General features: G+C 33.3%; 5 protein-coding genes and 1 non-coding gene across 6 annotated transcripts in view; 3 read left to right on the forward strand and 3 right to left on the reverse strand.

Annotated features, from left to right (window-relative positions):
* Nucleotides 1–2,086: 2,086 nt before the first annotated feature.
* On the forward strand, nt 2,087–9,313 carry LOC132060504 (receptor-like cytosolic serine/threonine-protein kinase RBK1). The gene is made up of 7 exons (XM_059453525.1): nt 2,087–2,621; nt 5,889–6,146; nt 7,009–7,163; nt 7,254–7,333; nt 7,551–7,686; nt 7,821–7,970; nt 8,890–9,313. Exons 1-7 carry the CDS (start codon nt 2,087–2,089, stop codon nt 9,046–9,048), a joined length of 1,473 nt encoding a protein of 490 aa, XP_059309508.1. The 3' UTR covers nt 9,049–9,313.
* A 1,297-nt stretch (nt 9,314–10,610) lies between these two features.
* Nucleotides 10,611–12,610, forward strand: LOC132060560 (uncharacterized). Its single transcript, XM_059453566.1, has 2 exons — nt 10,611–11,086; nt 12,140–12,610. Exons 1-2 carry the CDS (start codon nt 10,761–10,763, stop codon nt 12,447–12,449), a joined length of 636 nt encoding a protein of 211 aa, XP_059309549.1. The 5' UTR covers nt 10,611–10,760; the 3' UTR covers nt 12,450–12,610.
* A 9,758-nt stretch (nt 12,611–22,368) lies between these two features.
* Nucleotides 22,369–28,336, reverse strand: LOC132058973 (AP2-like ethylene-responsive transcription factor AIL6). Its single transcript, XM_059451412.1, has 9 exons — nt 27,752–28,336; nt 26,456–27,005; nt 26,275–26,357; nt 24,214–24,222; nt 24,015–24,103; nt 23,808–23,881; nt 23,669–23,719; nt 23,303–23,379; nt 22,369–23,211 (listed from the first exon to the last, which is right to left on the reverse strand). Exons 1-9 carry the CDS (start codon nt 27,948–27,950, stop codon nt 22,751–22,753), a joined length of 1,593 nt encoding a protein of 530 aa, XP_059307395.1. The 5' UTR covers nt 27,951–28,336; the 3' UTR covers nt 22,369–22,750.
* A 22,436-nt stretch (nt 28,337–50,772) lies between these two features.
* On the reverse strand, nt 50,773–50,845 carry TRNAA-CGC (transfer RNA alanine (anticodon CGC)). The gene has a single exon. It is a non-coding gene; the product is annotated as a tRNA-Ala (tRNA).
* Nucleotides 50,846–58,401: 7,556 nt separating this feature from the next.
* LOC132058974 (putative U-box domain-containing protein 50) lies at nt 58,402–63,452 on the forward strand. The gene is made up of 8 exons (XM_059451413.1): nt 58,402–58,785; nt 58,883–58,995; nt 59,081–59,208; nt 59,315–59,729; nt 60,771–60,911; nt 61,013–61,552; nt 62,044–62,751; nt 63,054–63,452. Exons 1-8 carry the CDS (start codon nt 58,614–58,616, stop codon nt 63,249–63,251), a joined length of 2,415 nt encoding a protein of 804 aa, XP_059307396.1. The 5' UTR covers nt 58,402–58,613; the 3' UTR covers nt 63,252–63,452.
* A 654-nt stretch (nt 63,453–64,106) lies between these two features.
* The window catches only part of LOC132058975 (nucleobase-ascorbate transporter 11), a 9,565-nt gene continuing 1,582 nt past the window's right edge, over nt 64,107–72,089 (reverse strand). The window contains exons 2-10 of the mRNA XM_059451414.1: nt 69,330–69,427; nt 69,035–69,205; nt 68,601–68,701; nt 68,034–68,169; nt 67,741–67,791; nt 67,262–67,549; nt 66,534–66,768; nt 65,390–65,670; nt 64,107–64,637 (exon numbers count right to left, since the gene is read on the reverse strand). Coding sequence (XP_059307397.1) covers nt 64,416–64,637; nt 65,390–65,670; nt 66,534–66,768; nt 67,262–67,549; nt 67,741–67,791; nt 68,034–68,169; nt 68,601–68,701; nt 69,035–69,205; nt 69,330–69,427 — 1,583 coding nt within the window. The 3' untranslated portion in view covers nt 64,107–64,415. The remainder of the gene's footprint in view (nt 64,638–65,389; nt 65,671–66,533; nt 66,769–67,261; nt 67,550–67,740; nt 67,792–68,033; nt 68,170–68,600; nt 68,702–69,034; nt 69,206–69,329; nt 69,428–72,089) is intronic.

Genomic DNA, 72,089 nt, shown 5'->3' on the forward strand with positions numbered 1-72,089 from the left:
ATCAAGATACTATTTCTTTTAATCTGAATTAATCCCATTCATGAACCAATAATTTGTTCAATTTTACAAGAAAATTAGCATTCCAATACTGCATAAGTTCACAAAAGAGACAAGATCTCTTTGATATCCCATGATGTTGTCCAAACATACCTATGAAGATCCAAAAGTAAGATTACTCTACTACCGAAGATGTTGACTTATTTTGACGTGTCTCGAGATTTGTTTTCAAACTTCTGAGAGATTGAATATAAAATTAATTATTGATCCGTCTCATGGCATAATAATAGTTGGAAATCCTTTAATAATTTTGATTCTTAATCCATAGATGCATGACATGAAACACACGAATGATCACATAACCATGGTTATAATATATCTTTTAACTTTGTTAACCCACTTAATCATTATAAATTGAACTGTTTTGATGTAAACACCCAATTTACATAAATATTTATCCTTTTAAGGTAGTAAAATAAGTTATAGTAATAGATTACTTAATCTATTTCTCAGGTTATTAGATCTCATTTATTATCAGGGTCGATGTACAATATAATTTGGAGAATCAGGTCACTTCAGGCTTTCAGCCGAATTCAATAGTTGTCGCTCACATTGTATATATGTGTTAAAAAATCTATCAAAACATGTACAAACATTAAATTTCGAACCAACTAAATCAAATAGTCAATGGGTTCCGTGACATCTCGAGCCCATAAAGTTCAAATTCTGGATCATTTATATTTATTAGCATAAACAGCTAGTATCTATTACTTAACTTGACTGACAAATGTTGTGGTGGACTGATATTTATATACTCCTTCATCGTTAACTAAAAGTTTGGGTTCGAGCTTTGAATATGAAATCGTTATTGTTAGAGAGCGCCTTACCTCTTGAAGCAGACTTTTTGTGCGAATTCAATTTTAGTCAAGTCCCGATCTAAATACCGAATATCGTGTTAAGAAATTGTGAACTTAAAAACTTTTAAATTTTTTACAGAGAATAACATAGTACTACTCCACCATCCAAAAATATTCTACCTAAAATACCCTTAAAACACTCTAAATTTACATCAAAGTTAGTTGGGTTCGTTATTTGATCTTTTCCCCGACAATACACAGCGTTAGTTGCGCCAAAAATCAAGAATGTCCAACTCCAACGGTTGAGATCTCACCAACAAAAAAACAAATCATGAATGCCTAAACCTAACGGCTAGGATTCATCAGCCCAAAAAAATAAATTATAATTATACATTAGATTATACAGTAATATTTTGCATTCGATTAGCGTATAAATGTAAGCACCACACATAATAATATTCCAAGTACCACACAGCCGGTTTTCTCTCTATTGCCTCTACTTCAACCTCTCTTTTAATTTCTTCAAAGAAAAAGAATAACAACTTCTTTAAGATATACCATTTTCTCTTCTTCTTCTTGTTGGGGGAGAAGAATTAATTATGATTGAACCTCAAATGTAAACCTTCATAGAATATATTCTAATTCTTCTAAATTCCTTTTCAATTTGCTTCATAGCAAATTCTTTTGAAATTTTAGAAGAAGCTTCTTGATTCATTCATTCATTCTCATTTGTGTTTCACACAACAAACATCTCCAAATATACCATGGAAGGTTCTTTCCTTTCCCCTTTTTTCTTCTTTTTATGTGTATCTATAATAAACCCTTTTTCAAATCTTAGAACATTTTTCGCCATAAACAGAAACAGAGGTGGAGTCAGAATTTTTAACATGATAGAATTTACGAGATGTTTTTCGTGCTTTCTGCATCAGTTCTAGCTATTTCTGTACCTTCTCATCGACCTAAATAGCATATAGAGATTGCCCTCACTCCTTTTTTTCATTACTAAAAATAGAACGAAATGATCTTGTTTTCTTGAGCAATCAAAGCACTCTGATAAACAAATTTGATCTTGACATATGTTTACGTCACTGAACTCACTCATTGTTACAATTAAGGGTTCATAACTTAATATCTATTGACATTTTAGTGATTTTCACGTATATAAATGTAGTAAACATCTATGCTCTGTAACTAAACGGAAGAAAAATTTGATTTTTTTTTTTTTTTCTAATATGAATTTTGTTGTAGGTGAAAATGTTGTACAAGTTGCAAAAAATGTAGAAAAAGAAGAAATGAAGAGCCAAGAAGTAATAGAAAAGGAACAAGAAGAAGAAGAAAAAGAAAATGGAAATAATAAAAAACAAAAAGATAACAACGATCAGTTATCACCAAGGGCAGTATTGGAAATTCACATATCAGGTGCCACGTCAGATTCCGATAACAGTAGCACCAGCTCCGGCGAACGGACCCGAAGTTTCGGGTCATCTCCGGCCGGCGGTAACGGCAGCTCCGGTGAAGGGTTGAGTTTTAAGAGTTTGTTTGATAATATGAAGAGAAAATCGATTAAAAGATTATCTACAATACCATTACTTAGTGGATATGAGATGTTGTTACCGAAGAAGAATAATATTAAGAGGAAATTATTGGCAAGGATTAGGAGTGCTGAAGAAGATACAATTGATTGTCATGATTTTGTTGTTCCTAAACCTTCTTGGAGGAATTTTAGCCTTGATGAACTTGCTCTAGCTACTGATAATTTTGCTCCAGGTAAATTTCTTATTATTTCAATTTTTTTTGTTTATAATTTCAATCCAAGTTAGTACTATATTGATGTTCAATTTCGCATACTTTGAGGTATATTTGAATTTTTTTTGCGTATGAATCAGCTAATTAGATTAATTAGGGATTTTTAGTTGAATTAAGGATATATTTGAACCCACTATTGAATGATAAAGCGTATATGTGAGGCTATATTATTAACGCATGACGAATTTGCTTAAATTTGAGTTAGGGCATATTTGAACCTTTTTCATTTTTAAATTTTCCATACGGTGTTAAGTATAAATAAAATCCACTAATAACTCTATGCTTTAGCTTTTGTAATTAAAAAATAATTGTTATTATGGAGTTTGGAATTTCATAAGTGAAACCCCTATATATTTACCATGGAATTTGAGTGTCAAGTCTATGACAGTGATTTATTTTTTAATTAGAATTTTGGAAAGTGACCATCCTGTGTTATTACTACGTTCACCTGCTTTGGGATTTAATTTATTTGAATTTACATCGCCGGGTCTATTATAATTTACCTGCTTTGGAATTTGCATGTACTTCAGTATTCTAGAGAGTCACATAAGCACAAGTAGGAATTAAATATTTTATAATTTAGATATATAAAAAAAGTTAAGTCTGTGTTGAAATTTTGAATCACGATTTTTCATATGTTTTCCATATTTTATTACTATCGTTAGACCACAGCTTCTAAATATATTTTTAAGAGAAATACTTTTTTTTCTGGTTATTTTCAAGATCATTTATGCTCAGTCAGAGGTATTGGTACCTTTCTTTGAAAATTTGCTCTGTTTCCATTTGTTCTTGGGATAATAAAACCATATGGCATATGGGAGTAACATACTCCTATATGGACCTTTTTTCAACTTTTGATGAAAAAGAAAGAAACTTTTTTACCGAGACATTTTTGAGTTATTGAAATTAGAAATTCTCCCCTCTATCTTATTTTATTACATTTTTTCAGATACTCTTGTTGACGAAACATAGATTAATGTCTAAATGAATTAGTAATATTTTATTTGAAATTTGAACGAGAATCAAGTCTATTTTGACAAGGAATGTAGTACTGTTGAAGTGCTGTACTTGTACGGTAGCAAATGCTAATTGAGTCAAAGGAAATTAAATTGCCAAAAAAAAAGTTCTCGTGGGTTTACTCGAAAACCCAAAAAGTTCATTGCTTTTTATAACATGGGACAGTTGGATTAGGGGCATGACCATTTATTTGACAAAGACAATACTTTATTACTACTCCACCCAAATTTTGAACTCATTAAAATCCTTATCCTTCTTATTAACCATACAACTCCCAATTATAAGATTCAAATACATTAGAAAGAATTTTATAGTACCTCCTCATTTTAAGAAATTGGTTCCAAGATTCAAACCTTGTTTTATTTGTCATATATCATAATACGTATTGATCCTATAGATTTCTTAAGCAAAAAAAGAAGTCCTGTAGATTTCACAGATATATCATATGTTCCTCAGATTACGTTACATCGAGTTTAAAATTTCTGTAGGCGTGTCTCCGTTATTACAATTTCTGCCTTTTTTGAGAAAGAAAACTTTAAAATACTGATTTATGCAAAAAAGACAAAATTTGCACTATTTTTTTAATATGAATTTAGAAGCAGGAGCCTAGACAAGAATGGGACAATGCAGAGTGCTTTTTGTGCATTTTAAGGCCGCATGCTAATAATAAGTTTTCACATTTATTTAAGTTTTAGTTTTTAAATGTTGGGTTCTTGGAAAATTCAACTACCCCACTTAGTAGTCAAAGCAGCCCTGTACTTGATCTTCAACTTTTCTTTGGCCATGGCAGAAAAGTAAACATGGTCTGCTCAAAGATTTTATTACAAAATTGAAAGTGATAGTGACTTGTGGGAACCACCACCAAATGTCCGTTGGATGATAAATATTCCGTCATTTTTAACAAATAAAAAAAATTCTTGTTTGAACTCTAAAAATATACTCCCTCTATTCCAATTTATGTGATAATTTTTTTTAATTTATCTAAAAAAAATGATATATTTTTATATTTAAAAATAATTTAATTTAAAACTTTTATTTTATCCTTAATAAAATAATTTATAACCGTACAAATATTTATGATTTATTTTAGATTACAAGTTTTAAAAAAATTCTTTTCTTTCTTAAACTCTGTATCTAACTAAATTATACTCACATAAATTTTATTGAGACGGAGAGAGTAATTGCTTTAGGTAAGACACATTTTATTATTAAAATAAACTTTCTAGATTAGAATCTAAATTAATCATATGCCAAGGCGGTTATGAGAGATAAAGGTGGGAAGCCCAAAAAAGGGCTGGTGAGACCTGCTTATTTACACCATCTGATTACTATCTTCACTTACCAACGAAAAAAAAATGCTTAAAAGTCGTCTTCATGTTGAAACACCCCTTGTTATAATTTTAAACAAACTGTTTAAAAACTTTAAAATGTAATATTGGTAGCAAATTGGTAATCTGTGTGAGAAATTTTGGATATGAATCCCTGAGACCATGCCTAGGAGAGAGTGACAACTAACCATGAACCCGATTAATTTTCCTACTATTGTCAATGGGCCTTGATGTTTCAATTTGTCCCAACAAATTTGAAATTTCTGCTTCAAGTAAGGCCTAGTTGATGCAGCTGGAGCAGCTGCAGGTGTACTCATCTGCACATGCCAGCAAGATTCTTGCCTTTCTTTGCTTTGTCAATGTCAATAAAGGTCGTATCCGAGATGGCTTACGTGTAGAATTACTATTTCATCGAGTTACCCATTATTCCTCACCACATACAAATATCGAGTAACACTATCCATCGAAGCTTAAATCAGAAGAAAAAATTTACTTGGTATTTCTTAGTGCAAGAAAGGTGGGCCAATTATCTATTAAGTTTCGAGCCGTGCACCACTATCCTAGCATTTTTTGTGTCCATAGGAATTTGATTCTGATCTCTCGTGATTTTCACCTACTTCATTGACCGTCAGTCTTGGTGCACCTGCAGGGCCGTTATTATTGGCTCGAGAAGAAAAGAGCAAAGAACCAACTGTCCAAAGAATCCTACAATTCTACATAAAACATGTTGCTTTCAAGCAAATTTACTACTCCTTATTAAATATAATAACTAGGTTGCATAATCTGCACGATTACTTCAAAATAAAAAAGTGCCAACATCAACTACCTTTGTACATAATTTATGCTAATACTATACTAATTTTATGTCTTGAAATGTGACTAGATAACTTAATTGGCAAAGGAGGACATGCAGAAGTGTACAAAGGACATTTGCAAGATGGCCAAGTTGTTGCAGTAAAGAAAATAACCAAGAAAGAAAAGAATGATGAGGACAGAGTTGGAGACTTCTTGTCTGAGCTAGGAATCATTGCTCACATCAACAACACAAATGCTGCTAAGTTAATTGGTTTCAGTGTTGATGGTGGTTTGCATCTTGTTCTCCAATACTTGCACCATGGCAGCCTCGCTTCTGTTCTACACGGTGCTGTATTTCTCTCTCAACTTGTTTAACCTTGATTCCCTAGTGTAATGCTTTATTACTTGGACATGTATCATTTTAATGAATAGTTTAACACTGATAGTATAAAAAAAATTACACTATAAGATCGCCTAAGAGATAACCACAATTAATTTTGTTATAATAAGTGGGATTAGTAGCCTGAAAATATGGCAGATACAACAGAGATAAAAACTTTGTGCAGTGGCAAAATTGGTGCAAAAATTGCTTGAGATCATAAGTTCAAATCCATTCCCTTTGTTAAAATTCAAGTCTCCGCCACTGACTACAGTAGGTTTAAATAAAATGAAAATGTTAAGAATTTTACTCTATCGACGTATATAAACTAAAACTGGGTTTAAATACAATGCTAATGTTAAGAATTTTACTCTATCGGCATATATAAAATAAATCTTATAGTAAAATATTAGATAACATGCTACAAGTAAGGGCGGGGCTAGTTGGAGACTAGGGAGTTCAATTTAATCCCCTTTGTCAGAAAATTATACTATAGAAATAGGGCAAAATCGTTTTTTTTTTTTTCGTATATATAAATTGTTGAATCCCCTTAAAATAAGATAAGACTTTTGTGTTGTGACAAAAGTTGTTGAGAAATTGATTTAGGTCATAGGTTCAGATACAATATGTCACATTTTCTTGAATTATTTTATTAGAATTCATGTCTCCGCCACTGACAACAACATGTTTCAATACAATGATAATGTAAAAGGATTTTACTATGTCAGCATATATAAATTAAATCCTTTAGTAAAATATTAAAATGTAATGAGGTGGATTGGGATTTTGATGTTGTTTTGACTGATAAAAGGAGAACTCAGCATTTCAGGTAGAGAAGAATGCCTTGAATGGAAAATAAGATATAAAGTGGCAGTTGGTGTAGCTGATGGACTGCGTTATCTTCATTGTGATTGCCAAAGGCGCATAATCCATAGAGATATTACAGCCTCGAACATTCTACTTACTGAAGATTATGAACCTCAGGTTTCAATCTAATCTTGTTTTGCTTTAGAAACTTCACTTGTAATGAATTAATTTTGTCAGTTTGCTTGAAGCTTCTTTATGTTGCTGCAGATATCTGATTTTGGACTTGCAAAATGGCTGCCTGAAAAATGGGTACATCATATTGTTTCCCCCATTGAAGGAACTTTCGGGTATGTAAACTTCGGGTATGTTGCTCGGACACTTCAAAAATATTGCTAGTGTGTCCGTTCATCCCAAAGCTATGCAAGTTTGGAGGATCCGACACGGGTGTGGCAACATTTTTGGAAGGCCCGAGCAACAAAGAAGTTCAGTGCAATTGCATTTTAGATGCATTCATTCATTATAATTGTTGCTTTGATGAAAGTATGACAAAAATTGGTCTCTCAGATATATGGCACCCGAGTACTTTATGCACGGGATTGTTCATGAGAAGACCGATGTTTTTGCCTTTGGGGTTCTGCTATTGGAGCTTATTACTGGTCGCCGTGCTGTTGATTCATCTAGACAGAGTCTTGTGATGTGGGTATGTTCTTGTTAAAAGTGAAACTTTCTTTACACATTTCAGACCTTCGTTAAGTAGAAACAAACGGAACTATGGTATAGTTTTGTTCTGCAGCTCTGGAAGAAAATTTTATATCTGCTACCATTTTTGTACAGGCAAAACCAATGCTGGAACAGAACAATGTCAAGGAATTAGCGGACCCTCGTCTAGGAGATGCCTATGATGTTGTTGAGATGAAACGAGCTATGTTTACAGCTTCCACATGCATTCACCACTTGCCAAACATGCGCCCTAACATGATACGGGTATGTCTTTATCGTTGCACAGTATTTCTATACTGAGAAAACCTCTAGGCAAGAGCATTTCTATTTTCGAAATTTTGACTTTTTAACCATAACCACGTTAATCAAAGGGTTGTTTATGTAGGGATCTAGTAGCTCAGTTGGTTGGCTACCTGAACTCGTACCTTGTTGGTGAGGGTTTAAATCCCCACATTGTAATCCCTTATCCCATTTCCCCTTTCCCTACCCCTATGTAATTAAAAACAATTTAAATAAAAATAAAAATAAAAAAAGGGTTGTTTACACAAAGGAAGTTCCTGTCCACCCCCCCGACAATGTGGTCAACTTAGAGGGTACTCGCCTTTTCAAATGTGTCCTCGACAATGTGGCGATTCTTTGGGCAGGAATGCTTGGTCGCTGGGGTTTCTGTTTTCTTCAACTAATTCAGTTGTGTTAGCCCTCAGGTCTAACATTTTGGTATAAGCTAGTTGGACAAAGATGGATAACGACACCTTGAAACTTAAACGGGGCAAGGCTTAGCAGCGTAGGCAAGGCAGGTCTAAAATAGAGAAAAAAAATGATAAACAGGGCAGGATTGGGAGGGCTGGAAAAAGGGGGGGGGGGGGGTTTCAATTTGGTTGGTTAAGATTGCACTGCCCTACCCCACCCATTTACATCCCTCGTGTTAAAGAGTACAAAGGAATTCAAATGAAACCTAACTGATCGATTACATGAAGATTTGAACACCTTGAAATTCTTGGTCATAGAGCTTTGAGCTGATAACTTATCCTTTTTGTGCAAACTTGAAATGTCAACTGAAATGATAACAAGGATTTCAAACAAAACCTAACTTGAACTTGATTTAGGTTTTGGTACACAAAGTTATTGAATAGTACCAAACGAGCGTTTTGCCAGAGTGCTAGTAATTTCTTGGACTATGCAGGCTGTTCAGCTGTTGAAAGGCGAGAACGTACCAATAGACATGAAGCAGAAATCGACAGGAGGAAGAGCATTGATGCTGGATGCTTGTGATTTAGAAGATTACAGTAGCACAACTTATCTAAAAGATCTCAATCGTCATATGCAGCTCGTTATGGAGTAAATTTTGATCTTGATATCATCGAGTCTCATTGATCGTTGTTCTGCATCTGCTGCTGTTTAATTATTCGCACTTGGTCTCTGTTTGTACATATATCTTGTAAAATCAAGGGTTCAATCCAGTCATATTCCACTAGCTGTTTTTCGGGTTGAAAGTTTTCGAGATGCTGTACATCTTAACACTGAGAAGCAAGCATCGGAAACATCTGAGTTTGTCTTCCGCTTTCTCTAAATATTTGGATGAAAGAAGATGCCATTAGCAGCACAAAGTTGATGTAGTAAAAGCAAGTGATTGTACTGCATTGAATCATTTATCAACATATGAAAAAGGATTAAAAGAGCTCATTTCATTCATGTTTCTTCAATGTAAATTGGATTTGGCTGAAGTAATCCACTCTCACGTATATATTATGCAGTTGATCTTTGAAAATTCATCACAGCAAATATTTAAGGTGGTGCTAAAGATGTTTCCCAAAGATATACACACTTCTAAAGGGAAAAAAACACAAGATACAAAGAGGGAAGGGAAGAAATTAACTCTTTTACCAGCTAGGGGTTGTGGTAGGATGGATAGGCTCCCTCGGGTTTGAGTCTTGGGAATGAAAAAAATTCTGGTAGGGGGCGTTTTTCCTTTTAATGTGCTTTACTCTGCACGAATCCGGATAAAACGGGGACTTTGGTGAGAAATTAAAAAAAAAGCACGAAGAACAAACTAACTTATTTATTTTACTTTACTATTTCTCTTCCCCTCCCAGAATTTTCTTTTCTGGGTAGGAATGGTAAAAATTTAGTGCCACTAGTACTTATGTTAAAGAAAGGAGTGTCTAATTTTCTATTGTTCTGAAAAAATAAAGGTAGAAAGTGTTAGAGAATACACTGATTATTCCTCTTTGTGACTTCCAAAGTAGTTTGTAATAGTCCTAACTCTTGAGTCACTTGTTAAAGTTTTGGATTGGCAAAAAAATTTATCATTTTGAAAATGAAGATATCTACTGTAAGATTTAAGAGAAGTATACAAGATGCATTAGTTTTACAACCACTTAGCTATGTCGTGGAATAGTTGGAATATTTTTCGCCCTTAACCAAAGGTCTTGAATTCGAGTACAGTTTCTTGATAGAGATCGCTCTACTCTCTTAGAGGGCCTACCTAAAAAAGGATGCAACAGTATGGTATTGGGTTCATCTGAATCGTACTTTCAATGCAAAACATGAATTTATATATAAACCATTAAAATTGTAACAACTAACAAGTGCATAATAGGTTTTAACTCATAATTTTAAAAATACAATTGGTTCAATGCTAATAATTTTAAAGGTTTAACTCAAAGAGCTTAAATTTTGAATCGGACTCTGAACCTACCCAATGTAAATCATCCGACTTCCGAATCAAAACGGAATATCTCCTCTTATCAAACAAATTAGTTTTACATTTCCCTTTACTCATGAGATACTAAAAAGATGCATTGTTCATAATGCAAAATAACATTTGGTACAAAACAAAAGGGTTCATTATAGGACTTTTGCCTCTCTAAAATTAAGCATTAAACTGCTATTTTCTGGAGCTCCAGAAATGGGCCTTCATTTAACCATGGGCCTCCAGTATAATCCAGACGACCCGAAACTTAAAAAAGAAAAAAGAGAACATGTACCATTACCATATACCAGTGGATTCAGTCTCGAAGAGCTTAGTCACTGTTTGGCTGACACTCCAAAAAAATGGAAACAGACATCGTAATTCAGCTAGCTATCCTTCTATTCACACTGGGAATATTCTACGCTATGTACAATTTCCCCAAACAAGCTTTAACCCGACTCCGAACAAAAAACCGATCAACTAACCAAGCCCATTTTCACTTCATAAAAGGAGCCCAATTCCTTTCTCGAGCAAGATCTAATCGGAGCAAAACAACTTCATTCAACCTCGCTAAATTCGCCGCCGGTGAAGCTGATAAGGCCTTAGCCATCGAGCCCAAAGATCCAGCGGCCCATATTCTTAAAGCCCTATCGCTTGATTTAATGGGCCATAAAGTCGTTGCTTTAAGGTAATTCACACTTATGTCCCTATTTTGTGTTGCTCTTTAATTTTTGTCCCTCTGTAACTAATACGGACGAACACTATTCAATTTATGTAGCACTATTTGACTATGCATGAAGTTTAAGGAAGAAAGGAAATACTTTTGAAATTTGTGATCTAAATCAAGTCTAAATAAATGTTTGGTTATAAATGTCTCATAAAATTAAATTATTTCTTAGAAATGTCAAGACGGGGGAGTGCTCCCTCAGTCTAACAATGGTTGTTTCAATTGTTTGTCGTTTTAAAAATGTAAGGCATAATTAATTAGTTTTTCCTTGTTTTATCCTTAGAAGAATTTTCTTATTAACGAAAGATGACACGTAAATAGATTAAATATTTAATAGAGAGATATTATAATTTAGATAAAAATATGATTAAAATTAGTCAAATACTCCTCCTAATTAATATTTTTAAGGGGTTTGTAAAAATAAAAAAGCGATAAATAATTTGAAAGGGAGGGAGTATTAATTAGGAGGGTATTTGACTAACTTTACCTAATTATGTCTAAGTTATAATAACTCCTCACTAAATATTAACTCTAATTATGTTTCATCTTCATTAATTACACAATTCAACTAAAGATAAAATGAAGAAAAAAATTAATTATGCCTTGCATTTTTAAAACGACAAATAATTTGAAACAATTATTATTAGTAACCATGACAGATAATTGAGAAAGAGGGAGTACTCGCTTGTCCCAATTTACTTTTCCTTTTTAGTCTATTAAAAAAAAATGTCACCTTTCTATTATTAAAAGTAACTTAATCTTAAAATGTCTTTTTAACCGAACTAATTGACAGCCACGAGTCTAAGCTTATTTTAGACTACAACTTTTAAAAAGTTTTTCATTTTTTTTAAATTTTGTACCAAGACAAATGTGTCATATAAATTGAGACGGAGGGAGTAACTTTTTCACATGCATAAGTTTATATTTTTGCATCAATGCCCTATATGGCTTTTGTGTTATCCCCACTAGACATAAATTCGATTGCTAAAAAAAAAAAAAAAATGCTGCTTTAAGGTGGTTGGATTCCGCCCTATCTCCGCCAGCGGTGAAGGCCTTGTCCGGCGGAGAGAGAGCCGATGCATTGCTTAAACGGGCCGAGTTACAGGTGGCGCTGAACCGGAAAAGACGAGTTGACTCGGCTATAATGGACCTTTTAGAGGCAGTGAAATTGAGTTGTTCTGATCAAGCTAAGGCCTTTTGTTTGTTGGGTCAGTGTTATGAGATTAAGGGCTTGAAAGTTGAGGCCCATAATGCTTTTGAAGAAGCTTTAAGGATTGAGCCTGATTTGATTGCGGCCCGTGAAGGTTTGGGCCGGTTAAGATAGTTAGCCCAGTTTACTCGTCGCGTATCGATGAGAGGCTCAATATTGTATATTTTTGGTTTCAGATGATGTATTTTTCACAAGTTGTCATTATTCAAGATACTAGCTTTTTAGTGCAAGATTGGATAATTTGTACAGATCAGAGGCTCAATATTGGAGATTGGCAAAGCTCAACTCCATTCCTGAATATGCTTTGGCCTATAATCTACTGCATTAGTTTGTTTAGTTTCTGCTTTAGTTTTGAGTTGTTCTCTTTGTAAACTCTCTGTGAAGAGCTTGGCTGTTTAGTTTGAGAAATGCCTACTAGGATTCGTAACTCTCACTTTTGGTATCGATAAAATGTTTATTTACCCAAAAAAAAAAAAAAAAAAAAAAAAAAGAGGAATAGTAGTTTTTTAGTGAATAATCCTCTTTTTATTTCTCTTGTAATTTTTGAACTTTTTAGGTCACGGTTTAAAGATTTCTCTTGAACAAATTTTATATCAGAGTTTAAGATTTTGTAAATTATTGTAAATGTTCGACGACAATCTAACCTTATAAACATAAGGTTGATAAGTATGTGAGTAAATATTAGACCTAAACATTATCTGTAAGAGTTATTTTTCATAGGGGATATTTACATATTTTTTTAAAATAAAAATAAAATCTAAAAGACGGCCTAAAAGGGGGTGTTGGGTCAGTGTTATTAGGGCAATTCTTCTTTTGGGGTGGTCTTTAAGTTTTACCCGTCGGCTAAAACCTATGGATTCCGGATTGAATCCTCATTCAATCAAAAATTTAAAAAGAATTCGCAAGACAGAGTTTGAATTTCGCTCTGCCCCCTCCGGCAGACTTTGCCTTGAGGTTTTTTTTTTTTTTTTTTCACTTTTACTGACAAACTTTTAGTTATGTCTTAAGAAAAGTCTTTTAGTTATCTTTAACTAAAAGTATCTTGTCATGGCAAACTTTTCCTTAAGGTATAACTAAAAGTTTATATAAATAAAGTCATCTTTAAGGAAAAGTTCTGCCATATGGGCATACTTTTGGTTATGCCTTAACTAAAAGTCTGCCTCATAAGGCATAACTAAACTATGCGTTAAGGAAAAGTTTTGCCTTATGGGGCAGACTTTTAGTTATGCGAGATCTGGCATAACTTTAGTTTTTCCTTAAAGAGTGTATCTTGGGATCCGGCATACACGCCCCCCAACATTGCCTTGCGAATATTTTTTTTATGCTTGACGCGGGAGGGTTCGAACCCAGAACCTCAGGTATTCATCCACTTTTTCAAGCGAAGGGAAAAACTTAAACACCACAATATGGGAGACAAAATTTAAAGACCACAAATATGAGGGACAAAATAAAGACCATCCCAAAAGAAGGCCAATCCGCGCAAAAAAATGGTGTTATAAGATGAAGCAGGAAATGATATGTGGTGACCCCGAATATGTCCATTTTTTTTTGTGCGGATTTTTTTTTCCCTCAAATTTGAAATCTTTAGGTTTTGTCGTTTGCCTAAAAAACCCATGGGTTCCGGGTTCGAACTTCCGCTCAGACAAAATTAAAAAGAAAAATTGCAAGGCAGAGTTTTAGATTCGCTAGGTAGAGTTTGCTTGCAAACTCTGCCCCCATCGGGCATAGTTTGTCTTATGCCTAAAGGCAAAGGCAAAGTTTGCAGGCAAACTATGCCTGATGGCTTGCAAAACTATGCCCGAGGCTTAACTTTGGCATGCAAAACTATGTCTGATGCCTAACTTTGGCTTGCAAAACTCTGTCTGCAGGTAAAGCTTTGCATTCAAAATTCTGCCTGAGGCCTGACATTACCACAAAACTCTACCTTGTGATTCTTTTTATTTATTTATTAACTAAGCCGGATTTCGAACCCCAAATCTCATGGTATTAGGCGTAGGGCAAAAATTAAAGGCCACCAATTTGCTGGACAAAAATTAAAGACCACCCCAAAATAAGGGCATTCCTGCAAATTACCCAAAATGTCCGGTCTTGAATCATTGTTCCCGATAAAATTTTCAAAAAATGACCTTAACTTGAAAAAATTTGCTAGGAAGAACTTTTGCTGCCCATAAGGCATAAGTTCTAACTTTTTTCTATAGGGGAAAAGTACTTGTAGTTAATTGAGCAAGTTCACTATTTTAAAATAGGGAAAAGGGTCAAATATACCCCCTCTACTTTAGTTTAATACTTAAATATACCCTCTGTTAGTTAAAGTAGATAAATATACCCCTTTCGTTAGTCAAAGTAGATAAATATACCGCTTCCGTTAAGAAAGTACACAAATATACCCCTCAGTCGACATATAATTCCACCATTAATTACCCGATTTAACTTAAAAAACCTCATGCTCGACCCGCAAATTAAATTCTTTCCACCCAAATATACTCACCACCACTACAACCGACCCAACACAACCACCACCACCACTTCCACCACTATAACCAGTAAATTCTTCATAATCATCCTTAACCACAACCCTGTTGTTTTATGCCTAAAATTTCAATAGATTGTTGATTTTTAGTTTTTAATTTTAGATTGGAGGACCGTTGTTTAGAGAGGAGACTTGTGGCAAGGATTTTCTAGCCTTTTTGAGCCTCAAGCTTTCATTTTTATTGATTTTAATGTTGCTAGCTACCTGGATATGTGATACAATGATACTTGAAGAAATTTATCTCAGTTTGCTTCAAGCCAAAGCTCTCTGTTGGATACCTAAGTATTTTATAAAGTGTGAAATATTATAATAATCATGTTTGACTGATGACAATCATGCTTTTCTGGTATTTTGCATATGATATTCAATACTGTATTAGGGATTTAATGTATTTACTGAGATCGAATGATCTTTTTTGTTTTGTTCAATGATGTCTGAGGACATGGTTAAGCATGGTTATGAAGAATTTACTGGTTGTGGTGGTGGTGGTTGTGTTGGGTCGGTTGTAGTGGTGGTGGGTATATTTGGGTGGAAAGAATTTAATTTGCTAGTCGGGGCGGGTCGGGCATGATTTTTTTTAAGTTAAATCTGATAATTAATGGTGGAATTGGGGATTCTGTCAACTGAAGGGTATATTTGTGTAATTTCTTAACGGACGGGGTATATTTATCTACTTTGAGTAACAGACGGTATATTTAACTATTAAACTAAAGTAGAGGGTATATTTGACCCTTATCCCTTTAAAGTATCATGAACTTCTACCTTATAGACAAAATTAATTTATGTCCAAAACTTTTGCCCGATTAGCAACAAAAGCTTTGCCTAACTAATTTTCTGAAGCGGAAGTTATTTTTAAAAAATTTATTAAGTGGGGCAAGAAAATCAAGACCACCCTGTTAGAGGCCGTGCGTCCACCAAATAGTATATAAGGGACCTGATTGTATACCAGTTCCCTTATGCAGTGCATTACGAGACTCAGCATGGGATTTTTACGTGAAAAACTCCTTGCTCAAGGGATTAAAAATCACGACCTATCTAGTAGGATTTGAACCCCACTACACGAATAACTTCAGGTTATAACTCTATCGTAAGCTAGGAACTAACTTCCATAATCCATCACTCTTACAAGAACGCTTATGTAACCTAGGAACTAACTCCTATAGTCCCTCAACCCTTGCAATACTCTGATTGCAAGCAACTCTATTTAGCTAACTCTAGCCTAGTATACCATTCAAAAGCTTGCGGAAACACACTTCAAGCAAGTACAATTTGAAACTTTTAAATACCTATAACCAGCTTCTAAACAAGAAGAATAGGTTTTCAGTTTAAGTACAAATAAACAAAGATTTACAACAACCTAAAGAACATAGATTAAACACATATCAGGATCTGATTTTTCAACTTGAAAGTAACTTTGTTCTTGAAAGATCTTAAAAACTTATGTCGGCAGCTTTGCACAATTTAGATTAGGTTTTCAAGTCTACTCAATATGTTGTCATCATGTTGTATATATAGTAGGAGCATGTGGGGTGAAAAGAGACCACTCTTCAATTTTGACCTAAAGCATGGGCCAACTCACAGTTGTACTTGTGTATAACAAGTGGCTCGGCTTTATAGCTGTCTCTGTCGACAATGCAAGGTGCATAGAGAGCAGATTACAAACCATGTCTCTATCTGGTTCTGAAACTGTTTGACAATCATCAAAACACGAATGCATTTGCGATTATCACACCCCATATGGAAGCGATTTGTGAACTTAACCTGAGATGAAGGGCTTGAAAGTCAAGGCCTATCATGCTTTTGAAAAAGAAGCCTTGAGGATTGAGTCTGATTTGATTCATTTTATTACGCGGATTGCCCTTCTTTTGGGGTGGTCTTTAAATTTTGCCCCACAAATTGGTGGTCTTTAAGTTTTGCGCTTCGCTTGAAAAGGTGACCGAAAATACTGAGGTTCTGGGTTCGAATCCTCGCTCAGGCATAAGATAAAAATAATTTCGCAAGGCAAGACTTTGAGAAAAGTTTGTCTTATGCGGCATAAGTTGCCTTGAGGCATAACGATCCGTCATATGTTGCCTTAAGGCGTAACTAAAAGTTTGCCTTATAAGGCAACCTATGTTGGATCTGGCATAAATTTAATTATGCCTTAAGACAACTTATGATGTCCCCGGCAGAGGTTGCCTTACCCTCTGTTCGGATGGTTGTTTCTTGTGGTTCATTAATGTACAGTATGGTATGGTACAGTATGGTGTTGTATTGTAATTCTTTCGTATTAATGAACACAATGTTTGAATAATCGTATCGTTTGTTGTGGTTTAATAACATTTGTATTGTTTGGTTTGACTGTATGGTACTGTATAATAACTTGTAAGTTTACTAAAATATCCTTAACTCTTAATTAGAAATTAATTTATATATATTAATAAAACTCAGGTAAAGAATAAAATAGAAACTTTAAAAAATAAGTAAGTAGGGGGTGGGGGTAGTGTGAGGTGGATGGTTGTGGGATGAGAGTAGGGGTAGTGGGTGGTAGGGTGGGGGTGAGTGGTTGTGAGGTTGGGGTTGGGTGGTGGTGAGGGGTAGAGTCCGGAACCAAAATGCCCCAAAAAAAAACAGTTTCGACCAAAATACCCCAACAAAAAAAAATGTTACGAAAACACCTTTAGAGCAAAATATCGCGCTAAAGAGTTAACGGAAACGGCTTCGTTAATCGCTATAGTTCAAGAATTTCTTGCTATAGTGCTCGTTGTTTTTTTTTTTTTTCTCCCCGCTCTTTTGGTTAACCCTTCTTTCGTTACACTTTTTAACGTACTTTGACCATAGATTAATCATGCTTCGGGACCCCGAAACTTCAATATTTTATATAGAACCCTACTTATTTTTGTGCGATTAATTAGGTAGGATCAACACATCAAGGATACACAAAAGTTCGGATGACCGTTTTAGAGGTTGAAAAGTGCTCGAACGCCATTTTCGTTCAAGGCTCGGTGACATTAGCTTGAAGTTCTTTACGAATACTTAAACTTGTTCATTAATAATTAATCAAAAGTTAGTCAAAATGGCAGCGTTCATAAAAAAAAAAAAAAAAAACTTAATTAAATTGCATCATTCATAACCTTGAGTAGATGAAAATACTTAACACACTAATTCATTAATAAGAAACTCATGATATATTAAAAATACAATCATCAAAGTAAGAAAAAAACTTAAAAACATTCATCAATTAATGCCCTTGAGTTGATCTTCCGCCACCACCGCTAGATGTGCCACCACCACTAGAGGTACTTCCACCACTAAAGTTTCCTCCACCCCGAGAGGTACTTCCCATGATATATTAAACTTAAAAATACAATCACAACATTCTTGAGTAGATGAAAATACTTAACATTCTAATTAATACCTAAGAGCATAACGATATATTAAACTTAAAACTAAAATCACAACATTCTTAATCATCATCAGAGTACAAGTCCTCAATATCGTCCTCCGAAAAATATTGGCGGTTTCTTAAGACACATCTTTTTTCGGTAGCGGGAAGTTAGTTCTCTCTGGTTGATGATGCTTGTTCTTCGACCAACTTTAGTATGTAAAATCTACATCGTCTTGCCAAGATTCCGTTGTTTTCTTTTCTAATCCTTTGCACGGCAAGCTCGCAAGTTTCTCGCACCTACTTGAGGCATGGTTAAGGAGTACCTCGTTGGTATTGGAGCGTTGAGATTTTTCAAGTCACGAACAAGACGTTACGATTCGGCAAGCCGATGTGACCAAAAAGAGCGATGCGTTAAAAAGTGTAACGAAGAAGGGTTACAAAAAGAGCGAGGAAAAAAAAAAACAAGCACTATAAGCGCGGTAAATTCTTGCGCTATATTTATAGCGCTAATCAATCTCCGTTAACTCTTTAGCGCGATAATTTCTTTTGCGCTAAAGGTGTTTTCGTAACATTTTTTTTTGTTGGGGTATTTTGGTCGAAAGCCCCGTTTTTTTTGGGCATTTTGTTCCGGACTCGAGGGGTAGTGGGTGGAGGTGGTGGAGGGGTGGGTGGTGTGAGGTGGGTGGTGTGGGATGAGGGTGGGGGATGAGTTGTTGTGGGGTGGGGTTGGGCAGTGGTGAGGGATAGTGGGTGGTGGTTGGGGTGGTGGGTGTGATTGGCGGAGGAGTGGGGTAGTTAGGGGTGGGGGTGAGGGTGGGTGGTAGGGCGGGGGTGGGATGGGGGTGAGTGGCGGGGCTTAGGTGGGGGTGAGTAGTATGGTGGGGTGGGGGTGAGTAGTATGGTGGGGGTGGGGTGGATGGTGGAGGGTGGGCTATAATGGAGAAATGAAATACGTAACTACGGAAAAATGACCAAATCCGTCGTTTCAAAAATTGGGACTTTTCATGGTTATATAACCATGGAATGAACCACGGGTTTGCAACACTATACTACATAATTTTCAAAACAATGGAAACAAACATAGTTTCATAAAAAATCATACATTAATGAACCACAGGAAACCGCCATCCAAACAAGGGGTTAAGGTATAACTATGTCTTAAGGCATAAAAGTCTGCCTCATAAATTGCCTTAAGGCATAAAATTTATACCGGATCCGGCATAACTTTAATTATGCCTAAAGGCGCTTATGCCGGATCCGGCATAACTTTCTCCAAGCCTTGCCTTGCCAAATTATTTTTTATTTTTATGCCGGAGATGGAATTTGAACTCAGAACCTCAGGATTTCTACGCGAAAGATAAAAATTAAAGACCACCCCGATTGAGGGACATTCCTGCGAATTGCCCGATTGGATTGTGGTCTGTGAGGACTTGGGCCGGTTAAGATAGTTAGCCCAGTCCCTCGTCTTGTATTGATGAGAGACACAATATTGTTTATTTGTTGTTTTGAATTCTTCTTTTTTAACCTTCCACACTTGCGTATAATTTTTTATACAGTAAAGTGTAGTTAGATTATTTAAAACTAAATATAAATAACTGGTTAATATCACAGCTGATTGGTAATAGAGAGGGTATATTATTTGTCATTACTAGAATAACTATACTGGTAAAGCTCCTGCTACTACAACTACACCTTAATTAAATAGGCGTTAGGATATAAAAAGATGTTATTTGGAAAACAACAATTTCTAATCCTTACCAATCATATCGTTCCATTTATGCTCGTTTCAAAAATGTTATACAAAATAAAGATAAAAGTACTCGGAAGTTTTTACATATGCTAGTAGCAGATAAATTCTAATAAGACTAGAAGACTCCTAGAAAACATAAATGTGTTAATATATCTAAAGCACATAATTATTAACCCATTGGTTTCTCCTGTCTAAAGCCGCTACCCTCTTTGGTGCGCACAGAATAAACTTAGGGGTCGTTTGGTAGATAGTCGAAATTATCCTGGGATTATAATCCCGGGACTAATTTATCCCATCTATTGGGATTATTTTATACCATCTGTATAAGTGGGATAAGAAGGTATAAGCTGGGATATCCCAGCACTAATTTTTGTACCATGTTTGGTACAAGGTATAAATTTATCCCAGGATAAATTTATACTTTCTACCAAACATGGTATAAAAATTAGTGCTGGGATATCCCAGCTTATACCTTCTACCAAACGACCCCTTATAGAAAAAAATTCATCTTGTGTTAGGGCTATTACACAGAAGCGGAGTTTACGTGCACACCCAAGAAGATGGCGGCTGCAGTTCCCTTATCTTAAAAAGCATTCACTTCAAGAAAAGAAAAAAAAAAGTTACATTTTGAAAACTTGGGCAAAACTGTCTTGACCAGTGGGTAACAAATTCTGTCTTTATGTCATTTTTCAATATTATATTGTGTTAGTTTTCATTATTTGTAAAACCACTAGGAGAAATGGGGCAAGGTATGGTTCCTAACTGACAAAACATCAAAACCTTATGATGCAACTAGTATATATTCTAGAAGGCCATCAACTTTTCCCAGTTTGGTGCTACGTATATGACGTTTTAGCCTGATGGGGTTGATAATATCCATCATTTCCATGCTGAAAATTTCAAAATGCAATCTCAACAAGATGTCAACTTGCTATATCTTTTCTTGACTATATGCCATTTCATTTCAATCTTTGGTTAGGGTAAGGTACTGCTTGTTCTGAGAGGACATTCTATAAAATAATAATATCAATGAGAAGACCTTTTTAACCCGTCTTATCTAGCAACTCAAAAACGTTATATTGGAAACAGTCAAAAAAATTATATAAAACTAAAAATACTTAAGAAAGAAGCTATTTCAATAAATTTATGAACGTTACTTTCAATTACATGATTGTATTCCAGGCCGATCACAAACATTCTTAGCATCTACTTCTCATGTTAGGCATAACTGGTTGATTTGGCAGCTCTCTCTCAATGCTATTAATGGTTCTTTGGTTACCTTTAGTTTGATTATGGAAATCAAGAAAAAGAATCTACTAATAAAGATTACAAATTCGCTCAAGAGGAAAAACTTATACTATCGTTGCCACTCTGTGTTACTTTGGCAGACTGATCTCAGTATCAACGACTCTCTTCGTTGCACTTCTTCCTAGCTGCCTGGCATTCAGCAGATATCTCGTTTACCTATTTTTTGACCAAAAGGGCAAAATATTGTCTTCACTACATAGGCACTAGAACAACACTCAGTTGAATTAATTATTTCACAAAAAGCATATCTTCATAGAAGTGCAAGAAGCGTTTTTGAATCCTTCTCAGTAGAAGTCAAGGATTTGTGACCGAAAATTGTGCTTTTACTCCGTGTTTTTAATATTTCATAGGTATTTTAGATACGGAAAAGGGCCAAAATTACCCCTGAACTTTGGGAAATAGTTCATCCATACTTCTTTCAGATTATACGTAGGGTCAATTATACCTTATGTCTAACATTTGCCACGTGGCATCATCAACCTTCAAAATTATTTTTTCCTCAAATAATTTTTTTACCCACTAAAATAATCCAACCCGAATTTTTTTTTCTTCCAAATTGATACGGACCCAACCCATTACCCTTGGCCGGAGAAAAATCGGGTCGGGTTATTTATTTTAGTGAATAAAAAATTATTTGAGGAAAATAATTTTGAAGGGCTGGGATGATGCCACGGCGTTGCTAGCATAGTTAGCATAGAAAGGACCGATAAGACTCCATGGTATAAGCAAGATAATTAATTCTAAAGATAACGAAATATTTGAATAAACTATTTCCCAAAGTTCAGGGGTAATTTTGACCCTTTTCCGTTTTAGATATTAAGATTCAAAAAGAACAGTGGAACAATAGAGGCTACTCCTATTATAGTGAAATTGCAGTCATTTGGCCAAACATCATTTACAAAGACCAGATTTTTTATCCTTTTTATTTTTGGAGTTATCATTCTTTTGCCATTCCAGCTGCATTTTACACAGCTAGCCTACACGAAGTCACAATCCATAGTCCACTTATAGTCATCATACATTAATAGTTCCAATATTATTGAAGGAAAAAGAAATGACAGTATCAAAAAAGAGACTAACTGCAAAATGTAAAGAGCTTTATATCATTTTCTTTTTTTCTATGTCAATTCAACCACCAGAAAGTTCACCAAGTTCATATGGTCCTAGGGAGCAACTCAAAAAAGATGAGGAAACTAGAAAAAAGAAAAGCAAAATTTTTCCACAATGAGTGCTCCCTAAATACCCTGTCAACATTGCATCTACTACTTATAAGTCTCTGAATTAAAGGTACTTTACAACATTTGAACCTGACAAGAACCGGTTAAACGCTACGCTAAACTTCTTTCGCGGGTCAGAAAACAAAGGGTCAGCATGAAATAATAGACGATTAACATATTAGCAGAGTCGAATTTTCGCTAATTAGTCGAACTATAGCTAGCTAGCAATCCTTTTTAGGTTGGTCAATAGGATTGGTTAGGCCAGATGAAGAGCTCAGCGGCCGAGGGCAGTAACGGCATTGTACCTGCCATTGAAGTCACATTACCGGAAGCATCAGGCCCACCTGCATTGCCAGACTGGAGGTACTGGAAGAAGTTGTGGTGATAGAAAGCCGGGGTGGTTGTATCGAATGGGACCCCACACGGGATTGCAGAGACAGGTGGCATTGCCCCGAAATTGATGTTATTGCTACTGCTATTGTTGCTGCTGCTGCTGTTGCATTGAGTCAACTGATTGTTCGACGATGACTTCTGCTCAGACTCGAGGGAGAGTTTCAGACGCTTTGCGGTCCCACCAACGGGGAGGGCGCTTTTCATGATGGCTTCGACATCGTATCGATTCATCTCGAAATTGGTCACTGCATTCATTCCCCTGAACTTTATTGCTGCTATGTCGTATGCTTCTGCTGCTTCCTCTTCAGTCGCTGTTGAAAATTTAATACGGATTTCGATTAATATTAAGGCATGGTTAATTCATTTCGACTAATACAGTTTGAATTAAGAACACGAATATACCAAATGTTCCTAGGTAAAGATCCTTGTTTCCAGCAACTCGGCCGATTCTTGCTTGCCAACGGCCTTGTTGATGATGCCTGTAATGTTCATTAAAATTGTTAGTCATCACAACTAATGAATCACGATATTAAAGAGTCACCCATCGCACAGATAGAGAGAATTTTAACCTTGACGGGTACAAACTTTTAGGTTCTTATCGAATTCATTCCGCTTTTGATATTATAGGCTCAAAATTGAATATTTGTTTTGACATTTTAGTAACTTTTGTTACATGTATTGTGTCGAAAATCATGGTTCAACGAACCCGTCAAATGTGATATGACACTAATAATTTAGGAAAATAATTGCTGGCAACAAATTTGGTACCTTGTCACCCCGCGGTATATCGAAGCTCCTCGGGAGAACCCGCTACTTTTCCTGATATTTACGAGAGAATATCGATGAGAATAATTGATAGAAACAGGAAAAGTCATTATCATATGAAAAAACTATAGCGTACACCAACCTTCTTAGAGAGGCAATGAATTCTTGCTTAGTCATGTGTTTCATTTCCTCCAGTTCTTTACAATAATTGGAAACCTGAAAATAAATTTTTAACCAAGTTTAGACTCAAGCTGTATTCATGGTTACGTCCCTTTCCATGCAATAATTGAAATGCCCATAACAACAACAGGGAAAAATTAATAAAAGGTGTATATATATAGTATATTACAGGGCAGTTGGTGGTAGCTGTGGGACCCCAATACTTCAGAGCAGCCAAGTCATATGCCCTTGCTGCTTTTTCTTCTTTGTCATATCCACCTATACATTTCACAAATTTCCAAATATAAAAATCTCAACTTTATGCCCAACTTTGAAAAATATGTATCTATAGGGAATTATGGGAATTGAAAAGAATTGAATAAACTTACCCAAGTACACTGCAGACCGATCGGATAAGCAAGAAAGCAATACCGCCATTTCATGAAGAAAAATGAGTAAAACATTAGATTATGAGCCTAACAATATTAGTCAAGATTCTAGCATAAAAGTGTTTAAAGGGAAAAGGAAAAAGATATAAACAAAACAGAAAAGCCAATAGCATGCTTAAGCTTTTACACATTTGTACATCCTTTTTGTAGGTTGGCAAGATATTGTAGGTTGGCAAGATAGTGACATATAGTTAACTAAAAGAAAAAGAAAAAGAAAAAAAAAAAGATGGTGACTTGTGTCTTGCCCAAACCAGGAAAAAGTTGAACATGTTTTTGTTCATAGTATATTTGTTAGCAGAGGCAAAACTAAAATTGAATTTTTGAGTTCTAAATTCTAAACAGCTTATTGGGTTATAGATAAATTATTTATATATATAAAATGGAATTTTAAACACAAATACAAGACTTTGACCAAAGTTAATGGATCCTCATTGAACCCGTAACTTCCTCCAGCTCCTGCTTATTAGGATCATGGACTTGTGAATTGAAGCTTCCAAGATTTCATTAAAAATAATTTGAAGTTATCAAGATTTCATTACAACAAGAATTACTAACTAAGCACTTGGATTCTCACTAATTCTAGGAAGTGAAAGTGCAAAAAAGACAAATTGACATTGAAGTTCTATCTAGATAAACAATTCTTTGATCTGTCAAATCTATCATTCCCTTGGTTCGAAAGCTGGCTAATGCATGTACGACATTAAAGAACTGTACAAAGAATTTGGTGGGGAGTTCATTTAAATTTTCATGTGGGGAATGAGACTGGACACCCTTTTGGTCAAACTAAATGAGAGGCACTGGCCCATGAAATGAAAGAGGAAAAAAAGCAAAAGTTAAAAGCAATCTGATAAATTTTCAGAGTACCAGAAGCTAGCTATTGTCTATACTACACTAGCTGATGTATGTGTACTCTCAGGGTGGAAAGGTAAAAGAGAAGAAGGTGTAGTCATTTTAGATGCTGCATAACAGGAAAAAAAATCTATGGATAAAGAAGTAGAATAACTTCTGGACAAAATCTTGAAGACTCTGGATTTTTCAGATGAATTTAATTTATTTCAGATACATACATGACAATAAATTTTATTACATTATTAGTGTATTTTAACATGTTAAGTATTTTCTCTTCTTGGACAGAAATTTCTAATAACCTCGGTAAATAATGAGTCTACCCTCTACCGTTCTACACTTGAAACGTGTCTGCAATGTCTAAACCACATGTCACGCGTACTCTCATGTCATTTTATTCTACTAAACAAGAAATCCCGAAAGTCAATGGTATACGGCCCGAATCACGGTGAATAACGGAGTCGCTCTTCCACCCTTCTCTCGATATTTTTGTCTGTAGCCCTAACACAAACTCATCACGCGCTATACTCTCACCGCTATACGCGCTATATTTATGACTCATTTTTCAGTTACTCAATATTTAGGTGATCTAATAATGCAAAAATTCTTTTAACACTACAAAACTTTTTTCAACTTTCTCCAGATAAAGAATGTACCTTTAAGCTATGGTGGTGCACAATGAACATACAAAGCATGAACTATCAATAACATTTTTGCAGAACACAACAAAGACCATACACCAAAAACATGAACAAAAATGACGGCCTATCTGATCAAAATCACTTGAAAGAATAATAGGAAACAAAGATAAAATAATTACCAAAAGTACAAATAGTATATAGAGTAGGGAGCAGCAGCACAGAGAAATTTGTTGCAGTGAAGACACAATATCACAAACACCAAAAAGTACACAAAACTGCAAACATTTGTATTCAAATCATTCAATCAATCATCCTAAAAGCTTATTGATTTGAAAGAAAGAAAAATACCCCCTCCGATGAAAAATCTGAACCCCTTTAATTTTTCAGTATTTATGCTTTCAATTGCATGCAACTTTCTTTTCACACTCCACATTGTAAAAAAAATAAAAACATTGAATAAAAAAAGCAATTTAAAAAAAAAAAAAAAAAAAAAAGTTGGTTATTTTTGTACTACCTTGACGCCCTTTTCTTGCTTGGCCTTCTCTTCTACAGCTGTTATCCCATAGATGAGCTTCATATCTTCCTGTCCATCTATGTCTGCAAAAAAAAAAAAAAAAATTAAACCCCACTTATTTTTTCATCTAAATCTACTAAAATATCAAACTTCAAAAAAAAAAAAAAAAAAAAGTTCATACCTTGTTACACCTCTGTAAATGGAAGTTCTTTGACCAAAAGTATCAGAAACTTTCTTACAACTCTCATCAACAATAGCTTTTTCTTTTTCTTTTTCTTTTTCTAAGTACTGATTAACATTAGTATTAACAGCTAATGACAAAGCACCACCACCAACATTAACATTATTATTATTCACCATACACTGTGAATAACCTAACTCATTGCAAGATTCAGTACCACCAAACTCAGTACCAACAGAGTTATCAACTTCAGAACCTGAGTTAGTTGAAAAAGCTTGAAAACCAGTTATATTTTTGAGATCTTGATGCTCATTATTAAAGCTATTATTATAAGCTTGAGAACCATTTTGTTGTTGTTGTTCATAGATGTGAGTCAATGATGATGAGTCTTGAGTCAAAGATGATGTGTCACCACCAAGAAAATCTTCAAGCTTTGGTGGATTTGAGTCCATAAAGTTTTGAAATATAGATGTGTCACCATTGATGTTAAGTCCTAAAACTTCTTTTTCACCTTCAGAATACATCACTTGTGGTTTTGGATTAGACCAACCTGCATAACAATGGTTAAAAAAAAAAAAAAAAAAAAATTAGCCAAAAAAAAAAAAAGGCTAAACTTTGTGACCAAGTTTTGGTTTTATTTGTATAAGAACAAAAGTTAGTACCTTAGCTTGCTGAACTAGAAATGAGTTTTTGAAAATGAAAATAAATTAAAACAGTCTGTTAAATAAAAGGTGATGATGAATGAAAAATGTTTTAGCAGTAACTGAAACGGCATACGAGTACACACACGGTTGCATTTTATTTGTCTTTTTCCTTAACATTTTTTCTTTTCCCTCAACAAACAAATGAATAGGTAGACTTTAGAAAGAACCTCATTCAAAATCACTAGTCTCATTTCACATTTATGTTGCTGGCTCGACTTATTTAGATTCACACAGAGAAAACAAAAAGATTTTTTAGCTTTCTACTTAATTAAAAAAAACTAGTTTACATAGTTGAAACTCGAAAAATCTGGTTAAGAATGAACTTTTTTTTTATAACGTTTTTCAAAACCTCTTAGGGTTTTTCACCTTAATATTCGTTAAGTTTTGAAATTTACTGGCTAGATTAACTTGAATTCACATCGAAACAAATGCCTGACATGGGGTTTTAGTCTCTACTTAAAAAGAACTAGATGTCATAGCTGAAAAATCCGAGAACTCTGATTAAGGATGGAATCTTTTTTATTATTTTCCACTATACCATCTTGAGAAAAAAATGAAAAAAAAAAGTGATGAGGAAAAAATGTAAACTTACCATGAGGAAAGAAGTTATCAGCAAAATAGTAATTATGAGAGTCAGCTGATGAAGGACCAAGATCAAAATTAGTTGGATGAGCAAGTTTCATGTTGGATTGATGAAGCATAGAATTAGACTGATGATGTGAAGAAGAGCTCAACATTTCCATTGAAGACAGAGAAAATGATAACCAGTTGTTGTTGTTATCTGGTGCCATTGAAGGAAAAAAAAATCAAGAACCTTAAAAAACTCCTTAAAATAAAACCAAGAAAACTAAAAATCCAAATACCCAAAACCGACTTAGAAAAGAGAAAAAATAAAACTTGACTACTATTGAGTTATACCTCAAACTTATCATCAACCCATTAAGGATCAAGCTGAGAAAAAAACAGAAAAAAAGGTGTTTTAAAATATAAAACACTTTTAGATATATCTGTTTATATATATATGTAAGTAAGAGTAAGATCTTCTCTTTTCTTTTCTCTTCTTTTCTACTTCTTGTTGTTCTTTTGACTAGAAGGACAAAAGTGGTTCTTGAAAAAAAGACTTAAAAAGAGGAGAGAAAAAGCATGCAAAGCTAAAAAAACTCAATAAATGAAGAGAGAAAATTGTTTCAAGTTATAATTGTAAGTTTGGAGAGAAAAAGAAGAGAGATTATTGAAGAGCATGTGGTGTAATATAATGGGAGCAAAGAGCGGTTTCAGCTGCCATTCGGCGTAAAATCAGAGGGACACATTTGAAGAAACTATGGAAAAAGAAAGGGTTTTCTCTTTTTTTTTTTGGGGAAAAAGTGAAAAAGTAAAGGGGCTATTAAGTGATCTTAATAAAATAATGGGGGTGAATTAAATATTAAGAGGTAAATATGAGGGGGTGGGTAGGAAACAGTGACTTTTTTTGGCACGGCGCAGTAGAAAATTTGTCTGAACAAGGCCGCGTAGAATCCGGGCTGGCGGACAATTTTTTTTTTTTTTTTAGGTTAAAAGATAATTATTTGAATATGTTGAAATTAAATTTCACTAGAATATGTTTTTTATTATTGCACAAAATAAATTATGTACTTTTTTTCTTTCTAAACTGAGTTTTTTTTTCCGATTATTTTTTATTACATGGGGTAGGGGGAAGGGAAAGGGATTACGAGGTGAGGAAACGAACTCTTACCAACAAGGTGAAAGTTGAGGCAGTCAACCAACTGAACTACTAAAATCCCCTTATACTAAGTTATAACGTGTTAAAATTATAGAAGTTCGGGATTGACTAAAACTAGCTTACACGTGTAAGATGCAGCTTCTCCGATATATCAGGAGAACAATAATAAGAGCTGATAAATCGATCAAAACGTGGAAATGGAGCTCGTCAAGGTACGTCCACGTTTAGCGAGCTTGTTTTCTTACTAGAATATGTTGAAATTATTGAACAATGATAAGGAATACTCGTCGATAAATTAGGAATTTCAGTAATTTTTTGAGGATGTTAAGGAGTGTTTTGGAAAAAATGCATAACGGTAAAGCGACATAAAAGATTATCTACGATGAGTTAAAGAGAAAATTAGTTCACACTTACACTTTCTTCAAAATTTCTAAAATAATCGACTAAAATCTAGTGTAAAATTTTTGCGCTTAATATAGATTTGTTTGCTTAACATATGCCTGCTTCAAACAAAAAGACTAAAAAAAGAAAATAATCTACTATGAGGGAAGTTAAAAATTTAAGTGATTAACAATTAGACACATTACAAATTCTATGAATTAACTAAAAGTCTAATAAGAATTAAAAATTAAGATACATAGAGAAAGTACATTCAACAAGAAATGAGATTTTAAACCTCAAATTCTGTCACTTTATTAAGCGCCCCTAGTGAAAAGCGTGATCTTAATGTGCTGAAAACGTAAATCATGTTGAAAGTTTGAATTTCCAAGGTTAATAATTGCCTTAATTTAGCTTTAGACAAATATGAATTCTCAACATTTTGAATAAAAATTTGTTCATGCTAAAACTGTACATCTTAGGCATACGTGACCTGATTCATAACTAACCTATTCACGTTTAAAGCATCAAATGAGCAAAAGTAAATTTTAAAAATTAATTATTAAATTTTTTTAATTAAGTAGTCACGTTTGTCTTATGTGTTGTCAAGTTCCTACAAAACTTGATATAATATCATAAATCACATAGGGGACACACGCACTAGATATATTAGCAATCAACTATTAGGGAGACAACATTCTAGTGACCCACTAACGTCTAAATTTCAAATTTTAATGAAACAAATTAAAACTTCTATAACAATTTTGAAGTAATCATTATAAAGAAAAAAAAATATAGATAAGTATTATACCTTCGGCAACAATAGAATGCTACTTTAAAAAAAAAACTATATTAATATTTACATTAAACCAAAAAATGAATTGACATTTGAGATACAAGCTAATGTAATTACATATTATTTGATTATGATTAAACGAAAAAATATATAACATGCAGACATTCCCAACAAAATTTAATTTGGTACAAACACATATAGTGCGGAAAACTATTTTGTATGTAAACCATGCTCCCTTGTTCGTATTGAAGCGAAATAAGCGTCAATTAATAACACTTGTTATTATAATTTCTTAAGAGATAGTGCAAAATGAAAACGTGACATTTTTTCTTTTTCCTTTTTTGAATTTTAAAGTAAATAAACTGTAAAATCTGAGTTGACTTCATTATGAACCAAACCAGTGTGTTAAGACTGTACGAATTAATGTCATTCTGAACGTTAATTAGTTTAATTTATTACCATGCGTCACCCTTTTCTTAACACTTGTCCAACATGCCGATTGTTGTTGCCACCAATAATCCATTTAATGTTTACTATGGGCCATCCTTAAGGTTGTGTTTGGTATGAACGAAATATATTCTTGGAACAAATTGCTTTCACTATCCAACGCACTAATTTAAGGGAAAACTACATATATATATATATATATATATATATATATATATATATAATTAAGGAGAAATATTTACGAAACGTGACGATAGTTTTTCTTATTTACAAAACATAATGATATATTACGAAACATGATGGATTTTCATATATTTTTTATTTTTTTATTTTTTTTCCGGAAAATATATTATTTTTTTAAAAATTTAAAAAATTAATTTTTTTTAAAATATTTTAATTTTTTTTAAAAAAAAATTATATATTTTTTTTTTTTTTTTTATTTTTTGCTCAAAGGCTTAAAAAATTACCTCAATTTTTTTTTTTGTGTGTATGAAACATGTATGAAATGTATATATGTAAGCGAAATTTTTAATATAATTTTCATACACAAAATTGTGAGCGAAAACTTTAAGCCTTGAATATTGTATGAAAGTCTTTACAATGTTGTTGTAGTTGTATTAATTTTCCAGAAATCTAATATGAACTTTATATACGAAAAATGTAAATGAAATTCTAAGTCTTGAGCGAGATATACGCATTTCATACCATTCTCATGTATAAAATTTTGAGCATAATGTTTAAGCCTTGATCGAGATATACACATTTCATACGTTCTTCATACATAAAATTTGAGCGAACTTTTTAAGCCTTGAGCAAGATATACACATTTCATACACAAAAATTTGAGCGATTATTTTAAGTCTTGAATGTTGTATCAAAGTTGTATATAATGTTGTTGTAGTTGTATTAATTTTACAGAAATCTAACGTGAACTTTATATAAAAAAAATATGAGCGAAATTTTAAGACTTAAGCGAGATACAAATTTCATACTGTTTTCATACACATAATTTTGAGCGGATTTTTTAAGCCTTGAACGAGATATACACATTTCATACATTTTTCATACCGTTTTCATACACTAAATTTTGAGCGAACTTTTTAAGTCTTGAGCGAGATATACACATTTCATACAACTTTCATGTATAAATTTTTGAGCGAAAAAAAAAATTTAAAAATATTTTAAAAAATAAATAAATAAGAAAATTAAAAAATTAAAAAATATTAAAAAAAATAAAAATAAAAGCATGTTTTGTATAGGGTTTGTAATGTTATGTTTTGTAAATATAAAACTATCGTCACGTTTCGTAAATATTTCTCCTTATGATGTATATATACGTAGTTGACCCCCTAATTTAAAACAGTGTCTTAGAAGGTGTTTTCAGGGCATGCCCGGGGTGTACTGGCGGGGGCGTAAGCCTCAATTTTTCGGGCGTTTGCCTAGGTGTAAGTCTCAACATTCGGGCGTTCATTTGAGGTGTAAGCTCCCAGAATTTTTTTAAAATTTGAGCTAAAATTGCTTAATAATTTTTTATTTTTTTTAAAAGTTAAATATCGAAAGTTAACTCATAGTAAATTCTCAAACTAAAAATTTCAAAAAAAATTCTTGTTGTTTAATCTAATTTCATAATCTTTTTCTATTTGATGTTTGCGGAGTAACAAAAACACTTTAGACCTTTTTACGAAATGTGCAAACTAGAAAGAACAGAGTTTTGTCTTCCAATTCTTACTATGCTTCCATGCTTGCGTTTTTCTTCTTTATGCTTTATTTTCTTCAAGAATTTTTTAGCATTCTTCAATTTATCTTTTTCAAGATAGTTTTTAGTTTTAGAATTTCTTTTGCTATCGCTCTAGTTTAGCTTATGTTATGAAGACTCTATTCTGGCAATTGTATTATAATGAGGATTAATTTATTATCTAGTTTTAGGTTTTAAGACGATAACTTTATATTATTGTCATTTTTATCTTTGAATTATTAGGATAGAGTATCATCTTTACAACTCTAATTATAATTATATAGCATTATAGTCATGTTATTGGTGTAATGCATCTTTACGTCATTCACTTTTTCAAGATTTTTTTAATGGTTTCTGCACATATTAGCATGTTAATAATAGCTATATACATTTTACTACTAATTTTAATATATTTTTTATTTATATATTTATTTTATTAATTTATAAGATACTAAAAATTAAATACTCATGGGGCTTATGCCCCGTGCCACGAGGCTTACGCCTCGCCAAAACATATGTAAAACGCCTAGCCTTATGTCCACGTCTTTTAAGACACTGATTTAAAAACGGCGAATTTCTGATGGACGTTCAGTCGAGAATTTATCAAAATGACTCATCGGTAATGTTTCCACTGAATTTGCAACCTTTTGTCGAAAATCACATTTTCTAAAATTTAGAGACTAATTAAAATGAACTGTTGTATGGAAAACATAAGCGAAAAAGTCGTTCCACCCCCCCCCCCCCCCCTTTAAATGAATTTTCTTTTAAAGAGATTGGTGTTTTGTTGACTTATTTTCTGACGAATTAAAAATATTTGCTTTCATACGTAGCGCTTTAAAGTAGAACAATTTTCTTAAAGTAGAAGCGTCGTTAGTAAAGAAAAAGAGAGAAGAGGTTAATTAAGCAAAATGTACTTCATTCTACTAGTTTGTATTTGATATTCATTTAGTAATTAAACCTGAATATTATTATAATGTTAATCAATTATAGTGTGGCAACTTCAGTGATGGAGTTCGGTCCCCTTTAAAATTTGCATGCCACCATCTAAATTCCAAAATCCTGTATTTCCCATTCACCAACTCTTGCACTATATCACATATTTCAAAAAATTCTAAAATGACAAATCAAATCATAGGACAATCATTCTACAGGGACTAAAATTCTTCAGTATGATGTTAATTTGTATTTAAAATAAAAATCATGCCTCAATCCCAAATAAATTAGGTCAACTATATGGATTTCAAAGAGCCTGCCATACGGATCCCCTTTGGGGGAGGGGGCATACCTTCTCGCTCGCCAAGTTTCATATATAAGTACTAAGCGATCTGAGGCACAATATCCGTCATATTCACTTAATCATTGTAGAGGTTTGTAAGTACACGAACTTGCCCCACAAGTAAGCTGATTATTTCGGCGAAGTATCCCCCACCCTCCTACCCTGAAGAACCGAACTTTTTGGAGTAGGACATGAAACAAACTCTGATTTTCGTTAACCACGAGTTTGCTTTAATATGTGACACTGCAGTACATTCTTGTATTGTTGGATTAAGGTGACCTATAACAATAAATAACTATCTGTATTAATCACTATGTGAACTTAAAATAAGTTGTTACTAGTTATCGGTTAAAATATGTAGATAGTGTACAGGGGCGATTCAAAAATATTGAAGGCCTAAAGCTAAATATTATCATAAAGCCTTACTTAAAAGAATTATATTGAATAACTCAATTCACGCTTGATAGTTGATATACTTGAATTCTAATAAATAATAACAAAAAAATATTATACTATTATGAGGTAAAAATAAATTTAAAAAAATTTAAAATTTAAAGAAAAATATCGTAGTAAGTTGATAGCTTAATATCAAAATAAAATTCTATTGTTTCTATTTAACTTTAAACTCTTTCTTTATCCTTTACTCAGATGACTTGTAACCACACAAATTTTTATGGCTTGTTTTATATCACAAAATTTTAAAAATTTCTTTCTTAAATATCAAGTTAAATTGCATCACATATAGTAAAACGGAGAGGATATTGAGAGCCCTAAAAATTGGGAAAACAACACAAAATACCCCCAAAATGTAAGGTATTTATCAGCCCATGCCCCTTCGTAAACTAATTTCACTTCTTACCCAGCCGGCTGAAAATATTTACCCGAGTATCCCATCGCCTAAAATCCTTCCTCCATGATACCATCGCGATATATTTATATATCATGATGGTATCATGGAGGACTAATAGAAGGATCGAAGCAGTCCTCCATGATACCAGCTCAGTATATTTATGTACCACGATGGTATTACGGAGGACTGAGGAGAGTCACATTGAAGGATTGACGCAGTCCTCCACGATACCATCACCCATCACAGTATATGTATATAAGGTGATGGCATTTTAGAGATATTTTTTGAGAAAAGTGTGTCTTTTGAATAAATGAACATGATACCATCTTAGTTTATTTACATACCAAATTGGTATCATAATTTTGGGGATATTTTGGATAAATAATTTTAGGCGCATGAAAGTATGAGGGATATGCGAGAATAATTATTTTGTTTTCAAGGAGTTACGCTCTTTTCCCCTAAATAATTGTGGGCCTCAAGCCATTGCTTGACTTGGTTGGGCCTAGAGCCGGCACTGACAGTGTATAAATATTTTATACCGTGAGTATTTACAAGTTAAATTCTTTAAAAGAGGCAAAAAATAATCCAATGTGACGAGCATTCGTTGAGTAGTTGGTTATTAGATTCTTGAATTGATGGTGACTCTGGTCATTCTCTTAATAGTCCATAATAAGGTCATCATTCCTTTTCATTTTCCCTTTGATTTTAGATATGTATAATCATAAGAGAGAATATTTTTTTTGTCATATAATTGATTGTATTGGTAGGGTCTGCTAATATCAGCAATGTCACTTTAAAAGGGAACACAAACTCCGCAAGACCAAAATCTGTAGTGGGCAACACTAGTGGGAAAAAAATATGTAGAGAATTTCTTTGATTGTGAAAGTTTAAACAAGTTCATATTTAATGGATTTTGAGAATACTTCTTAGTGGCTTTTTCAAACATTTTCTATTTTAATCCAAGAATCCCACATCATGTTGTTCTAATTAGTACCCCACTTCTTCTATTATGAGAATAAACAATTGTGTCATCCCATATTAAACATTTGGAGAACACTAGTATCGTAGTAAAAAAGTCGTGCTTTTTACTGTTTAGTACTTTTTAAAATTTAGAAATTATTTGAAATAGCTAACAGAGAAAAACATAAGCAAAAGCAAGTGATTTCCCATTTTAATGACAAAAAATGTCAAGGTAAATAATTAATTTTTTAATGTTTAGTTATCAGAGAGTGACTTATTTTCTAAACAAACATTTTTCAATAAAATATTTTCCTTCATACAAAACACAAATATCATCAACATACAGTGTACATGAAAAATTCCAATATGTTCATTGGAAAAATACTTACTAGCATCGGATGCTTACATCAAATTATTTCAACTTGCTATGATTAAGTGAATTCAATGAAGTAAAAATCTACATTAATTAAGCACGATGAAGTGATAATTGTGTATATTGGAACACATATCATTCATCTATTAGTTTGTTGTAAACACCGATAAACTTTGTTTAATGATAACCAAATCAATAAAATTTTACTAAATCTAACTTGGACTACGTAATAAGAAGTCATCAATTCGAGAACTGGATCTTAGAAAAAATCCTACTCTAAAGAGCATGTTCTCCTTTAATATATTTTCCACGATACAAATTTGATTTAATTCGGACAAGCAAACACCCTGGTGATTTTTTTTTTTTTTGGCACATATGTAAAAAGTTCCAAATTCAAAGTTCTTACTCTAAATTCTGAATATGTCACTGTCACAGTTAAAAGTTCCCAATTCAAATTTCTTCAGTCAATAACTATTCCAAATATTAGAGACCAATGGCCGAGAAAACAGCAAGGAAACAGTAATCCTGATCATATGGGCATTTCATTTTTTTCCCCCTCAAAAATGCAATATTGACTCCCTGGAATTTGTCTGACTATATGTTAGGTACTACTAGTATTAAAATTTCAGATATTGGTCTTCTTAGGTCCCCCAGTTTTTAAGGCGGTGACCTATTAATGGCATTCGTGCATATTACTGAGACCACAAATCCCCATAGTATACGTACATTTGTACACCTTTATATACTGCCACTATATCTCGAGCCTGCTAAATTAAACACCTACTTCTTCCTAGCCTCTCTCTGCATGTATAATAGTACCATTTTAACTTAGTTTGTAGCTAATAGAATATTTTTGATAATATATAGTTATTCTACCGCTAAATATAGGATTGATGATAAATTTTATTGTTTAGCTACAAAATATGTCTATCGTTAATTCTTATTTTTTTAGTCGATATAACTTTTAGTCTGGACTAGCTAGCTAGATTCATCTGCGTAAAACCTCCTAAAATTACTGACATAAACAAAGAAAGCAGAATTCAAATAAAGTAATGGGCTCAATGGTTGAAACAATGAAAGCAAGGTAAAAAAAATTGAGATCAATTACGTTTTGGGGAAATAAAGAGCTACTACTAATATATAGGTGCAGAAGCGTAGAGTTAGATTCTAAGGATGTCCAAGGGTGTTGACCTATTGCCGTGCTGCAACATAAGATTAATTACTAGGGGAAATTTTAGGACTTTGCAAATAAAGGAAATGAGTAAGTAGTACTAATATTTAATCAGATAGTACTATAAGAAACAGTCAAATGCAATCTCGATTTGATAAGTTGGTCCTACAGAATAGTCGAAACAAAATGCAGAATTTAAAAAAAAATCTTTGTATTCTTGTTTGTGCTTTTTTTATTAGATTAATGAGAAAGTTTGATTCATTGGATATTAATAAGGTTTTCTTCTGTATTCTAGCTAGAAATTATCTTATAAGTTTTTGCCCTTCACCACTTTTTCCCTTCTCATATTTTATCTCCCGTTTATGGGCAAAGCAAGTGTAGTACTTGTGGAATTGGTGAAACTCAGCAATTTTAGCTCAAAATATGTAGTTGTGATAAAAAAAATATGATATAATTTAACCGAGTAAGGAAAGAAAATTATAATCCAACAATCATAAATTAGAAATCCGACCCGCCTCTGTTCCCCTACCTAAGCTCCTATGTGTATATCTCAAGGTTCATGGCTGAAATTTTTGATGATCCAATTTGATCAGAGACTAACACATTTCAAGATTATTAATTTTTTACAAGATACAAATAATAATATCTAATTAATATCTCTTGACTTAAAGGGAACATATATACAAGTGTCAGAAGAAAAAAGAAGAAGGAATGATCTGTTTATCTATTACTTGAAAAGCAAAATCTATGTTGCAAAAACAGATTATGGAGTATTGGTTTAGATGTTTTGTGATTTTTCTGCAATCTTGTGCGGGAATCTTTTTCTTTCTTTTCGCTACATACATGCATGACACGTGTTTATAACATATTAAATTATCTCGCTTAATTATGATTAAATATTTTGTATATATTTTTACCTCATCAAATCGCTTAATCATCATTAGTAATTGATATAATTTGATATAAATCCACGGTACTAAAAGTTTTGTCATAAAATCATATATGATCAGTAACGCTTGGAACACAAAAATGAATTTTATAATGGACGATGATATTTGTTCGATGTTTGAATGAAGGACAATATTGGTAGCTGAAAATAAAATGAAAGTATATACAAAGTGTAGTGATATTCTTACCGATGTGAGATCTTTTGCGAATAATTGTACGTGTTTGACTTTAAACACATAATATCACACTATTTTAAAGTATTTAGCCAACAATTAATATCAGAATCAATGATTCATTCAAACGGGTAGAGTGACACGTGAGGCTCGAATTACTGTTTTTATCCCTCAACGGGCTGATTTAGTGTCTTAATACACGAAAAAAGAAACCAATGCGCTCTGGTGGCAAAAAGTTGATCTCCAGATAAGTGCTTAAGATGATAAGTCATGTAGAATTTGGTTCGTGATCGGCCATGTGAAACTCAAATTGAAAGGGAGATTGTTAGACGTGCGAATAAAACATCACATCGATAGTAGAAAAAATAAAGTAATATATAAAGTATAGGTATACTTTTAATTGAGCGAGGTCTTTTGGGAAACATTATATAAAATTAACTGAAAAACGAACAATACCGCATTATATAAATAACACTAATTGATGAATTATTTTAACCCAACAAAATCGAAATCGACCTCTTAGTGGATCTCATGGATAGCAAGCATGGGCGGAGCCAGGAGTCAGGTAGGCTAAGGGGGTTTATCCGAATTTTTTTCGGTGGAAAATTATGTTGTGTGTGTGTGTATATATATATATTAGGGGTGAACAAAGTAAACCGACAAACCGCACCAAACCGATACGTCGAGTCAAACGAGAAAAAAAATAGTGGTTTGGTTTGACTTGGTTTGGTGTTGAAAAAAAACCCGATCATAATTGGTTTGGTTTGGTTTTAACTAAAAAAAGTCAAATCGAACCGAACCAACCAAACCCGACATTACATGTATTCAATTTTTAAAATATTTTATACATAAAAATATTTATTTGTAATGGAATTTATAGATATTTCTTTTATTTTTTCATAGTTTTTTTTATCTATTATCATATTATTCAAGCTTGAACTTAGAATTTTGAATGTCAATAAGTTTTATATCCTATGGATATTTGTAACTCAAATAAAGTTCAAACCAAAACCAGCTCAACACTAACGCTAACAAAAGAAATTCAATTTACCACTAGGAATGACAATAATGTTGGATATCTATTCTTTAGTTTTGCATAATTAGTTTAGAGAGTGAAAATACATAACTTAAGTTTTTTTTTCTTTTTCATGTAACTAATACTTATTAGCCATGCTTATTTTAGCATGACTTAGTATTTTTAGATTATGGTCATTTTCTTTATTGCTTGTTAATTAGCAACATTTATTTTAACCGATTTTATTAGTTTTTGTTGAATATTTTAATACAATGTTATCACTCTTCTCACATTTTGTGTTATTTTCTTAAGAAACACCTTAATTAGATAGTTATATCTTACTAGGACAGAAATATTTGAAGTAAAAGTTATATGTATTGTATCAAGACTATTCCGAAAAAAAAATCCGAAAAATCCAAGAAAACCGAATAACCCGAGAAAACCCGAGGTTGAAAAACCCGAATTTTATTGGTTTGGTTTGGTGTATAAATTTAAAAACCCGACGCAATTGGTTTGGTTTGGTGTTTAAAAAATCCAAATGTCCATGTACACCCCTAATATATATATATTAGTTATTGAACTCCTTAGACTTCTTAGTATATTTACTTCTTTATATTTTGAATTCTTAATGAAAATTCTAACTCTACAACTAGTAGCAAGCCAAGTTGGTTTCAAACAATGCATTATAAATTCTAACAAGCCAAGTTGGTTTCACAACAATGCATTATAAAGTCTAATTAGTCGAATGGAACAAGCCAAGTTGGTTTCAAACAATGCATTATAAATTCTAATTAGTCGAATGGAACACGGCATCATCAGAGTGTAGAACCAAAACTAATTTCGCTACCTATTTTTGTCGTGTTTAAGGTATGGATGAGTTACGTTGAATGAGATTTTTGGACACAAGTTGAATATACCTCCAAAGTTGCATGTTTGAATATAAGTGAACAACACGTAAATACGGATTCATTCGTTAGAAATGGCGGTGCTAATGTAAATTTTCTCAATCCCTCCGCCTTAGCCCGAGGGACGGATAGAGTCAGAAAAAGTAGGCTCGCTCTGTTTTGTTCACTAACTGCCTGTTGCTCCCTCCGTCCCATAATTAGTGTCACGTTAATAAAATACACAGATATTAAGAAATCAAAAATATAATGTGAAGTTTATTAAATTACTTCTATATAATATTAATAAATTACTTTTTTATCTTGATTAGAGCATGCACAAGTAGTAAACTTTTTACCATTGGAATTCTAACAATACCAAGTTACTATGTGGCTTTTCCAATCATCATTTAAATGTTACTTTAACTTGACAGTTTTTGCCTAAGGGTAGAGTTGAAAAAATTAGCCAATTTATGTCTGGATTTCCTAAAATGACACTTATTATGGCACAAGTTTTTTGGTAAGGTAACACTTATTATGAGACGGAGGGAGAACAAAACTATTATTCCTTTTAAGCATTTTTATTTGAGTTTTCACGATTTTCTTTTTTTTTTTTAAATTAACTTTGCAATCTTAAACTAAACAATGTTACTTGATTCGTATTATTTTCCCTTCCAATAGGATTAGTATTATTTCGATCTTCTTTTTTTTTTAGTATTCTCGTATTTTTATTCTTAGTTGTTTATTACTGTTTGTTGTCGCTTATGCTTTAGTTTTCTTACTATCTTGATGATGTTGCTGCTTATGTTTTTTGTATTGATATATTTTTGCTTTACTTGAGCCGAAAGTCTATCGGAAACAACCTCTCTACAAAGTCTGCGTATACTCTACCCTCTCAAAACCTCACTTTGTGGAATTACATTGGGTAAGTTGTTGTTGTTGTAAACTAAAACAATGCATGATATAATAAAATGTATTGAGCTATCCTACATTAATGGCAATATGGATGTAAGTTTCATTGAATGTTTATATGGTATTAGACGATCATCACCTCACGAGTTATTTTTCCGAGTTGCATTAGACAAGTTCTTTATAATGGTATTATAACCGAATTCATCCCAATTATTTATAATGGAACCCCATATTATATTATCTTCACTTCAATTTGTAAGCATTAGCGTGTGAAGAGGTGTGAATTGTCTCGTATCGATGAGATGAGAGTTTCTTGATCTTCTTCTATGGTTTTCTTATATGGTTTAGGGCGATCATTATTTCATGAACTAACTTTATCGAAATACCTTTTAAATCTTGTGGTCTTAAATATATCACGTAAGACGTTAAAATTGACGGGTTATCATATATAGAAAATGATGTTCTTTTTAAACGGATTAAAAAAGGACGCGTCCTTAATTATAGGTCTCATGCTCGAGTCTTGAAAATTGAGTCTGTCTTTGATCGGAAGCATTTTGCTCTAAGAAGAATGTTTTTTATAAATTTGAATTAGTCGGGCTCAAAAATGAATATTTTGCGAAAAACAAAACAAAAAGAAATTACCAAATTTAGCAACTCTTGGAGTGGGCCCCGCAAGATTCATTGAGGGGACGTGGCGGCTCGTTGTGCTCCCTTGAAGAAAGACACGGTGCTTGCTATTTTTGTGCTAAAAGATTCTATCTTTGACCCTATCGTTTGGAATTTTCAAGTAGGCCCCTAATTATTTCCTTAATTCAACTTTTCTCCCCTTTTATCATTTCTTTTTTCCTTTTCATCTTCTATAAATTATGGAGATTAAACAAGTACTCTACTTATTAAAGCAACCAATCAGATAGAATTAATTTTACACGTTTGATAGTGCAGTTCATTGTAAATCGGTCTTATGTTAGATAAAATTTGTTAATTAATGACAAAAGATTTATGAATTTGACTATTTTAAAAGTCTCCATGAGAGTTTTTATGGACATCCGATAAAATTGGAACGATACAAAGAATTTTTATGAAAATATGTTTTTAAATTAAGGGAAGGTTATATTCCACGACGAAAAAGTCATTCAAGGATAATTTTCTCCTCAAAAAGACTACTTATCAGTTGGCCATTCAACAAACTGAAATTCGTAAAACCATGAAGTTGTTTAACCTTTATAAGCAAAGTTTAAAGAGGAGTTCTACTATTCATTAGTCATGTAAAGTTACTGAAAAATGATATACGCTTGAAATTAAGAACCCATAAATAATCACATCCATCCATTTCTCATATAGCTAGACCAAAACATGTATAAAGTACGAGATATACAAAACACAAAATGTAATTCAATTAATAACATATCTTACATCACTTCTAATAGAATAGAATAGAATATATAAATAAAATAAAAGGCACGCGAGTACACACTGTTTAGCTCGAAGTTTGAAATCCTCAGTCAAAGGACTTCCCTATGAAGTAAAACAAATTAAACTCACGTACATGCCTTTTTGAGCAAGCAAGTGTAACTTATACGTACTAAATCAAATATAAGAATGAATTTTATTTAACACAACGGATTATTGCTTGCATTCACAGCAAAATGTCATTTCCAGTTTTCCACATGTAATATAGCTGGAAAGTTTCAACTAGTCGTCCAAAATTTACTTATGATCTCCTTAGAATCAGATCAGAATTAACTAATCCCTATAGAATATTAGTTACCAAATGGGAAATAGACATAATGTTTCATTCAATTTAATTGTTTATTCTTCGCGTAGAAGATCATCAATTCAGTCTAAAATATACTAGAGAAAATTAATAACAACGGGCTTTTATTTTAATCCTATCTAGAGTTGATACTCACACTCATGGGCAGAGTTAGAGTCTTTGCAAGCGAGTTCATTCGAGCTCCTTTTATATTTAAAAAGAAGAAGTTACAGTATATATACAAGGTCAAAATTATTATTACTAATATTTTACGTATACATATCGGGTGCTGAACACAATATGCATTTTTTACCAATCATCTCATTTCAAAATTTAACTCTTTTATTCTAGTTTCCATAGTGGTTAATTTACAAATTAAATCCATAAAACCCGTAAATAACATTACTATAAAAATTTATACCAACGGGACTATTGCATATAGAGTTGATTCTCGGATGGTCAGTTAACTAATCTAAGTAGTTATTATTTCAGAAAGTCGCCTTTCTTCTTGATTCTAATTAAGTAGTTATTATTTCAAAAAGTCGACTTTCTTCTTGATTCCAATTTTCTTTAACAAATAAAATGACTTTCTGAGATAATAATATTAGTTGAGTGATCATCTGAGAAGAAATCAAATCATTGCATATAGCATGACCGTTGCTCTTGCGCAAACCTTATTCTAATGAATACACTTGATAATTTAAATGCTCATCGTATAGTTGAACTGATTCAAAACTTCCTACTATTTTTTTGCCCTTGGAAACAATCACGCAAAACTTGAAAATTAATTATGTTCCATAAAATTAGTTTTACAATTAATTCTTTTATGGGGAGCTGAAGAGAAAATATCAGGGAGCTCAACTTTTGAGAAGGCAAATCTGAGATGTTGATTAGAATAGTAATTAAGTAAAAACAACATTGCCTAATTTGATGGAGGTAGAAGTGGAAGGATGGGAAGTACTTGATCCAATAAGAAGTATTTTTCTTTTGTCTTTTTTAGATATTTTAACATGAATGAGAAAACTTGGAATTGGGAAAATGATTTACCCCATGCCATTGTAAATGGGTTCTCCTTGGGTAAACCGACCCACCTGGACCAACTTGCACTTTTTCCGTTCCCATGATCTTGAACCAAAACAAAAAGGGGTCACTTAAATTATTTATGATTTTGATTATTTTTCTGAATTTGGCTATTTTTGATAATCGCTCTTTTTCAAAGTAAGTGTCATCTTACTAACAAAAAAAATTGTCTCAAAATAAATGTAACTAGTAACTCAAGAAAAAAATTTCATGTGTTTCTAAGTATATCCGCAACATTAAAAAGTAGTATTGTTTAATAGTTGTTCAATCTCCAAAAACATCAAATAAATAGGAGTAGTCTAGTAAATTTTACGTTGTATTATTGCTTTCTTAATATGTGTGATTTTTGCGAGGGTAACAATTATTTTGAGAAGAAGGGAGTAGTTGTTGCTCTTAAACGATCTCGTTCCACAAAAGTGATATACAAGCGCTTGTTATATAGATTTTTCTGTCCACGTGACATTCTCTTAAAATACGATATTTTATATACCTTTTTAGATGCATTGATTTCTTATATTATCTTTTTTGGGTTAAATTTATAAATAAATAAAAAACTTAGCTAAAACTCCGTGAATGACGCGTATAAATTGTAGATGAGTTGGAACTTAAAAGAGAAACTTGATTTGGTTAAGTGCAAACTCAAGGAGTGGCAATATCAAAATGTTAATCAAAGAGACATAATAAGGGGATTCAATATCTAATATATACATATATATATATATATATAAAATTAATTAATTAATTTTGACATTAGTCAAGATTTTACTTAGTGATCCGAAGGAGCAATTTGAATTACTGCAGACTGGTTTCCTCCCATATACCCCCGCTGATGCCTATTTGATTGTAATTTTTTTGTGAAGTAATTCGACTGAATCCTTTTCGCATGTAATTGGACTCAGAGCTGTCAATGACAGAGTAACTTCACATTCACCCAATTTAAGTAAATTAAGTACATGATTCACTAAATATGATTAATAGTTTCACTTAAATAATTAGGTGCATGAAGCCATGAACTGTATATGGTCAAGTAGTTTATAGTTATTCCGATTTACATGCTGTTAAATATTTTTTTAAGAATTTAACTCATATAATTGAATATGAATTCTTGGTGTCGTACATTAAACACTTCTGTTGCAGGTGTTTTGAATCCAAGTTGTTGGTTCCAACTTTAGGTGACTAATAATACAAGTCATTGGCTAATTCTTTTTTAAAGGCCTGATTTAACGGCACGTGACATCACACATGGTTGTACTTTAGTGAAAGAATTGTTTTACTAAAATAAAATTAAAACCATAGAGATATTAATTAATTACTAAATTAAACAAAAGATAGAGGGGATTTGAACTTTGAACCAAGGCACACGTCTTCACTGGATGTACAAGCATCATTTTTTGTCTGTCCTCATTCATCAGAAATGCAAAAGCTACTTGCATAAAAAAACATTGAACTTATTTTTTTTCTTTTAAATTTACTAGTAAATGCAATTAAAATTTCACTCTTTTTGGCCAAAATAAGATTACAGTGAATTGTCTCTTCCTACATATTGATTTTTGAATAACATAGCAAATAAATGGAAAAACATCAAACTTTTTTTGTTTCACGCCCGGTAAGAATGTACATTAAGGCCTCGACTAATCCAATTCCACTCCACACAAGATTCGTTAAAGAGAAAACGCTTCCTACCAATATTTATTTCAAATCCAGGGCTGAGGGCTCGTCAGATTGGGAAAAAAAAAAAAAAGTTGTGCATGCTCAAGAGCTCTAATGTCAACAATATTGCTTCATTTCTCTTCTTTCTTGATCATTTTATGTGCTTTTGACAGAAAATTGTTTCTTAGAAAAATAACCCTTGGTCTCCTCGCTTTTTTGTTATTATTATTTTCTCCAACCTCTTTTCTTGTTTCTTTTTAGTCCGACAGTCATATCCCTAAAGGAAAAGAAAAAGATTACTACAAAAGAAAAAAACATTTTGCATTTGTTTACAAAAGCTTATCAGAAACACAATCCTTTAAGGAAAAGAAAATCTAAATTTCAAAAATCAAAGAAATGTGTTATTGGACATTAAAATTAATCCAAAAGTAAACTTTCATTAGCCCAAAATGATTTACATAAATTTCTAATAACTACAGAAATATTCAAATCATTTTGTCGGAATCATATCTACTAGCAACAAATATTTGCTCAAGATTAACATGAACATGAAAAAAAAAAAACTTTTATTTTCTTTATTTAATTTTAAAAAAAAAAAAGATAGTGGATATAAGTCAAAAGTAGGCATAAATAGAAACCAAATCCCATTCATACCAACTTAATCTGAGAATGTCTGAACATAAAGCTAAGAATCTAAAAAATATCCACCTTGAAGTTTATCTCAAAAACCAAATCACCACAAAAGAAAAAGGAAATTTTAAAAAAGAAAACAGCTGTGGGTTAAATTAATTAAAGTTTAACAAGCGGTTCCTATTTCTTCCATGTGGAAGAAATCTAACAAAGGATAGAAATAAATAGCAGAATCAGTAACATGCAAACCATGACCTATGTTCATCCCAATTATCACCCTAATACAATTGTTAATTCAAAAAATAATCAAAGATCAACGGCCACGATTTGCTCCTGGGATCCCCTCCTACTCATCGTTCTTATCTTGGATTCCAAAAATTATTGATTTATTTCAAATTAATTTTTATATTGACAATATCAGGTTAGTTTGTGAGCACTTTAACTAATTTATCGGATAGTTCGTTCATTTCCTAAGCTCAAGTTGTCAAGATAAAACATACACACTAAATGTTAAATAATTGATGTTCGAACCTTAGATCTCTACGATTTGTTTCTAGTGTCGTTTTATTTAGTCCTCCTATGTTTAAAATCTTTTTACATAATTAATTCGAGTTTGTACAAAATGTCCACTGTGCAAGAGTTAAGTGTTCTTTGGACTTCATTCATAGATATTGAACACAAGAACAATGAGACTTTGGTTAAGCTTAGGTAATGGATGCAATTCTGCTATCTTTGTTTCCTGTCGATGTTTAGTATTCCTATATTGAAATCTCAGCTTATTCAAATTCACATTGTATGAGATGTGTTAAAATGGGAGACACTCCATACTAAGTTCTTTTCAATATGCAAAAACTCGAATTCTTAAACTTTAATTAAGGTGGAAGGATCATATTTTTCTCGCTGTAATCTGAAGCAGTGTAATTCTCATGTCTTAACACAAGGTCATATCCCTTTGAGCTTTTTCAAATAAAAATTTAACGTTTTAATTAAGAATGTGTATGATACTTTTGCGCAGGTTCTAAATACAGGTAAAATGTTATCAAATACACTAATGTCAGAAATTTTCATTAAACAATAGATGAAATAAAAATTCGTAAATCAAATCATGTCTATACTCTTTTAGAAGGCATAAAGTATATTAAATTAATTATAGTTTAGGAAAGTGATTAATTATCTTTACGGCCCCTAAACTCGTGCATTGTGATCACACTGGCTTTTGACCATTGACCGAGGCACGTGCGCTGCATCTTTTGACTCAAAATCTCGATGATTTTGGGGGGACACGCACGTGCACTTTCTGCCGCTTGGAAATATTAATATTTAAAAAAAAATTAAGACACTTTACTTTATGTACTTACATACTACCGTCCTCTAATTATTAACTTTGTTATTATTTGCTTATATTATTAATTAATTATTAACTAGGATTGGATCCTCTGTCATCCCTTTAAGGACAATTAACTAAGAGACAACGCACAGAATTTGGACTTATCGTATTATTAGAGGTCCCACTTTGTAAAGGCCATGGAATTTCATAGTAAGATTTTCTAGTATCATAACAAATTTGGATTATGTTTTAATTATTGAAGACAGTAAGGGATTGTAAATCAACTGCTCCTTTAATAATATATAACATTTTAAGAATAATTCCTGTAGATGATGTGAACTGTTGCCTAGGTGACTTTGAGGTTTTGTAAGACTCCTGCTCATTTATTTAGTGTTTGTCCTTGGTTTACTGAAGTGAGGAGTGGTTTGGAACAGTGAATTTCGACAGTAAGAATGTGTGAGCAGAAGACGGTCCTACTGAACATCGAGAGGAAGAAGTGGAAGCAATTCCATAAGTGTTAGCAGAAGCTTGGGGGCCAATGATCTTACCATACTTGGAGAGTCTGGAACAGGAAATTATTCAAGGCACACTGTTGAAGAGTTCCATATCGGATGAAAAAGGGATGAGCGGTCTTCGGACTTAGGCAATCCTCTTCTCATGAGCTAACTTTTGGGGTGGAGCTAGGCCCAACATCCATTATTTACATGGTATGAGAGCACTACTCATCCCAATTATTGTGTACCTATGTGACTATGTCCATCCCTGGGCTTCAGGTGAGATGTTGAAGAGTACCACATCGAATGAAAAATGGATGGGCAGTCTCTTAATGAGCTAGCTTTTGGGGTTCAGTTAGATCAAAGATCAATTTTACACGCACGCATCCAGACAATTGAAATAGTTATACAGATAAAAAGGGAGATGGGCCTTATCTGCACGACACTCTTCCTAGAAGGTGATTGTGGGATTAGGTGCTCTTCAGGTGTATGTTTTTGTTTTGTTAATGATTATGTTTATAGTGTTACCAAAAAGACATTTTAAGAATAAGGTTTTTAAAGAGTTAAGAATTTAAGTAATATTTCTAAAGAGTATTTACGCTATTACTAGTAATAAATATCAGGAGTATATGCGGTGTTTGAGTTGGACATAAATCTAGTGTGAGCAGAGAGCAGATTTGCATTTTAGGCTTCTTGGTCTTGTTGGCAATCCTCAAATACCATTGCTATTAAAGTAGTACCTTTTAAATTCTCGCAACTACAATTATACTTACCTCTCAAGAGTAAGTACCCTTGCGTCTTGATTTTCTTATGAAACTGGTTAATGGACCATATGGCATTGTGTCATTGCGCCGTATATGGATCATTATATAAGGTAAAATTGACATCAGGTAGCCATTTGTAACACCCCTATATAAACCATTTTCAATTTCAGACGAGTTTGATATTGGACTCTTCTAAAGCCTAACTTCATACCTGAAGGTCGTCTTCTTATTCTTCATTCTAAGTTGGTTTATGCCAAAACTTATACCCAAAAGTCTGACCTAAATTCAGAATTGTAGGGTTTAAAGTTGGGTTCCAACAAAACTTAAATTTAGACCTTCGTTGGGTTTTGACAAAGCTTAAATTCAGACATTTAGACCCGAAGGTCTGAATTTGGAAATATTAAACCGGTGATTTTAACTCCAAATTTATATGTATAAAATTGAATTTGAGGCGGCTAACTTGTAATTTTTTTGTAAATTCCGGATATTTTTTAAATAAAGGTCATAATAACGGCTATTTGTGCACTTTGTCCTCAGATCAGTCACTAGTTACGTTCACATTCCTATTTTATATATCTAATACAACTTTTATTTATTGGATCAAACAAATTGTACTTGGACAACAGTTTCTACATATTTTCAACATTGAAAATTATAAGTTATTAAACTTCTTATTATTCTTGAATATGTAACTTTAATTTTTAAGAAGTAAGGAGCTTATGACCCAATTCACACTAAAGGGCTTTATGATAGATATGGGCCAGACGAAGTAGCCTGAGTTCCGTTTCTCCAAATTTGAAAGCCCGAGTACTCTAAATAACTAGTAATTTTGGTGACACTACTATTAACTAAGTTTGGGCAATTTGCAGGATTATCCTTCGCTGGGGGTGGTCTTTAATTTTTATCCCTCAAAATGGTGGTCTTTAAATTTTGCCCTTCAGGCAGAATTTACATGGCACAGGTAAAATTTCTGCCCATGCAAATTCTGCCTTAAGGCAGCAGAATTTTGCAAAGTCTGCTTAGCGAATTTTTTTTTTTTTTTTTTTTTTTACCTGAGCTGGGGTTCGAGCCCACAACCTCGGGGTGTTAGGCGAGGGGTAAAAATTAAAGATTAGCAATTTGAAGGGCAAAAATTAAAGACCACCCCAAATGAAGGGCAATCCGCGCAAAAAAAAAGACTAAGTTTCAATTTTTTAACTTGCATACAAATGACACAAAGTTTGATAAGGGTTTGCCGGGTTAGGTTATATCCATTGATTAGTCTATCGTGACTCAGCTCAAATAACATTATCAGCCCGTTTATTGACCCAACGCGGTTTGACTAGTAAAAAATCAGTCAAATTTGCCAATTTGAAACACCTACTTTCGAACTTCTTCCCTTGCAACATTTATCATGAAACAGAACTCGAAAACATTCAAAGTATCTCAACTCCCTCAGAACCTAAAGTACAACCCCGCTCTTTATATGGTGGGGGTGATCTACATATAAAAATATAGTCGATCTTAATTAATTTTGAATTGAGTTTGACGGGTAGTTGAATGGTGAATCTATATACAATAATTTTCTCAATAAAAGGATTAGAGATAAATCAGGCTTATCAAATAGGAAAGTTAATTTAAAACCTAGATTGGTTAAAATAGATTACGCTCAGTGAACGAAGTACGACCTTACTTATTCGAAGCTTATCTGGGTCAAGATCGTATCGGTTTAGCCTAAGTAATGAGTCATAACCCGACTCGACGAATTTATTTTCATTTGTTTGTTCATTTACAGTTTGTTTTTTATTACCCACTCGAACTAAAATAACTTTTTTTCTCTTATTAGATAGAGGAAGTGGATAAAGATAAAGTCATAACCAAACCAACAAACAAAAAATTTCTACTTTTTTTAAAAGTATGAAATAATATTTGTGTAACTATAAAAGCTTTTTATTAATAAGCAAACGAAAAGCTTAAAGTTAAATATTTCTAAATATAATACATTTATTTCCTAAAGAGGACTAACAAAAAAGTAATATCTCATAGAGTAGTATCTTTGCATGGTATCACATGCATTTAATATTTGCCCACTTGTGTGTTAGTTGCTTAAACTATATATCCTTAACGTGGCAATCGATTAAAAATACACTTTTTTTCTCAAAAGAAGAAAGTGGAAAGGCAGTAACACAAAAGGATAAAACTTTGCTTAACAATAAAACAAGAACTTGCCTAATATAATTTTTAGCAAATAACAACAAATGCACCTGAATATGATATGACAAAGGGAAAAAAGTTATTAAATGGAGGTGCGGGGAATCGAACCCCGTGCCTCTCGCATGCGAAGCGAGCGCTCTACCATATGAGCTACACCCCCTCGACGATCTCATATATTTAAGACATACTAGTATACACTAATTGGTCTTATATCTCTTAACATCCTTTTAGAATTAAGAACTAGGCTTGACTATATATGTTTTTTTTTTTCTTCACATAGCTCTATTGAGACGTTATTCAACTATTTGAGTGAATTAAGAAAATAGATTTTCTCGGGTTGGATGGAGATTGTTCCTCAAGTGCAAAAGGCAAAAAGAAGTCTAGCCTGACTGCAACTTATATCGAATGAAGTTTTTGCATGGATTGCCCTCTAGACGCCCTGGTTTTTAATTTTTGCGCTTCATGTATGTGGTTTTTAATTTTTGTCCCTGCTACTCATTTAATGAAAATATTCATACATGACTTGCTCGACATAAGTTCTGTAACATTTATCTACTGAACTTTTGCTTCGCATGTCATAAGTTTGGTAGGAATTAAGTTCGATCTGCATAAGTCCTGTTTTTAATTAGTTTGATGTGGAGTTTGAAAGTTTTTAATTTGTGTGATATAATCTAAACTATGCCGAGCAAAATCTAATGTTATGCAGCGTGAAAAATGCTGAAGGACAAAAATTAAAGAGCATACCACCCTGAAATACGGGCATTTGTGGCGAATGACCCTTATTGAATTCCTCAAATTTAATAAGGCCAAATGATACGCCTTCTGCCCCCTCCCCCCCGGCGTTCATTCTTTCCCTTTAAGAAAATAGATAAGTATAAACTATAAGTGTCCATAATCCGTCCAACTCAATCAATCTTAGAGGTAAGTTTTCTTTTTGGTAATAAAATTAGATAAGTTCGGTGAGTGATCTTCGGTTTAAAAATTAAAATTGATGTCGTCTAAACCAAATTCATATCAAAGGTTGCGTTAACTTGGACTACATTACTAGTCTAAGTGAATTCATAAGAGAAAATTACCAAAGAATAGAAAAATATAGAAGCAAACGGTTTTAAATGCAGGATATATTTTTTAATTATTGTGCAACAATTTTCCTATAAGTTAATTTTATAGCTAGAGATTAAAGTTAATGAAGAAATGGTTTTACATTAAACAGTTAAGGTTATGATCAACTACTTATTTAGTTTTGATTGATCTTACTTTGATTTAAAATGTAATTATTAAAAAATGGATACGCGTACAAACATGTGCACAAAAATATATTTTTAAAAATATACTATTTAACAATGGGGCACACCGCACACGTGCACAAAAGCTTCTTAATGACACTAGTTTTTGTGCACGTGTGTCCTATTGTTAATAAGTATATTTTCAAAAAATCATTTTCGTTTTGCACGTGTACCCGTTTTTTAAATAAGTACACATGTATCACACGTAAATGAAATTTATGAGAAGCTTCAGTAATTATGTATCACATGTTAATTCGTTCAAGGAAAATGAGAAAAAAATTCAAGTAAATAAGAGATAACACTTTAAAATCAAACTTTAAGCGGGATTTAGGATATAATTGAATAGCGATGCATTTACATATAAGATATGCATCTCTTACCTAAAGCTATTGGTCAACTTACTATCTCTTTCCTTTAAACATGCAGTTTTACTGTACATATTCTAAACGCTATTTCTCCATCAAATCTTTGTTCCAAAGAGAGACTAGTTAGTTAACGAGGCTAATTAGTTAAGAATATGTATTTAGAGGCGGACCCACGTGGAAGGATAAGGATGCACGTGCACCAGTTAGTTTCGAAAAAAATTATGTATATGTATATGTATGTATATTTTTTTTTTGGAACCACTAAGTGACTTAGTGGGGTATTTTATTAAAATAATAGAAAGCCAAAAGCACAGTAGTTCAAGACATAAAACCAAAGCAACAAAAACAAATACAAATGAAGCCGACAAAACCAAAATATAACAATAAGAAATCCAAAATTAGGAAAGCCCGACTGAGGAGCCCGTCGGAGCTTCGCCGTTCTACAACTTCACCACCAGTTCAAGATACTGATTTCTCCGATATCGAATCAATTTTTCACACCTCTGAGCTCTCACCAAGCGCCATTTGTCCATATCCAAGGAGTTGATTCTCAGATAAATCAGATCTATCCCTTCTAGGTAAAACCCTCTTCAAATCGCTTAGATTTCTGCTAATCTGGTCTTACAGTTGTGAATCAGTGTAGAGTAGCATGAGAATATGTTTACCCCCTTTCCTCGAATCCCTGCATGCTCGATTTGGGGTTTCGATGTTGATGTCTGTCCACCTTCTCTGATATACTTATCTATTCGTGTTGATGGAATTGATTTGAATGTCATCTCGCCGCACCTCACTTTCTCTATCATGCATCTAATTAATAGAGTTAGAAAATCTTACCCTCGTATGTTGTATAAGGCTGTGCACGTGTGCTGCATTGTTAATAAGTTTTCTTTTTAAAAATAAAAAAATAAATTGTGCACGCGTTTTGCACGTGTACCTCTTTTTTAATAAGTACACCGTGTATCACATGTAAATGAAATTTATGAGAAGCTCCATAAATTATGTATCACCTGTAAATTCGTAATCATGGAAAATTATGTTAATAATCTACAAATATGAAGATATAGGTTCATTAATGAATTTATGATCAATAATGAAACATTGATATAGATCAAAAAGTATATTTTGTCACCTTTCTGTCAATAAAGTAAAAAAAAGATATGCTTTTTGGAATTAAAGGTTAGCGAGATGACGGATGATAAGTCATATTAGATAAGGCGATGTACGTCTTAAATATATAGCTAATGCACTTACAAATAAGATATGCAATTATGCATCTCTTACCTAATGCTACCTACAATCTCTTTCCTTTAAACATGTAGTTTTATTGTACGCATTCTAAAAGTTATTTCTCCGTCAAATATTTATTCCAAAGAGAGACTAATTAGTTAATAATATGTATTCCGAGGCGGACCCACGTGGAAAGATAAGAATACACGTGCACCATTTAGCATCGAAAAAAATTATGTGTATATATCTTTTCTTTTGGAAATCACTAAGTAGGACTTGGTGGGGTATTTTATTAAAATAATAGAAAGCCAAAAAGCACAGTAATTCAAGACATAAAACCAAAGCAACAAAAGCAAAAACAAATGAAGCTAACAAAACCAAGCTATAACAATAAGAAATTCAAAATTAGGAAAGCCCAACCGAGGAGCTCGTCGAAGCTTCGTCGTTCTACAGCTTCACCACCAGGTCAAGATATTGATTTCTCCGATACGGAATCTAGTTTTTGCACCCCTGAGCTCTCACCAGACACCATTTATCCATATCCAAGGAGTTGATTCTCAGATAAATCAGATCTATCCTTTCAAGGTAAAACCCTCTTCCAATAGCTTAGATTTCCGCTAATCTGGTCTTGCAGTTGTGAATCGGTGTAGAGTAGCTCTAAAGTATCTTCACCCCCTTTTCTTGAATCCTTGCATGGTCGATTTAGGGTTTCGATGTTGATGTCAGTCCACCTTCTCTGATTTAATTATCTCTATGTGTTGATGGAATTTATTTGAATGTTATCTCGTTGCATCTCATTTTCTCTATCATGAATCCGACTATCTAAATCATAAAGTCTTACCATCGTCTGGTGTATAAGGCTGTTTGGATATTTACCATCAAAAGAATGATAAATACTTGAAACAACTAATTTAGCCACGATAAGGGATAAAAAATCTCTATTAATTTAAGGTGTCAAATGAAGATGTTTAATGATTGTACTTTGACCTTTGCTTCTCATTTACTGACAATTCTTCAATGGAATGAGCCAAAGACTAACACCATTGGAAGCATTGTCAATACTTGAGTTACAATGTCAGACTAGTACATCATTATTTCCTACGTTCCTAGCATTCTTTATTCTAAGATTTGTGACATGTGCCGTGTTCATATTAAGGATTTTCCTCCCTGCACTAGGCAATTCAGAAAATGTTGAGAAACTGGATGTACCTGCAAAAATAAAAGCTAGGTTAGTTAAATAACCAACTAGAGTGTTTCCTTTCCTGAACACATGTTATATCATCACATTGAATTGTTCTTTCATTGCTTTTAGTCTATCCACTCATGTGATAATACATCATGGTGGCTCCCATGTACCTTCCACAACACTCTTCATCATCAAAGGATCAATATCCAAAATAAAAGGGTGTACCTCATGCTCTACACAATATTACTATCCGTTCACTCCTTATACTCTGCATACACCAGATCTCCATTCCAGTCCCTTATACAAAATTCATAAGAACTAAGCTCAGGATTACCTCTAGATGCTCCATCAGTATTACATTTAAACCACCTGTATATTTAATTGTGCACCCTAAAGAATGAAAGTGGGTTTGGGGCACGTTTGTTGCAGCGTATACATAAATGAGTGAGCCCAGAATCGAACCTGCGACAAATAATACATTTTGCACAACCTTAACCATTGAGCTACTATCTCTCTCAATTGCTTTATTTGTATTAAAGTTAATTATTATCCAGAAACCATGTTTGACCTTTATTTTTGTGTTTTCGCCATTGCTCATGCTATCAATGATCAGTCCGACACGATATTATTCTTCAGTCGTCATTAAATTTTTTATTGGCATTTATATTAAATAATAGTGCCCTCGTCGTATTTAAATTCTGAGTCCGCTTTGTATGTATTACCTAAAAGCTACCATAATGTCAAGAAAATATTACTAAAATAATCCTTCATAGGTAACATCAAAGAGGTTGTTAAATAAGATAAGCTTTGAAATTGTAATATTATGTTTTTTTTAATCATTCAATCCATAACAAATTAAAATAAATAAAATTCACATACAAAATTAGATCAATTGTCTAAGTAATAGATTTCGTTCTTCTATGAGAAAAGGCATCATTTAACCCCTGAACTTGCCACGAAAACTTAGTTTAGCAACTCAACTTAAGTTGTATTTATTTACCCCCCTTAACAACTTTCAAGTTAATTAAATACCCCCCTTAGTGGCGTGGACCAGTTGAGAGCTAGGTGTTGTTCACCATTCGCCTGGTGATTGGTCCACGTCATTAAATATTTTTATTTATTTAGTTTTTTTATTTCTTCTTCATTCTTTCCCTATTTTATTATTTTATTAAACAATAATTAAAAAAAAGAAAAAGATGGACCCATAGCTGCCGTTCTCCTCCTCCTAAACTCCCCACCTTCACACCGCCGCCGCCACCACCCTGCCACCACCGCCGCCACCACCCCACCGCCACCGCCGCCACCACCATAACCACTGCCTCCTTATATCAAACCAACTGAAAAATCCCATCTTTGTTAAAAAATTTCTTTATTAATCATATTTCCACCATAACCACCACACCAATCGCCGCCAACCTTTCCCACCACGAAGCAACAATAATTTCAACAGACCATCTTCTTCCAATTTGGTTTCTACTTCTCATTCAAATCACCAAATTAAGAAAACCCACAAATTTTGGACTGAAATTAGGATTGATATCAACCAAAAAAAAAAAAAAAAAAAAAAAAGAGGTGGCAGTGGGTATGAACAAAAACCCACCGCAATTTCTTCATTGCGGTTAGGCAATTTATTCAATTTCTTCATTGTTGTTTAGAAAAATAGAGACGATAACAGAGGCTTCTCCCAATTTCAATATAGCATACCCACTTCCACACTTTGCAAGCTTGCTTCGCCGCTTCTTCAAAATCTCAAATGATTTTTGAAAACTTTCAATGTCATTTTTAAATACGATTCGAAAACCTCATAACACAATAATAATTCACCCAGCAACAGTTACACCGAGGTCAGCGTCACATCTTTTAATTTCATATTCCCTTATAATAACTACTAGAAACCCATAATTTATTGTTGTTAAACTGCCCTTCAAATGGACTTATGCAACAACAATGAAGAAATTGCACGAACTGCCCTTCAAATATGCTCAGCAATGAAGAAAATGCACGAACTGCCCATCAAGACAAAGAAAGGAGAATTTTTTTTCTTAAAAAAAAAAAAGGGAAGAAAGAAGCTGAGGAAGATAGCAACGATTTGGAGGATGGGGAAGAAGGAGAGGGAGGGGGGGTGTGGGGTTAGAAGAAGGAGAAAGTGCAGCTACCATGGATGGAAAGAAAAAGGAAGCAAGTAGGGAAGACAGAAGAAGACAAAAGAAGAAAAAAAGGAAAAATAAAATATTTAAAAAAGTATAATAAATTGTCATCCCATTAGAAGAGGACATATGTACAGCTGGAATCATTTTTGGTGTTTTTCTCTTCCACGTATTTTGAGAAAGTCATCAAACTGTCTTGTCATCGTCGGCATCTGGGGGTATTTAATTAAATTGAAAGTTGTCGAGGGGGTAAATAAATACTGTTTAAGTTTAGTTCTTCATAAACCAAATCTTAGGCTTCGGGGGTCAAATGATGTTTTTTCTCTTCTTCTATTTTTCTTCACTTCCATTTTAATACTTCAGAGCTATATAATATAAATTCATAAATTTACCGTGGTGGTCTTTCATCATTCAATTCATGATAAATCAAATGCAATGCGCCTATGGAGTTAGAACAACTGTCTAAGTAACAAATTTCGTTCTTTTATTTTCTTTGCTTACACTTTTATACTTCACAATTAGATAAGATAAGCTCTGAAATTGTAGCGTGGTTACTTTTCCATCATCCAATCTATAAAATAAGTCAAATGAAATCAGCGTACGAAATTACATCAACTCTCAAAGTAATGGACTCTATCATTCTATAATTTTTCGCTCCGCACCTAATATTTACACTAAGCTATAAAATTTATTTTTCGTAGTTCGTCACTTAACCATTATTGAGTGATATATATAGGAAAAATATGTATCTTGCATTGACTTCTCCTTGTACTCACACCAAAGAGTAGTTTTTTATTTTTTTATTAATAAAGTAGGGTAGGTGTTAATTACCCGCAAAGAATATCCTCGGATATGCAGATATCAAACGTCATAGAGCTAATCTCCTTTTTAACTAATCAGATTAATCTTAATTATTTTAAATCTTCTTAATCTAAAAGTAATATCCAATAAATTCTCTAAATCTCAAAATCACGTATCTATCAATCTGGCCCCAGCTTTGCTATCACCGCTAAAAGCCTAAACCAAAAGTCCAAAAACAAAAAAAAAGTATAATAACATTTTGGTCCCTAACTTATTGATAAATTATGCTTTTAGTCCTTATAATATATGTCTCAACATTTTTAAACTTTGATTAAAAAAAATACACATTTTTGGTCCCTTTATCTAAAAACTATGTTATATTTTGATTATTTATTGAATTATATTATTTCAAATACAGAGTGACAATACAAGCTTAACATATTAACATGATAATTAAGTAGTGGAACAATTAGTAATCATGGTAAATTTGTCAAATATTCACAAGCAATATAATCGAAAGTGCACGTTCTAATTAATTAAAGGTCAAATATACTTAATCATATATCAGAAGGATTAAAATCAAAAGTTACCCAATAATTGAGGGACCAAAAGTATAATTAACACAAAAAAAAAAAAAAAATTTGGTTGTGTTGACTCTTGACACAACAATATAAAAGCCAAATAGTCTTATTCTCTTTTCTTTTGAAAACCTTCCCCTCAAAGAAAAACACAAGATTTTTCAAAAGCCATTGCTTGCCTTTTTTTTCACCTTGGTCTTTTACTTACTGTATATTTTCTCTCACATGTGCTTCACGCTCCATACCCTTTTAAGACTTTTTTGTATGTGTGATGACTTAATATAAAACTACCATACAAGTATCAAGTTATTTTATTCATTAAAAGTCATTTTTTCGGCATGGCTATAGAGATGGAGCTAGAAAACAAGGTTTATGTAGCAGTTAGTTCAGATATTCATGATGGTTTTTTGACTTTACAATGGGCACTCAAAAGATGGTCATCAAACTCAATCACCATAGTAATTCTTTATGCTTCTAATAACATATGTAAAGATTATGTTATAACACCAAGTAAGTAATACTTTTTCCTTTTTGCTTTTTGATTGATTCATATACCCTTTTTTCATTTTGGATTTCCCCTTATGGTTTTTTTGTTTTGTTGTTATAGTGGGAAAGCTACCTGCAGGTTCAGTGAATGATGAGAAATTGAAGGATCTTGAAAAGTTTGAAGAAGCAAAAGATCAGAAGATACTTTGGAGATACAAAGTTTTTTGTGGAAATGTATATATTTGATGATTCTTGATAACTTTTCTTAACAAGTTTTAGTATTTGTTTTAACCAAAGTTTCATCTTTGTTTTTATATAGGTGAAAGTTGAAGCAATCAAGATTGAAAGATATGATGAGTCCATTCAAAATTTTATGGTGGATTTGATATCTGGCCTAAGGATAACCAAATTGGTCATGTCATTGACTTTCATGAAGCCTTCATCATGGTACAAAAAAAGACCCCTTCATATGAATCTTTTTATCATTTAATTTCATGATATGTTTTTTTAAGTTTTTTTTTTTTTTTTTTGGTTGTAAAATTACTGTTTGTAGGAAATCAGGAAGCGCAATAAGTGGATCATTTTTTGTGCATAGACAGAAGCCAGAATTCTGTGAATTATATGTAATCTGTGGTGGGAAATTGGTTTTTCTAAGGGAAGGAAATAATGAAGGATTAATTGAGGATGATCAAGGAATTATGGTTGCAAAATCAAGAACAATGAGGCAAAGTTTTAGGGATTTGGTTGTTAAAATGTTCCCTGAACATAGTCAAAAAATGAAAAATCAATGTGATTCATCATCTTCATCAGCAAGCAATGACTCATTTGATCAATGGGAAAAGTATAAAGAAGAAATTGAAAATTATATGGGTCAATTATTACCTTCAAATGTTGAGGAAGTTGATGATTTTGTTGCTGATGAGACTCTTCAGAAGAACATTACAGAGCTTGTTATGGCAGAAAATATGGTAAGTCACAGATACTTCTCTTATGAATTAATTATTTAATTTATGTTCACAGACAGTGTAAATAAATTTTATATTATCAGTGTATTTTAACGAGTTGTAGCAGATAACTTGCGTTATTCTTTAGATAACTAATCTTGTTTTTATAAATAGTTTTATCTGTACTTATCTTTAAGGTGGCCTGATTACGTAAAAAATTATTTTATACTGTCGGGATATGGAAGTTAATAATTATGTGGCCATGATCAGTTTGGAGTAGTTGCAAAAGAGAATATTATATTTGACAAGTCAACCTTGGCCTCCTTATCTTTATTTCTTTTGTACTTTTAAATTCTTAATTTCTTGCTCAATTTGACGTCAGAATTTTTTTGATAGTGATAGGACAAACTAGCAAACTGCAATAGTCATGACTGTCACTTACCATTCTTGATTATATGAAACCTTCTGGTTCTATGTTGTTCGGATTTTTCAAAAATGTTATCGTACCCTTGTTGGATCCTTTAAAAATGCACTATTTTTGAAGGATCCGACACACCTCCGGCGATATTTTTGAAGAGTTCGAGCAACATAGCTCTGGTATGACCTTCTAGGTGCTATTTTCATCATAAGAATTTTTTTCCCAGTGATGATATAGCAAGTTTCTTGAAATCTGGGAAGTATATAAAGGTAGGATGTTATAATCTTTTTTCAAAACGGGGTGTTTAGGCCAAGTTGTGCGCAACTCGACTATTGTCTGAGTACTTGCTACCTCCCACCGGCGCAAATACTGGGCAACTCTTCCTACCAAGGTTTAGGCAGATGGAAAGAAATCTCTTAGCATTTATTGTCTTTGCGGGGATTTGAACTAGGACCTTCCATGTTTTTTACCGACTTCATTGACTGATTGGCCACACCCTTAGGTGCACAAAGTCGAATATCTTGATTACACTGGTTTGTTTTTGGAAATTTTGAGGCTTATTTTCTTTTGCTGCTCTCCATAATAACCTCAAAATCTTTGAAATTGATATCTTATTTATGTAAGTCTGATTTATATTCAAATTTTAGACAATGCAAGAAAAGAAAGAAGCTTTGAGAATCAAATTCCTGGAGATTAAAGAAGCAATACAACTAAGCAGAGAAGAATTAAACGCCCATGTTGAAGGACAAGCTAAGGCACAATGGGCCATCACTTTATGTACTAGAAGAGTAAGTGTTACGATTTTACTAATCATTGGCAAAAAAATCTTCTACTTTAGCTAATTTTGTTTCAATTTGCAATTTACATACTAAGATTTTGCTATATATAGGCTGAGGAAATTGATGGCCGCATAAATGATGAAATCGCGCGAAAGGCTGATCTAAAGAGAGATTTAGATGCTACAAAAGACGAGCTGAGTGAACTTCATACTGAAGTTGAGGTCACAAAGAGTAAACTCAGCTCGATTCTTGAACTACAACACGAGTTATCCAACAAGATGCAGATATCCTCATTGGCAAGATCGCGTGCTGAGGTCCATTTGGAGAAAATATTGAAGCAAAGAACGGATACACTGCAGGAGATCGAAGAGTTCAGAAAGCAAAGAACCATTCTACGGCGAAGGATAGAGTTCTGCAGGGAAAAGGACGCGATAGGTAATGCTACAATGCTGATTGAACCGAGTTTCAAGTACAAGGAGTTCAGTGCTGCAGAAATTAGAGCAGCCACAGACGGATTTTCGGATCGTATGAGGTTGAAATCTGGAGGTGATTGGACTGATGTGTATAAAGCTAAGCTTCATCACACATCAGTTGCAATCAAACTGTATAGTGCTGCAGATGTAGATTCTGAAGACACCTTCAATGCTAAGGTACTTCAACACTCATTTCCTTATTTGCAATATAAAGTTGGTCCAAATTTACTCCTTTACTATAAGAAATATCTTAATTTGACCCCCAGTTGTAATCTGAAGTTATTCGTACCCTTGTCTTGAGCAAATCATTTCGTCCTTGACCTCAACTTTAATGGAGCTCGAGCATGAATTTGTGAATTCCACGTGTCAATATCCTTCGGAAAAATGGTCCAAATTTACCGCTCTACTTTTGACTATGGTTTGGAATTACCCTTGTTACTTCAAGTTGGAGCTTTGTTAGAGTCAAGGGCAAATACGAAACTATATGCTAATGGCAAAGGTATGAGTGGCCCCATAGTATGAAGGAGAGTAAAATTAGGATATTTCGTGTAGTAGAGGGGTATGTTTGACCCTTTTTTTTTTTTCATAGATTAGTAATCTTTACGAGTTAGTAAAATATCACGAAGATAATATCATTACATATCTGAAATTATAAAATTCTGATGCAGGTGAAGCTCTTAAGCCATATGAGGCATCCTCATATATTATCAATGATTGGATATTGCTCTGAGCTAAGGTGCATTGTTTTCGAGTATATGCATAATGGCTGCTTAAGAGACATTCTCTTCTCAGGCAAGAGAGGCTCCAAAAGGAGAAACAAGGGCCTAAAATGGCAAGCAAGGATATGTATTGTAGCCAATGTTTGTACCGGCCTGTGCTTCCTTCACCGGGCCAAGCCCAGGCCTGTGGCTCATGGCAACCTCAACCCTTCCAAAATCCTTCTTGATTCTAACAATGTGGCGAAAATCCATGGTATTAGGACGCCTTTTTCCTTTGATAAATCGGATATAAGATCAGATATCCGGGCTTATGGGAACTTAGTCTTACAGATTCTCACTGGAAGAAACTGGGCCGGGCTTATCGAGGAGGCAATCATGATGGACCAGACTAAGCTTATTGAAGTGCTTGATCCGATGGCGGGGGAGTGGCCATTGGATATAGCACTTGAGCTTGGAAGAATTGGAATAAAGTGTTTGTCCATTCATGAAGATAAGGAGTTGAACATGACTAATTTGGCAAGAGAACTAGATAAAGTGAAGAAGTTAGCTGATGAAATAGTAGCAAATGGTGAATCTGGTGAGGCAAAAAATGGAAGACATCTAAATGAAATTGACTCAGCAGAGTTCCCTAATTTCTTCCTTTGCCCCATTTTCCAGGTTCATTGTCTATCCCAACATTTTAAGGGTGTGTTTGGTATGAGGAAGAGTCATTTTCCACGAGAAAGTCATTTTCTAGTGTTTCATTGACAGAATATTTTCCAAGGAAAAACATTTTTCATGCAAAATGGCTTCCGTCATACGAAACACACCCTAATTGACTATCATAGTTCACTTTCAACCTTCATATTCGTCGTTTCAAATCAACTTTCTCAATTTTTTTTAAATAAGAGTAAAGACTATCCGATTTTCAAGTTAATTCTTGATTTTTTATTTCTTTTCTTCATTTTTGTGGGTTGCAGGAAGTGATGAAGAATCCACATGTTGCAGCTGATGGATTTTCATATGAGTTAGAAGCTATAGAGGAATGGCTAAAGACTGGAAGAGATACATCGCCAATGACAAATTTAAAGCTCAAGGACAATCTTCTCACACCAAATCATAGTTTACGTGCTCTGATCCAAGATTCGCAAAAGAAAAGATCAATTTCTACCAGGTAGATCGATGGATAGATAGATAGAAAGAGAGATAGAGAGAGTTGAGATGAAGGTTTATAGGATTTTGTACATGCAGGAGAAGAAGAATAAAGGTAGCAAGAGCAACAAAAGAACTCATTCTCATAGGTTTTAGAGTAAACAGGGTCTCAGAACCATATTTGACAAGTTCCTTACTGTTAATACAAAATGCATCAAGGGTGGCAATCATATAATCAGTGAAAGTAATCCATTAACAATTTCAGTTTTTTTAACCTTTTCTTTTTATTAAAATCCCAAGTGCCATTCGAAACTTGGTAGATAATGAGCTCGCTTCTTTACCCTTCTCCACTTAAATACCAGGCTTTATTTGTTTATTTGTAACAGGATTTGAACTTGTGACATGCACCTAATCTAGTGTCAGTTTTCATAACCTTGTAAAACAAAGCATCAGTTTCTTAACGAGTAATTTCTTTATCCAAATTTTAGCATGGAAGTTGTTTCATCCTGCATACTTACTATGGCATGGAAAAATAATGGGAAGAAATTAGAGGAAATAAAAAACATGAGAAAATGGAGAAGATTCTTGTAGGCTGAAATTTTGGGAGTTCACTGTCTGAAAGTTTTTATACGTTTCTCTCCTTTGATAACAGAGAAATCTCCAAGGGCCACTGGAACACTGTTCAAAATTCAACGGGATAATGGGACCCACCTTTCTATCATTCTCCACTTAAATACCATGCTTTTGTCTGCAAGAAGGTTAAAACCGTGACGTGCACCTAACACACACATCGTTGTGCTCTAACCACAAGATCAAAACCCTGAGAGCTTTTTAAAAAAAAAAAAATTCACAAACTAAACAGGGAAATTTCCATCCAAAGGTTAGTAAATAATAACCATTCCATTGCAAGAGTATTTCAATATAATGCTTCCATTCATCATAACAAAGAAGACAACTTACATTTCTGTATAAGAATGAATTAACAGTTGAATATGGGATTGCCCTATGGCTCTTCACATTACAGAGACAATGCTATATTTTGGTGAAATATGTAGCCTCCTTGTGTAAAATATGTATGTACCTTTCACCTATTTTAGCTGTACTCTTTCTAAGCTATGCTTGAACCACAATAAGTTTCCTCCCTGAAGTTGGGTAAGCAGCAAAAGCAATTTTTTGGTTGTTGCATCTTTTCATGAGCCGACACATTTGGTCCAATGGAAACATCTTGCTACTCTACTCGGTAACGAGTAGTCTAAAAGGGCAGAAGGATCTGTCATTATGTCTTCCGCCTTTGACCAAACGTATACCCCTCGTTCTTGTCTGCTACCAGGGACCGTGTTGTCTAATATGAATGCCACCAATAGCGTAACCACCATGTTCAATGACATAAGTGCATTCATTGCAAAATTGAACTACAACAACATTAAGAAGAAACAAGACGTTAGCAAGATCATCGCGAGTTCATGGAAATTAAGAAGAAAAATGAGTAAAAAGTACATCTTCTATAGTAACATGTTCTTGCATACAGCTCCTAAGGAGAAGTATTCGATTGATTGTCATTAGCTTTGGGCTTTTGGCTGTATAATGCACTAATGGTACATTATTTTATGTCAAACTTCAGACCATTATAGCATCCTCCATATTCCACTTCCATATAAAAAAGCAAAGGGTTAACAGCAATTTTAATCCTTCAATTATTGATAAAGTCTATTTTTAGTCCTTGTGTTATCTGACTAGGCACATTTAACCTTTAATTAATTGAAATGTACACTTTTGATCCCCTTGCTTATGAATATTCACAAATTTTCAGTATTATTAACCGTGCTCCACTGTCTAATTATCTATGAACTTAAATTGATACTCCATATTTGAGGGTAATATACCTCTAAAAGTATTTAAAATATAACGTATCTCCTACATAAAGGACTAAAAACTTACATTTTAATTAATTGAAGGTTAAATGTGTTTAGCTATATATCACAAGGACCAAAATCAGAATTTACCAATAGCTGAGGGACCAAAAATGCAATCCTCCCAAAATGAAATTCGGTAAACTCCAACATATGCTTGTTTTAACGAATCCAAGAGAAAAAAATAAAAAAGACGAGTATGGCATGTAGGGTGAATTAAAGGGAAATAACAATAGTCTTTAAGATGAGCTTACTTGTGCATTCCCAGTATGGACTGGTCCATTGGATGCTGCTGCAAAAGGAATTAGATAGCCAGGCAAGATTAGGCCGGTCTCTGGTGCATACTGCTGAAAATAAGCGGGGACCGACAAACCAAAGAACAAGGATGCACCAACAATTATAATGTTTCGGGAACTTGCATTTTGGGTATACTGCAATGTTGATAGACCCAGAGCCACAATAAGAGCCCATATGAAGCATAGTACCGCGGCTGCCAATGCTTGTGGTATAGAAGCAAGAATAGCACCAATTTTACCTACCACAGTAAATAAGAAAATAAGAGGTTACATATCTCTGATAATGAACTTGCCAGCTATTCAAAGACGTCAGCAGACGGCAGCGCAATATTTAGGTACTCCTCCGTCCCAATTTATACGAAGGTGGGACGGAGGTGTTTAACTGGGCATGGAGTTTAAGAGAAAATGGAAGACTTTTGAAACTTTTGGTCTAAATTAAGCCATAGAAACTTTTGTGGCTATCAATCATTTCATAGGGAAAAACAGGAAGTTTAAAGTTAAATTGTTACTAAATATAGAAAGATATCATTCTTTTGTGACTGATTAAAAGGGAAAGACTGCCACATAAAGTGTTTATCTTAAAAGAAGCAAATAACAGGAACATGAACTTTCAATATCTACAAGAATAGACTAGGAAGGCAAGATGGCTGCTCATAATTCTCCACTCACGTATGGTTAATGAAACACAACACTTAAAACTTATCGACTGGTGCTACACGTCCCATTGATGAGAGAGTTCTTTATGGAGGAACTGCCAAACATCGGGTATATGTCTTTCGGGTTCATGTTTATTAACAAACATCATGGACCAGAACTGCATTCGTTCATGTTTATTAACAAACATCATGGACCAGAACTGCATTCTAAAAGGGGAATGGATACGGAAAAAATCTTGCATTCCACTTTCCATTCATCTAACAAGAATACACGCTTTTGATAAATGGTTAGAGATAGTTGAGTCACCAAGTTCTGAAACTAGAGATCTTATAACGAGAACTTATTTGATGTGAAAAGTGATGTATAGAAATGCCATAACATCAGTTGATTAACCAAATGCAGGAAGAGAATAAAGAGCTTTTATATAGAGTTCACTGAATCATACCTACAAAGGAGAAGAGGATTAAGAGAGCTGCTCCAAGCTGTACAGCCCTTCGGTTTGCTACCTTTGTTGCATTGATAGTGTGTATATTCTCTGTCAAAGTTGTTGACCCAGTACCCGTTCCCCAAAGTCCCGCCAACACACTACAGAAACCTTCCAGACCAATCCCTCTGCTGACTATACCCGGGGTCGGGGGTTTCAAATTCATTCGTATTGCTGCTGAGTGATAACTTCCAATCTTCAATGTGTAAATCTTAATCAGTAATTGGTCTTGAATTCTCAAAGACAATAAGATTTGTAAAAGAGAACTGATTTTCTTTCTTTTTACTTTATATTTTTCAAGCAACATGAAAGATTTCATATGAACCAAAAACAACAAAGAAAGAAGTTCATATTAACTCATCATTGTTTTTTGGGCAAGTTACACACTTGGCGGGTCGGCCAAAAATCATTAAATTCGCTAGCCAAAAATACAAGGCATATACACTATTTTGTATCAAAAATATATATTTTATGTATATTATACATCAATATACGAAAAATAACATTTGCTAGCTATTATTTTGATGTGCGACTATTTATGTCAATTTCTTTTAATTTATATAGAAGAAAAAGTTTTATGCCAGAAATGCCAAATTGTGAAAACGAGACCTAGTGATGGTGAGATACCTAACCAGAATAACTTCAATATCGTAACTGAAACCCCTTTATACAGGTCACTGATTACTCACCGAGTCAATGGAAGCAACTAGTGACACAATGACCATAATGATTGAAGTCCGTAACCGGAAGGTCGGTATACCCCATTGGAAAGGGTAAGGAATCCTGACCCAGGCAGCAGTTCTCATAGCATTGGAAACATCAGTCCTACAGTGCCTCATTGTATCTGCATGCTTCCGACAAGCATCAATAAGGATGTTGGAATTTGGTATGTCGGGGCTACAACCCTTAAAGTTATATGCACCACCAGCTGTCAGGAAAAACGCATACGCCCAAATGATTATAACACTAACAGGGACCTGCAATAATTTGTTGTTTGTTAGAACACAGATGTATATGTGATGATAGTTTTCGTAGTAGCTGAAAAATCATAATATATATCCTAAAAGAGTTCTTACATAACAAAGGTCTTGGAACTAAATCCACTAATATTCTCTTGTTCTATGAAGGCAAAAAGAGAAAAATAAGAGGAAGAGCAGAAAATACGTACTGCATATATACGAAATATGCGGAGACCAAAAATAGATATTCCTCCAAGGTACTGCAATGAGAAAGAAACTTAGTGACAGAAATAATACTCTGTATACCTAGAGTTCAGAAGTGAGAAACTGAAAATCAGCTCACTATCTGAAATAAAAGAGAATATTTTATCCATGCCAACACAAACTTTTTATTTTATATTATCAAGTAAGAAAAGATTTCATTATATAAAGGGAAAACTCCCGTATAGAAGTAGTATACCAACAATAAAAATTACGATGAAACATTCACATGGCTACCTACCAAGGTAAAAATTAGGATAAGCAGTATCTGAGGAAGGCTGATTTCTACACAACCACCAGCTTGTGGAAAGCCATAGCTAAAAAATGCTAAACCCACCGCAGCTACTGTTGGTGCTACCACAACGGGGTTTATAAGCCTGCATGATATGTTCTTAACATATATTGATTAGTTCTTGGAAGAGTCTTTAAAACAGAAGTAGAAGACTGATCCAATGATACAACCATGAATCAAAGCTAGTCTTTGTAAAACTTTAACTTAAACAGAAAATTATTACAAAGTTTACATAGATTCCAAAGTCCATTGTAATCCATCTTTCTTGATACTCAAGTTGATTTACAATTATAGCAAGTCAGATTTGCTGAATTTTCTTATTAAGGATGATTTTGTAGATCCCAAAATCCAATCCGTTAGTAGTTTACTTAGTCCTCTTCGATAGCATTGTACAAACTGAAATTATCTCATATTATTTTAAAAAGAAAAGCAGCTTTTTTAAGTTCTCCTAAAAAGGAAGTTCAAAAAAGGGGGCGGGGGTCAAGAAGTATAATGAGTAAAAGGCTCAAATATTACCGTAGCAAAAGGGACATCAAGCCACTGTAACCCAAAAAGCTTTGGAAAATTGATCCAACAATTATAGCTCCTTGTAACTCCTTCATTATGTACCTAAATTTCTGTGGACACCCGAAAAATTTCTATCAATAAGAATCCGTCATCTATTATAAGAGCATGTAAGAAGTATATTAAATAAATTTCACGTGCAGTAAATATTGACACAACATTATGAGGAATGAGCACGGTCTTCTAGAAATTTTCCATGGCACATGCAGTGTAAAGATTATAGATTGCTACTGAAGCAATTTGTTCTGGAAATGATCAACACCTTCAAGTAGTAGTAGATAAAAGAACGTAATCATTTGAACATATTCAGTACACATAAAAATTGATTCATAAAAGAAAATTAACCTAAACAAAGTCTTACTAGGATAACTTCATTTTTAACTTACATGCTCAGCAAGATTCCGGTACTCCTCAGAATTCATGATAACTAATGCAGGTGCCAAATATACAAATGAACTCCCTTGAACCAAAGGGAGACGGGTTCCAAAATATGTGTGCAGTATTGTGGTAAGGCCAGACACTAGCAGCATTGTAGAAACCACATTGGCCATATCTTTCTGTCACCGTATGGAAAGAAATCAATGAGAGTGAACATAAACTTGCTTCCACAAAAAATAAATAAATAAATTATTACTATACTACAATAATTCAAGTTGAAAAGTTAATAAGGAAACTACTCACGTCACTTCCACCCATGGTGGGGACAATAATCAGAGGGATAAAAATAAGTGAGCCAGCCAATGATAAATAGTGCTGCAACCCATAGTACATAAGAGGCACTGCAGTTTAAAGACCAAAAAGAAGGTAAATAGTGATCAACATAGAATCACAGGAGATACGATGGCTAATAAATTTCACCATGAAGTGTGTTTATTACTTCATCAAGATTAAAATTCACCATGACATTTATACTAGAACATGACAAGGGTAACATAGAAAATCAAACGTGTGTGTATTCATTTTTCCAATGAAAGACAATTTTGTGATCAAATAGCATAAGTTTGATTCTACATTATACAATGGAAGCTTCAGAGATTTGTTTAATTGGTCAAAATATCGTGATTTCAGCAATGAATTCTTTAGAGTCCAGAATTATCAATGCATATTGGATGAGGACTCAAATGCATACAAAAAGCCCTTTCTTGGAATCATGCTAGTTAAAAGGATTTTTTTGTTTTTTTGGTTCACCATACTGCAGGTGACAGAAGATGTGATACTATCAGGAGAATACAACTTTGCCTCTGAAAGAAAAGAAGTGAAAGTAACAGCACAAGAAAAAGGTAAAAACTTACTTCCACCCGGTGTTTACACCAAACCAATGAATGCAAGACACGCGTCTTTCATACGATAACTTTATTGGTTTGTGTAAACACAGGGTGAGGTTAAGTATTTACCAACAAAAAATGCATATTGTATCTTTGTTTGTTTCCCTTAATGAACTGAACTAAAACAAACTATGACTTCTTTATAAATTCACTTCTTTAATCTATATCGTTACTACACTAAAAGTTGGAAAACCCCCAAGTCTACAGTTGAACCACCAAAATATCCATCAAAACTTGACTAACCATTTTACCCTTCACCGGGGAGTAAAATTACATTCAATTTTATGATTAGTTTGAACTACATTGAGCCGGGTAAACAGAAAGAAATCTTTTTTTTTTTTTTTTTTTTTTTTTGAAATTAAGAAAGAAATCTTTTATCTGCCAGTAGTTATTGCAATTGTTCTAATTATCTAAATCATTATTTAGCATATCAGCCTTTTCACATTTCAACTTTAATTATTTGCTCCGTTCAGCTTCCACCATTAATAACATTCATGCATAACCTTTTCACATCCTTTATTGCACGTTATAAAAGTGCACAACAATGTGTCAACACTTTATCACTTAGATTTATTTCTTTTTTTGTTAGTTGAATTTCTTCAAAAAAAAAATAAGCTCACTTTTTGTTGAATACCTACTATCTAGGGGTAAAAACTTACCTGCACCCGATGTTTACATCAAACCACATCAACTTACCATGATTGAGTGATTTAATAATGTGAGAATATATATTAATTAACCATGGTTATGTGAAAGAAGTCTATATGCAAACAAATGTCTTGCATATGTTGGTTTGGTGTAAACAGCCGGTGGTGTAAACGTTTACACGCGCCCAATATTTACATCAAGCCAATGACTACATATCATACACAGTTATCATTGAACCATAGTTAATTAATACACATTCTCACCTAAATTCATCACTTAACCATAGAAAATTAGTATAGTTTGACGTAAACACCGGGTGTGGTTAAGTCTTTACCATTGGTTAATCACTTGGTCTCCCAACTGGATTATGGTAAATACATATTGCAACCGGCGTTTACATCAAACCAAGCACTTTAACCTTAACAACTAAAATTAAAGTGAATATACATATCACTTAACCATGATTAAGTGATAAATATCGTATGAAAGACATGTCTTGCATTCATTGGTTTGGTTTAAACATCGGATGCAGATAAGTTTTTACCATGGATTAGAGGGGTAAGTTTCCTTTTTTTCTTTCTTTAAGATTAGAACGACGAACAAAGTGGTCAGTGGGCATATTTCTTGTTCCTATAAAACACCAAGTATTCTCATGTCTTTCTGTTTCTTAAGTTTTTTTCTTTTGGTTATTAAGAATCAATTTTGAAATATCTCTTTAAGAAAGTCAACTAATAGAAAAAGAAATAAATTCATCTGTCACTTGCAGATATGCCAAATGAAAAGAGAATGGGTTTTATGGAGAAAAAAAAGGGGGGGATTTGACACTTGATTATACACCTTTATAAAGTGCAGTAAAGAATGTGAAAAGGTTATGCATGAATCTTATTAATGGTGGAAGTTGAAAGGAGCAAACAAATTAAAGTTGAAAGGTAAAAGGCTGTCATATTGGCGATTAAGATAAATTTACACAAGTGAAATAAGTACTGGCATATGAAAGACTTCCCCATCTACCCGGTTCAATTCAATGTAGTTCAAATTAACATTTAACCTGAAGGTAATTTACTTTGTTGTGAAGGGCAAAATGGTCAATTAACTTTTGACGGACATTTTGGCATTCAACTTGAGACTTAGGGGCTTCCCTCTTTAAGTATAGTATCGATAGATAGAGTAGTACCCATTGGGGAACCTATGTTTATATCTACTGTAAAATGACCTTTCTATTTATTTTAATTCTGATAAGTGATAAGTTGTCTATTGTACATTGTCTGTGGTGGATTTTAAAAGGCTTCTTATGCTTGAATTTACATTCCAAAAATAGCTTCCTTAAGGAACTTACCCTTCAATTCAGATTAAATAAGCCAATCCAGCAAGGTGAAGGTATTAGCCTAAAAAGTTTAGCGATGACAACAATATTTGAATGGAAAAGGATGTGTCACTAATAAAGTTAAGTTTTCAGGCACAAAATGTG

Source organism: Lycium ferocissimum, chromosome 6, assembly GCF_029784015.1.
Source record: "Lycium ferocissimum isolate CSIRO_LF1 chromosome 6, AGI_CSIRO_Lferr_CH_V1, whole genome shotgun sequence".
NCBI classification, from domain to species: Eukaryota; Viridiplantae; Streptophyta; class Magnoliopsida; order Solanales; family Solanaceae; genus Lycium; species Lycium ferocissimum.

Bases quoted from the DNA above. Each gene is read 5' to 3' on its own strand.
- LOC132060504 (XM_059453525.1), top strand. From the start codon at position 2,087: ATGAATTTTGTTGTAGGTGAAAATGTTGTACAAGTTGCAAAAAATGTA. The intron at 7,164-7,253 runs GTTTCAATCTAA...ATGTTGCTGCAG, and splicing joins CTGAAGATTATGAACCTCAG to ATATCTGATTTTGGACTTGC. The intron at 7,971-8,889 runs GTATGTCTTTAT...TGGACTATGCAG, and splicing joins TGCGCCCTAACATGATACGG to GCTGTTCAGCTGTTGAAAGG.
- LOC132060560 (XM_059453566.1), top strand. From the start codon at position 10,761: ATGGAAACAGACATCGTAATTCAGCTAGCTATCCTTCTATTCACACTG. The intron at 11,087-12,139 runs GTAATTCACACT...TGCTGCTTTAAG, and splicing joins CATAAAGTCGTTGCTTTAAG to GTGGTTGGATTCCGCCCTAT.
- LOC132058973 (XM_059451412.1), bottom strand. From the start codon at position 27,950: ATGGCACCAGATAACAACAACAACTGGTTATCATTTTCTCTGTCTTCA. The intron at 23,882-24,014 runs GTAATATACTAT...ATTTATTTTCAG, and splicing joins CAGCTACCACCAACTGCCCT to GTTTCCAATTATTGTAAAGA. The intron at 23,720-23,807 runs GTTGGTGTACGC...CGTAAATATCAG, and splicing joins TTCATTGCCTCTCTAAGAAG to GAAAAGTAGCGGGTTCTCCC.
- LOC132058974 (XM_059451413.1), top strand. From the start codon at position 58,614: ATGGCTATAGAGATGGAGCTAGAAAACAAGGTTTATGTAGCAGTTAGT. The intron at 58,786-58,882 runs GTAAGTAATACT...TTGTTGTTATAG, and splicing joins AGATTATGTTATAACACCAA to TGGGAAAGCTACCTGCAGGT. The intron at 59,730-60,770 runs GTAAGTCACAGA...TTCAAATTTTAG, and splicing joins TTGTTATGGCAGAAAATATG to ACAATGCAAGAAAAGAAAGA.